This window comes from Typopeltis vanoorti, chromosome 8 (assembly GCF_054136105.1).
Source record: "Typopeltis vanoorti isolate ZY-2024b chromosome 8, IOZ_Tvanoo_1.0, whole genome shotgun sequence".
NCBI lineage: Eukaryota > Metazoa > Arthropoda > Arachnida > Uropygi > Thelyphonidae > Typopeltis > Typopeltis vanoorti.
The window spans coordinates 22827205-22886500 of NC_143556.1; the positions used below are offsets into that span (position 1 = coordinate 22827205).

A 59296-nucleotide genomic window follows, 5' to 3' on the forward strand; every position below is an offset into this window, starting at 1 on the left:
TACCATGACAAACCTACAAATAAAATACATCTCAGCTAAGAACATGGACGATGGAATCAAAATCCAGCCTGCTGCCGTGATGGACTATAGAAAACTAACCAATCAGTTGGATTTAAATAATACTCAATATCACACTTTCTCTCTCGGCTCGGAGAGGAATTTGAAGGTGGTCCTCCGAGGTGTTACAGAGGACGTAACTACAGATGGAATTAGAGGCCGACCTCCGCCACAGGAGCTGCCACCTGTTAAGATCAGTAGAATGACTAGAGCGGACAAAAGACCTATGCCCCTGGTTTCAGTGGAGATCCATAAAGCTTACAAAAATATTTATGACCTAAGATCTGTCTGTGCGCTCCGGATCACTCCAGAGCCTCTGAGGAAGAAAGCTTAATTGGACAGTGCCACAGGTGTCAAAGATTTGGCTATGCACAGTGACTCTGCAAGACAGAGTATAAATGCCTGAAATGTGCCAAGAGCCACCCCATTATCACTTGCACAAAGTCAAAAACCACCCACACTAGCTGTGCAAACTGTGGTGGTCCTCACCCAGCTAACTATAAAGTTTGTATTGGACACCCGAATAACAGTCCGAAACAAACAGACAATCCTCCGCCTCTATCAGCTCACGAACACCTACACGTCTGGCACAAGAGTCTCACAGTGTTCAACAATATGTAACAGAAGTCCGACCCGCGCAGTTTGAGGCCCCTAAGAGAACGAACTACCAACGGCAGGCAAAAACCTATGCGGACGTGGCCAGTGCCAAAATGACAACGAAGGAACAGAATCAGAATCAATCAGCGGCTCAGTCAAACCTGACAACTGTCGTTACTGCCTCGCTGGCAAATATGCCACAGGATTTCAGCAGGTCCAATCCTTCACCAGCTGCTAATAAAAGATTCCTATATGAAACACGATCAATCCTCTCAGCACTTGATGAACAGGAATAAACTAACTGCAGACTCTTTACAGATTGTGATGTAGAATGCCAATCGCTTCAAACACGAGATTATGGAACTCCAAGAGTTCACTCAGAGGCTTCAGCCAGACATTGTTTTGATAAGTGAAACACACCTGAGGTCATCTGACAGCCCCAAAATAAGGGGATATCACCTCTACAGAAATGACAGGCCAAATTACAGAGGTGGTGACACTGCTATCTTCATTAAAAATTATATCCAACACCATACAGTGAACAACCCCCCCCCCCCCAGCCACTAACCTCGAGGTTACTGGTGTGAGGGTTGTTACTAGCTCGGCTGGCAGACTGAAAATTTATGCAGCATAAAACCCACTGCAAAATTGTGCACTGGTCTGGATGCCATTCTAGATGCTAGAGAGTCCATCATTATTGCTGGGGACTTAAACTCCAAACACCCGGCATGGAATTGTAGAATCACAAACAACAACGGACGCATTCTCGCCAACTAGAAAGGATTCAATTGCGCTGTCGTCACAGGCCCCACTGAACCAACTCACCACAGCCCGAATGACACTGCTCACACTTGGATATAGCCATCCTGCAAAATATTAAATTTCAATATAATTTAAGAACATTAAACGAGCTGTCATCAGACCATGATCCAGTGCTATTACAGCTGGGAACGCAACACAACCTGACTTCCCCCTCACACTCATTCATATATTGGAAAAAAATTTTCCAAACACTGAGTGAGTAGTCACTCAGTGTTTGGAAAATTTGGTATCCATAAGGCTAAATTGGCGATGCATTTCTTCGTCCCCTGCAACTGAGCTGCCAGGTTTGTAGCAACACCTCACCATATAATTCATTCTGTTAGCCTCCACTTCACATCAGATAGCCTGAAACTCCTTGCTGCATGGGACATATTGTTTTCTTGCGTTTCTAACATTTAACTTTATAACATCAGTAGCACTCCTCCTCCTCTCATATCTCTTCTGTCATTCCTAAAAATAGTATACCCATTACACGCGATCCCCTTTACCATATCTGATTCTGACAGCCAGTTTCACCAATGCTAACAATCTTAGGCTACATCGTATTCAATAAAGCAACGAACTCAACCCCTTTATTTGTGATGCTCTTGGCATCACAAGCATGTACAGACATAACAATTTACCTCAATTAGTTTAATTCTTAATGAATTGATATAGGCTTGAGATTTTTAGAATTAATGTTTATGCAGATTACTAATATTAGGCGATCTAAATAGTATCTTTTTGCAAGCACATGAAAATACATATAAGAATACAATCAAAAACACTGTTAATTAAAATTCATTATTATTATTTTGCCTGATTGAATATGCCTGAGGCATATTGAATATGCCTCAGGCATATTCAATATGCGTATTATTATCAAAGACAATGATTAAACAAGTAAATCAATTTTAACACGATTTTTTTTGTTCTTGTAATTTGAACAATTTCTGCACACCTCTTCCTCTTTCGTAGATGGAATATTCTTAAGTTTACAGCTATGAACTGAGATTTAACAGAATGATAAACTGTTAAATTCAGACCGCGCGGTTAGCCTAGTGGCTTCGCGCTTCGCAACCATATGCCTGGGGAAGGAGTGTCCCAGGTTCGATTCCCGTTGTAGACGTGAGGAATTTGAGGATCTTCCTCAGGCATAGCCAAGTTAGCCGGTCTTGGGCGCGGTCAGTAGGGTTTTTTCCGCCAGTTTATCTGGCGTTTTTCATCCCGCAAACAGGCAAACCGACCCCATGAACATACGCCTCTACAGTCAAAAATATATTCCCCCCCACACACACACCCAGCGGCAGACCAGGCGACGGGTCGGTTGGGAGCAGTACTAACAAGAAGTCGCATCTAAAGTAACAGGCGGACCCTGCGTGGGAAGCGGGAATCACGCGTAGTAGTAGAAGAAGATAAATTGTTAAATTCACCTCGTTTGCATGAAGGTCCTGGTGTTATAATGAAAAGCACCTTAAAACGACATTTTACTTACGTAGTTTTTCGAAGTAAAGTCTGTTGGAAATGTATAATTCATATCTATAAATTATTTCTATAGCAACATATGCCGAAGTCTGACTTTCGCACTATTAGCAACTGGATAATGAACTATCAAACAAGAGATTAAGCTTTGATATGATTAATATATTAATGTCTGAGCAATAGATTTCGAGAAATGTATACTTTCTATGATATTTTTTTAAATATGTTTGGTTTTTGTACTGCACTAAACATTGAGATAGTCAAAATGAAGAAATATGAAGAAAAAATTCAATTCCTCATAATATGTATGAGATAAAATAATATTTTATGCAACATTAAATGTACAATTTAATTAATAAAATGATTAACTCTTTAAATAATAACAAAACAAAAGCATTATGAGAGGATGTGCTGTTTCCCTTGGAGAAATTTCGTATGAGGATTCAATGCGAAGAAATCCAAGTGCTGCCATAAGTATTGCTTATATTCAGAACAAGGCATGTTTACGATAACATGAAACATAATCTAAATACATAAAAATTGTAAGAAATTTTTAAAAAATTTTAAAACCTTTAAAGAATGTGTTTGTGTGTAGGGCAGTAGATGGGGGTGTACTCGTGCTAAACCCGACGATTTTAAATGCGCACAGTGATTACACATCACATTTCATTGTGAAATGTGATGAGTAATATATATATATAAGAGTTAGCAGTTATGATGATCGTTTTTACACGATTAAATTGTGAATCGCATTACAAGTGCAGCTACGACAAACGCCGAAAGGAAATTTTTTCTAATCTCAAGAAATAGCAACACTGATAAACATAAGACATGAAAAAGCTTGTAGATGAAACGAAATTCGAAGACTTATATCGGGAGTTCATTAGATTAAGAGAAGTACGTAATAATAACGGCCAGAAAAATAAAGTTCTATGAGACATTCCCCTCCCCAACAATCGTCACAGACGACAGTCTGGAAGACCGAAACAAAGAGAACGTGACAGCATCAAACAACAGACAACAGAGCTCAGACCAATCACCCAACCCTGAGGATGAGGAAAAATTCCAAACCAATGCCCACCTTATATCGGATACAGAGGACACACAGGAGGAATTCCAAATAGTTAAAAATAAAAAAAGAAAAATCTCCTTTACTAGAGACACGCCCAAACCAGTTAAAATAGAGGCTGATAATAATACAAATTCGAAAGAAAGAAAGAATACCCCAGTCATCCTCAGAGATAAAAATCACTGGACATCCGGTGTCACTTCACTTCGAACATTAGAAATAACATTTACGAAAGCCACAGAAGAAGGAATTCGCATCCAACCAAAACTTCCACCGATTACAGAAAACTAACCAAATTAGTGGATAATAGCAACCTAACCTAACACACATTTAAACTAGTAGTGAAAAGAACCTCAAAGTTGTGCTCAGAGGGGTAGCAAAATCAATTACAATAGATGAAATCACATTGGACCGTCAAAACAGAGGTTTCAGACCTGTTAAAGTCGGCCGTATGCACAGATCCCAAAAAAATACCATTCAAGATATTTGCAGGCTAAAATCCCTCAAATAAAAAACAAAACAAAAACAGAATCAGACTTGCAGAATCTACTGAACGCAGGATCATAGGATCAGGGACTATGGAGCAATGATCATAGCCGGAGAGAAATCCTAATGCCAAGCAACCAACTTGGAATAGTAGAAATTCAAATATCGACGGCAGAACACTACAGATCCCACATACTATGGAGTCACCGTCCGTCCAGGCGTACTTGATATAGCAATACTACAAAAAATAAAAATAAAAAACACGGCTATCAAATGCAGGCGACCAACGACATGAGTTCGGACCACAACCCCATCATATAGCAACTAGGCGCCATACATGATCTAACTGGAAACAACTTCCCTGAGTCTTACAGGACGTCCTAGGCCCAGCACGACATATAACATCTACTGAAGAAATGGAAAAGGCAGTGACAACCTTTGAAAGACAAATATTGGCAGCAATATCCTATGTAACAACCACAACCACACGTTTACCTCCAAACAGACTTCCAGAGGAAAATAAAACAACTTATCCAGGAAAATAACAAACTACGAAGACAATATCATAGAACAGTAGATCCGACAAATAAACAGGAAGTTAACAGAGCAACGAACCAGGTTCTGTATGCACTAAAAGACCGCTGAAACCAACTTTGGAACAACATCATATATCACTGACGTACAGAAAACAACTCAATATGGAAGGTTATGAGGTCGTTTCGCAAAATTATCAGATCGTTCGCTCACAGCACAGTACACTCCCTCCAATCCAAAGTGAATATGGAATAACCCATAAAGATTAAGAAAAACCGAAACATTTGCAGATAGCTTGGAACGAAGCGCCAATTATGCCCAAGTAGACTTAAACGTCATAAGAAAAGTTCACACCCAAGTGCGCTAAATTACACAGAACGCCAAGCCTTATTCCAACAACAAACCCATATCACCAGCAGAAATATACCAAATCACAAGAAAAAACTCAATAGCAAGAATGTCCAGCGACCGGACGAAATCACAAACAATGCGCTCAAGCTGCTCCCACGCGAAGGCATTATGCATCTAATGGCCATCACCAATATCATCCTACGGCTAAATCACTATCCAGAACCGTGGAAACTTACAAAGGTCTTCCTAAGTCCAAAACCAGGAATAAATACACAATTTCCAAAGAACTATCGATCCATCAGCCTACTATCATGATTAGGCAAGATAGCCGAACGCGCTATACTTGCACGGATTCAAGATTTAGCAGAAAACAGTACTTCATACCACACAATTCGGCTTTAGAAAACAGCACTCCACAACTCAACAAATCTACAGAGTCATTGAATACATTACCAAAGCGCAATATATATGAATGGCACCATCACTCTGGTGCAATCTTCCTGGACATAAATCAGGCATTCGACAGAATCTGGCATTACGGATTAATTTTCATGCTACAAGTAGGAATCCCATTAATACTAGTTTTACTCATCAAGTCATATCGGAACAACAGAAAATTTAGGAAAGAAATAAATTGAATTAGATCCGCTGAAAGAAAAATGACGGCGGGAGTTCCCAAAGGCTCTCTACTGTCTCCCTTACTCTTTTCCATATACATAGCAGATCTCCCCAAGTTGGCTCCATCCATCACCCCCCCTGTATGCTGATGACACGACCATCATAGCCAGGTCCCTCTGGCCACAAATGGCCATAAACAACCCAGATAGAAATCAAGAACTAGAGAATTGGTACAGCAAATGGTGCATCGTAATCAACCCAGAAAAAGGCTCCGTAGTACTATTCACCACACGAAAAGTAGTACCGAATATACAACCATACAAGTGTTCAGAATAGTCACCCCTTGGAACAAATCAGCCAAATATCTAGGAGTTCAGCTTGATAAAAGCCTAAATTTCAAAACACTCATAAATAGTGTCTTCACTAATGCCAACTAGACCATAGCACAGCTATAAATAGGAATCACTCCTAAATAGGAACAGCCTCCTAAATATAAACAACAAGGTTCTCCTCTAAAAACCAGTTATAAGACCTCAACTAACCTGTACCACACTAGCCTGGAAACGCATGTCTAAATGAAACATCCAAAGACCACAAACAATCCACAACAAATGCCTAAGAATGGCTCTAAATGAAGAAGCTAACCTGCCAGATATCAAGACCCACATGATAAGCATTGCAGAAAAATTCTTCACAGTCACAGACGATCACCCAAATTAGCTGATTCGACAGGCAGCCGTTACAAGACCTCAGACTGCTTCAAACATAGAAGACTGAAATCCTTCATCGCAAAATAAAGCTGAAACAACGCAAAATGCTCACAAAGAGCGTGTAAAATGTCCACACTAAACTCCCTCACCCACAATCAAGAACTCAGATAAAGGGAAGAGTCAAGCTCGAAGTCCATCTCCCAAAGTTCACAGCTGACAGTGATTTAATTTCTCGGTCATGACTTTCAGTCAAGGACTCAGTCCATCACCTAAAGACTTAAACCTTGTTTGCAGAGGAATATTCTCTAATAAGATTCGCATTTATTTTTCAAAAACTACAAAAAAACTCACCTGTAAGGCGTTATAAGAGTTGTATGATCCAACCATACCAAGGGTACTACAGCATTCAATTAAAAAGTAAAACGATGTTTAATATTATTTTCTACTGTACTGTGCTAAACAATTTCGCTGTTTCGTAAGTGAAAAAAAAAAAAAATACTACAGTAATTCACGTTGGCTGCTGCTGCTGTGCATTGCCCAAAACTTGATATACACAAACCCGCTGTATATTAGTTATATTTGAATAGTAGTATCATCTAGGATATAAGCACAACATGGAAACAAGCGTATAGGAAATCATTAAAAAGTGTATGTGGGGGGGGGGGACGTTAGGGTATGATAGAGCGCCATCAAACTATCGTCTCATCATTATCGTTCTCTCCGTAGCATAGAGTTGAAATGTTTGTCAATGAGATGTGTGCCTCAGTAGCGCAGTAGGAAGCGCGTCAGTCTCATAATCTGAAGGTCGTGAGTTCGATCCTCACCTGGGGCACATGATTTTTTTTCTCCATATCAGATTTCCTAGTGGAGAAGTGTAGTGACATTTTGAATTTCTTCCGATGTGTTTTGAGCTTTCGCTTTCGTCTGAGGCATTTTTCATGATTGGGCATCATTTGTTTCGGGTGTGATGAATGATTTCATGTTTAATTATTTGAAAAAAAAATTGCCTTTTTATTAAAAAGAATATTAGGTTTTTAAGAATAAAGACTTTTTATTAAAAAATAAGCCTCAGAGGCTCACTTTAGTGAGTACGGGCATGGCAAACCCGAGGTACCTGATGCTGGACCATGCCTTACTTCATGTAATATACATCTGTTATATTATCTGTAGATTGGTCCCTCCTCTTCCTCCCTTGCTTCTTTCTTTCTTCTCTTCTTGCTCCTTCCCCCGAATGCTATTAGAGTATTTGAGGGGAATCTTTCCTATTTTGCTGTATCATTTCGTCTTGTGCTAACAGGACATTACAAAAACACTGTAACATGATCAGGCCATCAAAAAATATTCATACCGCATCGTCCGTCGCGCGGGTTACCAAGGTACGCGATCGGGTTTTAGGCAGAGGGACCCGTTCGAAAAATATGTTACAGTCTCCCTTAGACACTACTCCTTAGACACTACTACCCATTTGGGGAGGTGTTTAAGGGCAGCGCAAAGAAATGGTTCTGCAAAAGGACGGAAATGGCAACGACAACAGCACCAGACTATGGCTTTAGGCAACTGGAACATCTTCTCTCTGACAGGGAAGGAGTTGGAACTGGTCGAGGAAGCCAAGCGCTACCGGCTGGACTTAGTCGGGCTTTCTTCAACCAAGAGGAGAGGCTCTGGAACTGTCGACCTGGATAAGGGATGGAAGCTCTACTACTCTGGTGTGAGCCCGACAATGTCTGCTCAGGCGGGTGTGGGGATACTCACAAGCCCCCAGCAGTCAGACTGTGTTGCTGAGTGGATCCCATTGGGGGACGGGTATGTGTGTTAAGTCTTCAGATGAAAAACCATGATTTGGCTGTGGTGCAAGCCTATGCACCTAATCTGGAGTCAGAATACTTTGCCTTCCTAGAGGAAGTGGATGCTGCTTTTGACAGGGTGGCAGACATGGAATCAGTCCTGCTAGTGGGTGACTTCAATGCACATGTTGGAGAAAATGACCAGACATGTAGGGTGTGGTTGGGAGGAACGGTGCCCCGGGCCTTAAAGCGAATGGGTTGAAATTATTGGACTTCTGCTGTACTAATAGCTTGTCCATAATGAATACCTTCTTCCAGCACCGAGAAGTCCATAAGTATACCTGGTACAGGGATACACTATAACAAAGGTCTCTGATTGACTTTTTTATAATCTCAGCAGACCTATTTTCCTCAGTGTTGGACGTTCATGTGAGAAGAGGGGAAGAACTGTCAACTGACCACCACCTTGTTGTATGCACTCTACGGCTTCAGAAACCAGATGCTACCATCAACGCTGATAGGCCTATGCAGCTATACCGCGTGAAATGGGAGGCATTGGAAAATGAGGCTGTGAGGAAGAATTTTGCAGATGACATTTCCTCCAGGTTCAAAGAGATTCCCAAGCATACTGCCGATGTTGAGGAGGAGTGGAAGCTGTTCAGAACAGCTGTCGCTGCCTCTACACTCTCATGCTGTGGCAGAAAGTGGCTCGTCCAGGCAACGGGCAGTGAGAAAAGGACAAAAAAAGAAGTCCTACCAAACATGGCTTAAGGTCAGGTCACCTGAGATGCGTTTGCGGTATGCTGTGGCACGAAAAGCTGCTGCTGAGGCAGTAAAGACAGCAAAGCAGAAGGCTTGGGAATCCTTTGGAGAAAGTTTAGACTCATCCTATGCAAATGCAAACAAAGTATTCTGGCAGACCATCCGCCGCCTTCAAGGGAGGAAATCGTGCACAGAAAGGGCAATTAAGTTAAAAGTGCACTTTTAACAACCGAGAAGGATATCTTCCATATATGGAGGGAATACTTTGAGAGAGCCTTCTTAACTCGGGTGGCCCAGCAGTTGTGGACATCCAAGAGGTGCAGATCGAGGCATTGACTAGTCTCACCGCAGATGAGGTCCATTTAGCAATAAAATCGCTAAAATCGGGCAAGGCTGCTGGCGATGATGAAATTCGGCCCGAAATGCTTAAAGCATTAAATCGAGACGGTGTTCTCTGGCTGACTCGAGTGTGTCAGGCTACTTGCATATATCTGGGCGAGCACCAAAGCAATGGCAGACAGGCATAATAATACCAGTCTTCAAGAAGGGAGACCAGAAGGATTGCAGTAACTATCGTGGCATCTCTCTGCTCAGCCTGCCTGGGAAAGCGTATGCTAGGTGCTTGGAAAGACGGTGCAGGAGCATAGTTGAGTCAAAGTTCCAAGAATAACAATGTGGCTTTCGTCCTGGTAGAAGCACAAATCTTCACTTTAAGGCAAGTCTTTGAGAAATCTTGGGAATATGCAAAGAATGTCTACACATGTTTTGTGGACTTGGAGAAGGCATATGACCGGGTTCCCCGGGATAAGCTTTGGCAACTAGTACAGGAGTATGGAGTGGATGACCAACTATTAGCTGCCATCAAGTCCCTATACGAATGCCCATAGTTTTGTGTCAGGGTAAACAGCACAAATTCTGAACCTTTCACGGTCTCCGTTGGCCTCCGCCAAGGGTGTGTTCTGTCACCACTCCTTTACATAATATTTAATGACTGGATTGATAGGCACAGCCGAGGCAGTGAGTGTATCAGAATTGGAAGATGTAGCATTGGACGTCTGCTTTTTGCAGATGACCTAGTTCTGCTTAGCTCTTCACAGATGACCTCCAGCAGACCCTGGATACGTTTGTAGCTGTTTGTGCAGACGCCGGAATGAAGATCAGTGTGTCAAAACTGAAACATTTGTGGTTTCAAGATAACCATCCTAGTACACTCTACATGTAAGTGGAGTCCCAATGAGGCAGGTGGAGAAGTTTAAATACCTTGTTGGGTCCATATTCACGAATGATGGAAAATGGGACGTAGAGCTAGATAGTCGAATTAACTTAGCAAGCTCAATATTGCGGGAGCTTTGCCGTTCGGTAGTATTGAAGCGGGAGTTAAGCCAGAAGGCAAAGCTGGCTGTCTTCAGTACAGTCTATGTCCCCATCCTCACCTATGGTCATGAGAGTTGGGTAATGACCGAAAGAATGCGGACACGAATCCAAGCGGCTGAAATGAGGTACCTTCGAGATGTTGCGGGGCTGACAAGACTCGACAGTCAGAAGCTCTGTAATTCGGGAAACCCTCAATACTCAACCGCTGCTTTTCCGTGTTGAGAGATCACAGTTACGTTGGTATGGGCACCTGGTCAGAATGTCACAAGAGAGGCTCCCTCAGTAGGCCCTCTTTGCCAAGCCAGAGGGTGGGAAGCCACGTGGAAGGCCAAGGACTCGCTGGATAGATTATATCCAAAACCTTGGGTAGACACGTTTGGGAATCCCACCAGAACACCTGAGCTTGGTGGCAGAGGATCGTGACCATTGGAAGTTCCTCTTGCAGCTGTTGCCCCCACAGCCCAATTAGGAAAGGTGGCCTTGAAGATGTATGTATGTATGTATTAAAAAGAATGAGAATTGTATTGGCAATAATTATACGTTTTATTAACTGTGAAACTTGGTTCAGCATATATTTCCATATTTAAATCTGATTTATAAACTGGAATCCAGGAGAAATAAATTAAATGGCAGATATAAGGGTATACACGCGGAGATGTAAATCCTGGCAGATCTACAACTAAATTTGTTTTAATTATTAAAATACTTATCTTTTAAATTATAGTATAGTCAAAAAAAAATAGTTTTACCTAGTTGGCTTAAAATATTTTTATATTTTAAAAAAGAAATTAAAATTAAATTAAATCAGTTTATAACCAGTCACCTTTTTAGAAAGAATTTTATTTCCTTTAAATATATATCAGTTTTGTTTTGTTTTTATGTCCTGCGATTTCTTTAAAGCTTACGCGAACCGAAACCACTGCTCAAACAGACAAAGATGGAAAATTTGTCAAAACTTTTTAAAAATAATTAACAAACTGTTTTGTCCATCACTGGAGGATGACAGACAGTAGTCCAACATCAATCGAAAAGCATGCGACTAATAAAAATAGAAATGTGAAATGGTCGATGCAGTGAATTTCTGAAGAGTTGGAACTAATTTCGTTTGATAATACGTTGTCATAGCGCAACATAATGATCACATGATAGCATCTGAATTTAACATGGTGTTAAATTCAAATACCAAAACCATTAGAATTTGATCCTAACTAAACGAGGCACTCCTAAATCTGTTGTATAAAGTACGATATTTATTTTGCTGAACTAAGGGAAAACGTTTAAAAGAGCAACATAAAATTACATCATCTGTTTCCCTTCTCAAATTGGTATTGTTTCCACATTAAGGTTGGAAATCTTTGCCAAGATACGAACCATTGCTTTCTATCACTGGGGGGTGAGGAATTTCACTCACCGATCTCGAAGAGCGGTTATTCCTCTTTATTCAACAATTATTGTTAGCGTGTTTTTAATATTGATAACGAAACAGTGTTCATTACGATATGCAAAAATTGACCAAAACTTCACACGCTGATATTTTTCTTTTCAGTAATTGGTTGCTGTTGGGGTCGTTTTGAAACATGGTTGGTGCCACGAAGTCTATGAGGCCTACTTGTTAAGTTCTTATATTGTAATGTCGATTTTTTGTTTTGTCGGGTGAAAATCGGCGTTTTTAGAGGGTGAGGTGTGTGGGGTGGGATCCCTGCTACTCCATACGAAAAGGTCTAATTCGTATCCAGATGGATAAATCTCATAAACGGTCTTCGCGTTCTAGGCAGCTTACTAATCCATGCTTTTCCAAACAAATGGCATTGTGGATTTGAAAAACGACTAATGGTTTTCTTTAGCTCAGATGGTTTTTTTCATCTTCCAGTTTACGTTCCTTTCATTAAAATGTTCCATTTATTCCAGCGCCTCTTTCAGCAGCGTCCTGAGGTAGGAGAGACACTTATCATCGTTTGGAGAGAACCAGGCTGGGAACGTCAGCGAGTAATTATTTATTACTCGCAATTGATTATGATTTCGAATCTCGTCGATAAGTATTTAAAAATAAAAAATATTTTAAAAAATATGATTGGCAAAGTACTATCGTGAATTTACAAATTCATTTAACAGATGAAAATAGATAATTGGACACTAGTATCCTCCTCGTCATCCTCCTCTTTCGTGTATTAGGCCTAGTGGCCTGTTACGTTCGTATTAGGCATGGCCTATTACGATTTGAAACCGCGACCGCCTCGATGATAAGGTGGTTGGCCCTATGTCTATAGATGCGTGTGTTCACGGGCCTGTCAGGGGGACGAAAAACCAGAGTTTCCGGGTGGAAAAGCCACCTACCTCCGTATGAGACCGGTTAACTCACCTTTAGTCGAAAGAGACCAGATAAAGGTTAATCATGTCACTGACAGGAATTGAACCCAGGTCTTTCCGACTAAACGACTTCATCTACATCGTCTGAGCTACGGAGACCCTCTGGATACGAATGTAGTTAAGCATAAACAAGGAGGATTGGTGAGAGGACAGAACCTTGAGGAACCCTGGGATTAGTTGAATGGTGAGAGGATAAGGAACCATCTACCACCACTACACATGGTGTACGTCCAGACAGAAAGCTGGCAATCCAGCTACAGAGGTCTTGAGATAGACCAAACGATGGCAGCTCGCTTAGTAATCCCCTTGTGCCAGACTTGGTCAAACGGCTTGGAGATATCAAGTCCAATTGCTTGAAATTCGCTAAACTTCTCCATGGTATTTGTTCAAGGCGGTCTTTTCGAGGTAGTGTTGGAGTTAAATCATCAATTCCCAACCAAACGATGGCAGCTTACTTAGTAAGCCCCTTGTGGCAGATCCGGTCACCCATCTCTGGACAAATGCCATGGAGAAGTTTGACGAATCTCAAGTGCTTGGACTTGATATCTCCAAGGCGTTTGACCGGATCTGCCACAAGGGGCTTACTAAGTAAGCTGCCATCGTTTGGTCTATCTCATGACCTCTGCTAGCTTTCTGTCTGGACATACACTATGTGTGGTGGTGGATTTTTTCTTATCCTCTCACCATCCAACTAATGCCAGGGTTCCATAAGGTTCTGTCCTCTCACTAGCCATCTTCCTTCTGTATATCAATGACCTACTTCAGCTAACCTCCAGCCCAATACACAGTTTTGCAGACGACAGCACATTGCACTCCTCCATTTCTTTTGATAAACCTTACTCCACACAACTTACCTCAATCTACGGGACGGCAACCACCAGTGCTCTCATTTTAGACCTCCACGGCATCCTCCAATGGAGTTTAAATAACCTAGTCAATTTCAATGCAAATAAAAACCCAGTACTGTCTCATTTCTCATAAAAAAGAACCATTTTCTCCCAGTATTATTTTTGATAACACCCAAATTTCCAGACAAACTGAGATTTCTCTTCTTGGAATTACTCTGACATCAAGCCTCTCCTGGCATAAACACATCACAACCATTGCATCCTCAGCTTCTAAAAAAACTAGGATTTATCTTTCGCTCAACACGTTACTTTACCCCTGAGCAGCTGTTAACCTTAATCAAATCACAAATCCGCCCAACTATCGATACTTCTCCCACATGGGATGGGGCCCCCCAAACGCACCCTCAAAATGCTCGACTCAATACAGAGGAGAGAAATCAGACATTAATGACCCATCTCTTACCAACTCACTCCCCCACTTTCGCACATACCATCGAAAAGACTCTGCACTATGTGTTTTCTACAAATATTTCCATGGAAAATGTTCATCCGAAATAGCATCAATAATTCCTCCACTTAGTTCTAAACTCGTTGGAATACGTGCAGTATTCCAACGAGTTTAGAATCAATATCCCTTCACAGTACACCTAGAAACAAACAGAACAAGTTTTTTTTCCTCCTCCTTCATCCCTGCAACTGCTGTACTGTGGAACAGTCTTCCCCCCCTTGATGTGTTCCCTAAGGAATGCAATATACAGTCATTCAAATCCAATGTGAACAAGTACCTTCTTTCCAAACCCATATACGGTACTAATGTACTATAGGTTGATCTACCAACCTCTCGTACATGGGCTCAACAGGAAAAAAAAAACCTAAAATTTAAAGTGTAATTTCCTTACTTTTTTTTTAATTAACCAACTATTGCATGTCAAAGTGCCTATAGCTTGCTGATCCAGTGGCACTGATTTTAACAGAGTGAGTACCTCAATATCCAGTAAAATCAGTATCTAAAAAACTCACCACCCCAGTAGAGAGGTGTCCTGAATGTAATCATGCTCTCTGAATTTATTCATATCATGAATGATTTCTCGTTCACATTTCTCGTTGTGATTGAGGAGTAGTTGGAGAAGTAAAGTAGTTGAAAAAAACACTTCACATTGCATATCATTTCGGGAGATCTGCTATTATAATGTCGACTATTCTCAGATATGCAACATCTGTCTATCCTCTCAGCTGTGGTACAGAAAAAAATAACATCCTGTACCAAGGACATGGTACAGAAAATTACACACCTTCTCTGCAGCTTGAAAATACGGTATGGTTCAAAGCAAAAATACAGTACTGAACTTCGACACTTCCCCCCCCCCCTTCAGTACACGCGCTATGAGATATGCCGTTCGACTGCATGGGCATTAATAGAAGGGCACGTGTAGAGTCAACGTCATTACATTTAGCTGTTGCAGTGGTATTGACGTTGGAAGAAAAGACGTTTATTGTTGAGCATTATTTTCGATGGTACAGCAAATGATCCAAGTCTTTTTTTTCACCATGACCGACCTTCAAACCTTGATGAACTATGACGGAAATGACCATTGTACATTGTAGCATGAAATGTTCAGCAGATGTCCCAACATTTGTTCTCCAAGTGAACCTTCGCATGCGTTCCGAAACCTGTCTTAGAAAACAAAGTGCCTATTTCGATAAGCACCATCGCTAATGCTTTATTCGAGCAAGATTCCACAAATAGTTGTGGATTTGACCCCTGTGGGTCGATATCGACCACTTTGGCGACCACTGCACTAGGCTAACCACGCGAACTATTTTCAAGAGAAAAATATCCTTGACTTAATGAGAAATGTCCTTGATTTCCCCCCCACCCCCCCCCCCCCCCACCCCCCCCCCCCCCCACCCCCCCCCCCCCCCACCCCCCCCCCCCCCCACCCCCCCCCCCCCCCACCCCCCCCCCCCCCCACCCCCCCCCCCCCCCACCCCCCCCCCCCCCCACCCCCCCCCCCCCCCACCCCCCCCCCCCCCCACCCCCCCCCCCCCCCACCCCCCCCCCCCCCCACCCCCCCCCCCCCCCACCCCCCCCCCCCCCCACCCCCCCCCCCCCCCACCCCCCCCCCCCCCCACCCCCCCCCCCCCCCACCCCCCCCCCCCCCCACCCCCCCCCCCCCCCACCCCCCCCCCCCCCCACCCCCCCCCCCCCCCACCCCCCCCCCCCCCCACCCCCCCCCCCCCCCACCCCCCCCCCCCCCCACCCCCCCCCCCCCCCACCCCCCCCCCCCCCCACCCCCCCCCCCCCCCACCCCCCCCCCCCCCCACCCCCCCCCCCCCCCACCCCCCCCCCCCCCCACCCCCCCCCCCCACAATCATAAGACGTGAACTAACTAAGTTACGCCTCACAAGCCTTGGGACACACGACTAAAAGAAACATCCAAAGAATACAAACAATCCAGAACAAATGCTTAAGAATGGCGCTAAATGTTCCCTGGTTCATGAGAAACATCCAGTTAAACCGAGAAGCTAACTCTCCAGATATCACGACCCATACGAGAGGTATTGCAGAAAACTTCTTCACAGTCACAGACAATCACCCAAACGAGACCAACGATGAACAAAAGAATTACTTGGTGCGATATAGTGTTAGAGAAAACCACCACAACGCCCACCAAAATTTCACTGGATTGAAGACATCATCAAATTAATAGGTACAGAGAAGAAATATTATTGAGCCTTGGAGACATTTTGGTGTGACCATCATTCAGCAGAGAATCAACTTTAAGGGGAATTTTATGTCATGGTGGATGCAATGACATAAAAAGGGACAGTTTTTCTTACAACAAAAAATTTAACGTTAGTTCGTAATAACTTTAAATTTATTTTAATAACTTCAACTATATATATATATATGACTACTACTATTAACTCGGGGTTGGGATGTGCTCATCTGTTTCCTAGATGTTAAACTCACCAAGATGCCTGAATCAATAAAAGTCTCTATATTTAGAAAGCCAAAACACACGGACAGATATTTGCATGCATCCTCACATCACCATCCAGCGCAAAAGTTGGGTATTATATCAACTCTTGCGAATCGTGCAAGATCTGTACTGTCAGATGAAGAAGAACTAAAAAAAGAACTACAACATCTTAAATGGACCTTTAAAAACAATGGCTACTCTTTAAAAAGTATTAACAACCAATTATCCCATCATCAACGTAGTAGCGTAGAGACACAGGACGACTCCAAAGGTCATATCGTCTTGCCATATATCAGCACACTATCCAAAAAACTGAGTAGAATCCTAAAGAAGTTTAACATACAAACGTGCTTCTCGACTCTGCCAAAAATAAGATCACGTTCCAACAACTATAAACAATCTCACAACCTTCTACAATTCCCAGGTGTATACAAGGTCACATGTGAGTGCGGAAAGCCTTACTATGGGCAAACGGAAAAATCTATCCTACTACATCTCGAGAGCACCAGAGAGACATTGCTTATAAGAGAACCAGAGCAATTGCTCTGTCGGGTCTTGTTTTCAATAAACACGAAAAACGAAAGCCGCCAACATGAGATTGGGCCACCATCCCAATCTCAAACATGAGATTGGGATATTGCAATCACACCACAATTTATATACTCCAGGGTACTTAAGGTTGTGATGAGTAGGTTTTGGGTGGCTGATTAGAGAGCGGATTTTTGGAAGTGTGGTGAAGAAGGTCCTGATATTATATTTTTTAAGGACTTTAGCTATTTTCTTAGAGACTGTGCTAATGTATGGAATGGAGATGCTACCTTTAAAATTAATAGTCTCTGTGGTGCACTGCTTTGGAGGGTTCAGAAGAAATTTAAGAAAGTTCAGAAGAAAAGAAAACAATTAAGAAATTTCTTCTGAACCCTCCAAAGCAGTGCACAACAGAGACTATTAATTTTAAAGGTAGCATCTCCATTCCATACATTAGTACAGTCTCTAAGAAAATAGCTAAAGTCCTTAAAAAATATAATATCAGGACCTTCTTCACCACACTTCCAAAAATCCGCTCTCTAATCAGCCACCCAAAACCTACTCATCACAACCTTAAGTACCCTGGAGTATATAAATTGTGGTGTGATTGCAATATCCCATACTTTGGTCAAACTAACAAATCTATTGAACAACGCATAGAAGAGCATAAGAGAGACATCTCTTACAAAAGATCTCATGCAAGTGCGTTATCCAGTCATGTTCTTTTTTCAAATAATCCTAATGATGACCAACAAAGCCACTCTGTATGCTGGAATAGATCAGAAAATATTTTTCGCTGTGAAGATGAGTTTGAAAGGAAAATCGTAGAATCAAGGGAAATCCTACTGAACCCGGTCCACTTAAATAATAATTTAAGTTATAACATCCCAGATAGCCATGCTGCAGTTATTCAATATTGGCGTTCACGTGAACTTGCACGCACAATTGCAACAAACAATGGCACGCCAGTTGGAACAACTTGAAAAATACAGCGTTTTTATGTATCGATTATGTGAGGCAATTTGTACCTGTAATTTCCAGTTTGTTTAAATAATTCAATGTTTATTAGTATTCCTTTCCTTTATAAATACCTGAAGAAGGCTGATATATGCCGAAACTAGTAGTATTTATCATTAAAATCTTTATAGGTTATCTCGGTCTTGGAGTCATTAAATCTATATTTTTCAAATCTATAACAACCGAGTAAAAGCTGATCGCCACATTATATATATATAATATCATATGTAATATATTTGCCATTTTTAAAATTAAAATAAATGCATATATATATATATATAAAGAAAATTAAAGAAACTCTTATATATATATAATATCATATGTAATATATTTGTCATTTTTAAAATTAAAATAAATGCATATATATATATATATATATACAGATTAAAGAAACTCTTATACTTGTCCACTAGAGGACGCGCATAAGAAAGAACAAAAGTCTGGAGAGTTGAAGTATAACTGAAATGTCGATATATTTTTTTAAAATATTACTCGTATGATGTAATGTCATTATATTAATACTAAATACTCTGATTGTTGTTGTAGTTATGTAATGATAAATTTACATTCCAAATCTTCATGACAATTTATATTTCACTGGAATTTAATACTGAATTTCAAGTGAATATCGGAGTGATTCTAAGCAGAAATACGAAAATGTTTACTTCAAATAATGACTGAAAATAGCGAATTTTGGGAATTGTATTGCACAGTGATTAACAGTATGTTAATTCTGTTGAGTGGAATCGATGGACTATACAGAGGTATGTCACTTCTGAACATGTACTGCTTTCTTCGAATGTATATGAAAATATAGAGACTATGGATTACATTCAATGCATTTTATGGTGTGTGTTTGTGTTCGTTTATTTTTTTCTGGATTTCATTGCGCCATTTGTATATATTATCTTAGTTCTTCTCTTAACATGTTTAGATCTCACTATAAGAGGTTTATGTGTGGCAGCATTTTTAGTTACAAAATTTATTGTGAGTATAATTCAGGAATTTGCTAAGTATTCATTAATGTATTTTGTGAAATTCATTTTTCAAATTTCATACGTGTTACTCTATGTACTATTTTATTTATGTATTTCGCTGTTGGAAATATACTTACATTATTGTATTTACCGTTTGCGTTTATATATAATATCGATGTGGAATAAATTATAGAATGCTCGTTTTCTTGTATATTTTGCTAAGCTTTATTTAGTTTTATGATATTTCACAAATATTTTCAAAGAAATATTTACAAAAAATGAAATTATGGGACAAAGACAGAAATCTACTGGTTATATCTTAAGAACTCAACTGTTGTTTCAGACAAGCAAGTAAAGGTGGATTATTAAGCAGTAGTAGTAGTGTCTTGTGTCTTCTCGTGATCTGTCCCTGAGTCCTTGGAAGTATCACGTAATAATTATAATTAGTAATGGTATTACTACTAGAAGTAGTATGTAAATACATATGACTTTTCAATTAAGTTTATTTCTGCTCACTAATTTTTATTTCATTAAACTTTTCAACACATATGGAGATAGAATATTCAATACAAAGTTTATCAACGTCAATTCACTGATAACGAATTTCACACCTGACAGACCAAAATGAAAATGCCTACGTCAAGTAAATATTACTCATTGTACAAAACATCTAAAAACACATTTATACAGTAGGTCACGTCTTGAAGTTCTGGATGTTCTATGAGTTACTGTAGTTAAACAGAAATTTCAAAGTTCAAAATCGAATCAAAATTAATCCAACTTAGGCAAGTAGCAATTTTTCGATCCCTGCTCATTCCCTGTGTACCAGATATTTCGATAAGATCATTGATTGTCTTAATTGCCTTTAAATCTTTGAAACGTAGGTTTCAAAGATTTAAAGTTATAGGTAATGGGGTATTAAAGATTGTGGACAGTTTGCATCGCAAATCTTTAGTTGGGACTTTTTCTGCCATTCTGACAAATACTTATTTTCCATCGGCATGTCACAGTCATAATCACAATCCAACATAGGTAACATCCAGGTGTGTATGTAAATACGTATACCTGTATTTATAAAATACGGGTATGTGTAATTCACAAAATCTAACACACCGATGACCACATAGATCTGTGACATGACTTATCACAAGGAAGCCCGTCACACTAATCACCACACTGATGAATACAAGCAATGTGTTTACATTGCCATATGCAAGTTATTTTGCATTTGTATTACAAGGCCGGTTGCATAGATTTGTGCATCGATAGTGCGGACAGCGAACCATGCAACGCGAGCTGCTAACACATGGTGCTCCACACAGCTTTTAACATGGTTGCCCACAAGGTATCACCTGCAAACACAACTATAAGCAACGTTTATGTATCTACAAGTAAGAACTATCAGAACAATTACCTTATGACTACAGTTTAAACTGGTAGTACATCACAAGAACTAGTCTGCAAAATTCCATATTTTCCTTCTACATAGAATCCTGATCTCATGCCTACATGGAGAAGTAATATTTATCTGTGTTGTAATAAAATTACAACACATGTGTTCACCTGAATACGGGAACCGAGAGCAATACAGTTATGCTAATTACTGCCAAACTTTAGTAGAGCAGAAATTTTAACCCCCAGATGATTTGTTTCTCATGAGTCATTTTCAAGGCATTTGTATTATCACCATCTTCATCACTTTAAAAGATGTTGTCTACACAAGCAACGCTTTCGAAACTGCTTGAATAGTTTGAGAGAAAACACCATAAAATGTATAATCTCACTATGAGAGCGTGCACTTTAAATGTTCATCAATTTTTGCATAAAATTACCTGTTTTCATCAATTCTTAAGAATAATATACATCATTTATTACAACAACGATTTAGTAATAATAATAATATTTTTATTGATCTCTGATATATTTACATATATACGAGTACAATAATCATCTTGAGTGACATTCTAGCATTATTTTAAAAAGGTCAGCTTAGTGATGTATGTACAGTTCATTTTCTACATTATATTCCAATAAAAAAAATTAATCATTTTTAATCAAGTATATTAAAATTGAGGATTATGGTGATTGATTTTTGTATGTAGAATAACTAATATATATATATTAGTTATTCTACATACAATAACTACAGACAATATAATATATATATATATTAGAGTTACCAAGTAATTTTATAAACTTGGTTATTTTACTCCTAATCCCAAGTAAGCAAACAGTTCAGTTTGCGCCTGAACGTAGTTCAAGTCTAAAGGTGGTGCAACACCAGGGAAACTCATTGTAAAGGTGGGTAAAGCTCTGATCACTATTCTTAGTATTTTCCATAATGTAAAGCACATCTCACTAAGAGATGTATACTGCAATACATTATGGGTGGGGTCACTACCCAGACCGATTTCAACCTTTTTTGAAGTCTCCTCAGTGAGTAGCTAGACCCTAAATACCAAGGTTTTAGTAATACAGAGCCTTATCAACTTTACCTATACAAGTTGCTTTGTAAAATTACTTGGTAACCCTAATATACATTATTGCCAAGGTAAAAAAAAACTTATTTACATCTATATCTCCTCCAGAGATTCTTATTCAAAATAAAAACACCTTGTTGCAACTTGTATAGGTAAAGTTGATAAGGCTCTGTATTACTAAAACCTTGGTACTTAGGATCTAGCTACTCACTGAGGAGACCTCAAAAAAAGTTGAAACCGGTGGGGGGGGCGCTATTATGAGGTCGCTCTGTTAAGGTTTTTGCCTTAAGGGAGCAATTTAAGTCTCCGTCGACGGCCCGGTGAGGGACTTTGTCGGTGAATGCTTTTCTTTCGGAATATGAGCGGTTCTGCTCGGTGGTGGTGGTGGGTGGAAGGCCATCACTGAGTGGAGCCAACGCTGAGATGGACGGTCTTTCGCCCACAATTGAGTGGCCTAGGGATCGTCCGAATTTTTAGAAACGGCTTTACTTATTCATAAGGTTGAAACCGGTCTGGGTAGTGATCCCACCCATAATATATTGCAGTATACATCTCTTAGTGAGATGTGCTTTACATTGTGGAAAATACTAAGAATAGTGATCAGAGCTTTACCCACCTTTACAATGAGTTGCCCTGGTGTTGCACCACCTTTAGACTTGAACTACGTTCAGGCGCAAACTGAACTGTTTGCTTACTTGGGATTAGGAGTAAAATAACCAAGTTTATAAAATTACTTGGTAACCCTAATATACATTATTCCCAAGGTAAAAAAACTTATTTACAGATATATATACTGGTGTCCAAAAGTTAAGAACGAACTACACTTTTACTGTATATGAAAAAAGGGTTAATGACTACATTCAAATGTGGGCATAAATTTATTTCCGGCATACAAATAAATTATTTTAGACAAAAATGGATTATAGTAATTATACACATTAATTAATTCATTAATACAAATTAATTGCAGTACATTATTGGTAAAAGGAACAAATGTTATAAGGAATTAATGTACAGTGCTTACAGAAAACTATGTGAAGAGATAGTTCAGTAATCCACCACGAACTGCGATGCCGCTCTCACAACCTTGTACATTGCTTAGCACAAATTGATTCCGGAGTTCTTCAGGCAAACTGGCCCACTCTTTCTTCAAAGCAAGGATAAAGCCTTTTTTTGTTTTTAGAGGGGAATTTCGCACAGTAATGCATCTCCGTATTGCGTCCCAAATGTCTTCTATGGAGTTGAGAGATGAGGAGCATGCTGGCCTCTCGATTCCATTAATATTCTCGGTCTCCAGAAGCATCTCCACTGCTCGTGTACGATGTGGTGTGCCATTGTCATCCATAAAAATTAATTCTTTACCTACAGCACCAGGGAACAATCGAACATGACGTCGACGAACTTCTTCGCAATATCATCCGCCAGTCATCGTCCCTTTTTTCAGCACTTGTAGCTCAGTGCGTCCATTAAGCACAATGCCTCCCTACACCTCAACCACACACCGCCATATCTATCCCTTTCAAGATCATCCTCGTGATGGTAAGCAGTACCACTTTCACGCCAGATCAAGTGTCATCTGGAAGTGGAGGAAAAGACTAAAACGACTCTCATCTGTACAGAGTACATTATCCCATGGATACAACACCACAGAAAACGTGCTCTGCGATAAGCTGTGGCCTTCCGGGTATAGGCCTACTTGTAGCAGATGTCTTGCCATGGTTGTTTGTCGAGATATCTGTGTACCAGCGCTTGAATGGAGCCGATTTGCAAGCTGACTTACTGTGGTGCGTCGATTACGTTTTGCTGTTATGACCAAAACTCCATGGTAGAGCGAGGGAGTCCTGTTAGCAAACGTCTGGAACACAATCCATTCGTTTGAAACGCTCCCCAGAGTCTGGAGGCAGGGCTATGGGAGATTCCAAACTATCGTGCAATATCAGTAATTCTGAGATCTTCGCGCTTTCCAGTAATTCTTCCTGGTGTGAAATCATCTAGATGATGTCTTCGAGACATTACAAGATATCCTAGTGTGCAACTTTATTCCTTCACGAAAAGACTTCCTTCAAACACAATTTGCTTAGCGCAGCCTTTTGCCTTTTTGAGTGCTACCGCGCGACCCCTTCTTTGATTTGATGTTTGTCCTTACGTTTTGGAAACCTATATATATATATATATATAACTTATCACAACAATTCAATACTCTATAACGCAGAAGTTATTCATTTTCGGATCGAGTTTAGTTATAGGATCATATTTATTTCTAAAGTCGTATTTTTATGATATTATTTATTGACAAGATTAAGAACGGAAATATTGTTATTAATAAAATGAAATAAAAAATAATTATGCCGTGACCAGGATTTGAACCTGGGTTATTGCGGCCACAACGCAATGTCCTAACCACTAGACGATCACGGCAGATGACAGAAATCCACTTTAACTTCTTATACACTGCGAAATTGACACTGCTCTAATATCCTGTAAACGTAGCCAGGTAAGTTTTTATTTCAACCAAATTATTCAGGCGTTAGATTACTACGAAAAAATAAGCATCTCCGCAGAGGTAGAAACGTTTCGCCATCTATCGGTAAGATTTGGTACTGCTGCATTCAACTGCATTATTACAATAACATGAAATCAGAATGGTTCTGATCTCCGTGTACTGTCGCCGTATTAATTAATTAATTAATACGGCGACATTAATTAATTAACAAATTAATTAATTAATGCAGATACTAATTGAAAAATGTAAAGAATTTGGATTAGATATAAATGCAAAAAAGACCAAATTTATGAAAATCTCAAAAGACAGCAGATCCGAGCCAGAAATATTCATAAACAATATGAAAAATGAACATACAACAGAACACAAATATTTAGGCACCTACGTTACTGCAGATGGAAAGCCAGATAAAGAAATAAAAATAAGAACAGCCACAGCTAAAGATGCCTTCTGAAAAAATCAAGATCTGCTCAGAAGTTCTGTGAGCATCGAGACAAAGAAAAGAATGATAAGAACATTAGTGTGGCCAATTTTCACATATGGAAACACCTGGATATTCAAGAAGAGAGTAAGGCAACAGATAATGGACTTTGAAATGTGGTGCTATAGGAGAGCTCTGAAAATCCCATGAAAATCCCATGCAGAAACAAAAAGGAAAGCCATTAACAGAGAGAACCGGAAGGACATGGTGCTGCGCCCTCTCACTGAGGAAGCTCAAGTTCTGACAAACTCCTGATGCAGATTGATAGGCGAAATGGTCCAGTGTTGATATTCAACTGCTATAAAACCTTCACATTTAGACTTTTAGTGGTGCCAAGGAGTGGAGAAAGGTTGTCCTGTGAAATATTCACTTCGCCCTGTACACGAAATCCACTTTCAGGTCAATGTAATTTATGCTAGTGAGGAACACAGTGGTGGGTTTAGAGAAATGTTCAATAGATGCGGGAGTAGTATTCCAAGATCAGGCACATTTAGGATTCATGCAGTGTACAGACTTACAAGGCAAGATGGGCGGATTTTAAAACACTGGTTATGAATAATCTTCAAGGTTCCAAATAAAGAAGCGGAATACAATGTACAGTACTGTCATTAACAAAGCTGTGGATAGTTGTTAAAGTTGGTGCAAAATATCGTCAATGTAAAAGAAAAAGCGAGTGGACGAAAGAACGATGTCTTGGACACATTGGTTAGGAAATGTCTTCTGAAGGGAAACTAGAACGCAGTCGCAAAAACATAAGGAAAACCATCACATGGTAGTTTGGTAAGAAGACCTCTCTGCCAGACCCAATCATAGTTTAGCCCCTTGCTAAACTATGATTTTGTTTTCAAAGAGAAATTTAAAGTTTGTTTGCAAAGAGAAAAATATGTAAACGATTAAGGTGTATAATGAGAGAAGAGTTCTCTTTAAAATGGTAACATTCTGAAGCGGTAAGATAAATTCATGTCCAAATGCGGTTTGGTAATGAAAAGAGCAGAGTTTATGTTAACTAATATTGTAATATAATAATATTCTTATTATATATGAATGAATACTTTAATTTAAGAAATTAATTTTCTTACGAGTTTGGAAGTGCACCATTTATTTATTAATACAGTTTTTTAAAATATTGGGCTAAAGAACGAGAATCATACCATAAATATTTTGTGGATTTAAATACTGTGAATTTTAATTAACATTCTATCGATTAATGGCAAAAAGAAAATAGAATGTCGTTTATCAAGCAAAATTCTATTACATTTTCTTGAATTTAATCATCCACTACTGAGACCTTTAAGTTAAAAAAAAAATACTTTAGCAGTTAAACAAGCCTCATGTAAGAGGAAACAATGACAGCCACTAAATACTTATGTTGACTGGAATTAAAATTATTTAAACGCATAACATTACTGTCTACAAGAGCGAAGCATAAAGCTTTTATAATCCCTGCTATCTGATAAGAATACTGGGAAGAGGAAAATTAATGAGCTAATTGCTCGGCCCAGAGTGGGTGAAGGTTATAGGTTGTTGATTGGTGCTAAGATGGTTTTTGATCTTTTGGGTGAGTGGACGATTTTGTAAAGAAATTTGCTGCTAAAGATTGCAGAAAAGAGAAAATATAAGGAATGTTTGTGTCCCAGTGAAGTTGAACAACTCTGACATACCATGGTGCATTCAGGATCATACGTAAGCACCTGTTTTGTACTCTTTGCAGTTTGAGAATATTGGTGTAGGAAGTGTGGCTCATTGCGAGAGAGGCATAAGTAATTATGGGACGGATCATCAACTGGTAGAAAAGCAATTTGATTTTGTTGTCAATTTTGCTGTTCCTGTTAATTAGTGGATAGAGCTGTCCGATGACAGGATGGCTTTGCACATGAGGCTTTGATGTGAGGACTGAACGACAATCTTCTGTCTAGAAGTACACCGAGATAGTTGACTTCTGATTTCCAAGGAATTTTTGTATTAAATAGGAAATGTCTTCTTTAGGAGAAATTACATTTTTGATGAAAAACATGGCAGTACTCTTTTGAGGATTTACTTCCAACCGCAAATTAGAGAATCAGTGCTCTAATTTTAGAAGATTCTCTTTAAGTTTTTTAGTGACAAGGTGAGATCGAAGAGATCTGGCTAGAACTGTTTATCATCTATGTAGAGTGCCATGATGGACATTGGATTGTGCGGGATATCCTCCATATAAACCGAGAACAGTATTGGTGCCAGCAGAGACCCCTGAGGCACTCCCACCAAAATCGGTCACTGTGTTCAGATTGTGCATTCAACTTGACTTGCATTTGCCTGCCACAAAGAAATGACTCATAAGGCGGACTAGATCCAATGGAATGCCGGCTAAAATTAGTTTGTGTAACAAGCCAAAGTGCCATAATGTGTTAAATGCCTTTTCTAAGTCAAGAAAGACTGCTCTAGTGAACTGATGCCAATTATATCTGGTGGTAATAAATTCAATCGCCCTGTGGATCTGTTTACTGGTGCTGTGATCCTGCCAGAAGGCAAATTGTTCTTTTGGGAGAACATTTAATTTATTTACAGAGCTTTAAGTCTGGTGAGGGTAACGTTTTCTGCAATTTTCCGTAAATGAGAAATCAGACTGATGGTGCGGTAGCTTTGAAGTAGCTATGGATCTTTGCCAGGTTTATGAATGGGGACCACGTCTGCTAATTTCCATGAGGATGGGAAGTATTTCAATCTGAACATAGCATTTATTATTGTGGTAAGATGAACGATAGCCTTTCAGGGCAGCGATTTAATAACTTTATTAGGAATCTGGGCAAAGAGCTTTTTTGTTCTTTAAATTCTGTATGATCACATAGATTTCACCTGGGGAGGTAGGTGTGAGCGGCTGGTACAGGTATCAGACAGTTTTAGTGCGTACCTGACGTGGCGGTGAATTTTGTAAATATGATTGAAGTTCAAGTTTTCGTATGATGGACTGTACTGTTTTTCTAAATTTTTTGCTATGACTTCAGCTTTTTCTGCAATTGAGTGAACAATGGCTAGATCTGATCTGATTTAACAGTTTCCAAACAGTTTGATCACCAGGTGATATGGAAGCCAATCCCTCCTGATTTTCCAGTTGGAAAAGAATATGGTTGTGGTCAGAAGTCAATTCGTTTAATTATTTTAAGCTATATTTTAATTTAACATTCTGGAGGATTACTATGTCTAAGACGTCGGAGGAGCAACTGCGCATTTGGAACTAGAGCAGTTAGAGAGAATACGGCCGTTCTTATTGGTAGCTTTACTGAACCAGGCAGGATGTTTTGCATTCAAAACATTGGCTCCTTAACTCCGAGAATGGCGTCCAGATCAGAAATCAGCAATGTTTTTGATGGTGGGTTGTAGGCGGCGTAGAATTTTAGGTTTCGGACAGAGTTTGCGATGACTTCGATACCTGTTATCTCCAGGTTACAGGTTGGAGAGTTATATAAAGAAAGGTGTTTGATATAGTTTTTAATAAAGATGGAAGTGCCACCGCCTCTATGATTTTGCCTGTGGGTTCGGTACAGATGATATCTCCTAATTTTAGGGTCTTAGATGTGTTTCACTTATTAGAACGATATCTTGCTGATATCTCTGAGTAAAAGATTGGAGTTCCAAAATTTTGTTTCTAAACCCATTTGTATTCCATGCAACAATCTATGTGGAAAGTTTAAAGATGTTTTGGTTCTATTCATCAATAAATGCTGTGAGGGTAGCTTGTGTTTCATGTAACAATCTTTTCGTGGAGGTTAATGAAGGATCAGTCATGCCGAAATCTTGTTGCATGTTCGCGTGTCAGACAATAATAACAGCGGTCAAGTTTGTATGTGCTGCGGATGACTTTGTTCATGTGTTTTCTTGTTGGAACGGATCAGCCGATGGTGATCGCTTTTCTGAAAATCTCTGATTGCCCAAGATGAGCCTCTGGGTGTTCGTGTATTAGAAGAGGAAGACTGTTTGGCTGTCTCTGACCGCCTGTTCTTCGGGTGTTGCATACATCCTTTATAGTTGGCAGGGTGAGGGCCGCCGCAGTTGGCACATTTAGCCGGGATGGTTTTCGGCTTGATGCAGGTGTAGTGGAGTGGCACTCCCCGCACTTAAAGCATCTGAACTCGGCCTTACAGATTGAGCATGGCCGAATATTTTACATCGGTGGACTGTCCTATTAAAGCCCTTTTCCTCAGAGTTTCAGAACTGATCTTAAGTACACAGATCGATGTCAAGTCATAGATGTTTTTTTAGGCCTGATGGATTTCGATCAAGCTGACCTTGATGGATGTAGGACTTGATATCGGAGATCAGCAGCGATTTCATCTGTAGATATGTCCTTAGAAACACTTCGAAGAACACCACATTCTGGTCTTCTCCGAGTTGAGGGAGGTGTGATATTTTGCACCGTTTGAGTATAACTCTTTGGGCAATCTTCTGTAATCCATTACAACAGCGGGCCGAATCTTTATGCCGTCGTCCACATTTTTGGCTGTTTTATATGATATTTGCAGATCGGACATGGTGGTCCTTAAGAACGTCCATCTGCGCTTTACACGGAGAATGATCGGGGGTACCTTCTCATTGGAAGAGGCAGAGGAATCATTGATGGTGCTATCTTCATCCATTTCCGTTGTCCTTGGGTGGCTCCATGGTTGTTGTCTTGTGCTTCTTGCGCTCACGGACTTCTTCAAAGTCTGGAGGAGTGGATACCACCAAATCCAGCTTCTCCTCCATATGCGCAGTGTCTTCGCCCTCCTCAACTTCTTCTGGCATGGAGTAGAAATTAAGGATGCCCAGTCACTAGTGTTCAAATTTCCTTAGAATCTTTTGGAGAATGCTGGGCGTCCGCCCTTTGTTGAGCAAATTTATGTAAGTGTCGTCTTCCTCCTCGCTCATGAAGATGCCGGCGCAACTTCTTACAAATTAAAATCCCGCATGATATTGCTGGTGGATATCCTGTAGACTAAGGGAGTATACTAACAGAAGGAAATGTTTAAGTGTTGTGTGGGAGGATGCCGTGACCATACTTGTCTCAGCACAAATATCCTACCTCCCTAAAATCCAAATATCCACCACTGGTCCTCTTCGCGGGTGGGGCCTACGCGGCCATTGACCTCGTACATTTCGTGTAGAGGAGGGAAAACAGTAGGAATTTAAGCTAGGTTAGCCAGTTCAATGCAAGAATCACGAAACACCTCCGATAGTAGAATAGAATAACCTAAAGAAGCGCAGCTATCTAGTGAACACGTCCATCGTCGTCCGCGTCCAAATTCATCTACAAAAATCGTAAAATTATTTATGCCAGAATGGATATATGTATATATATTTTTAAATACTGTATACTGCAAATTGCCTAAAACATTTTAATTATATAAATATTTAAAAAATATATGTATAATTTCATTATTTATTATTTTTTCAAACATATTATAATTGAGATATTAAAAAAATGAAACTATGAATTATCAAACTAGAAATTTATGATATTGCTAACTGATTTTATTTATTTTTTTTTATTTTATTATTATTATTATTTTTTTTTTTTTGTAATTTTCTTGGTATGAATGCATTTAATTGGAAAATGCATCAAGATAAAGAAAGCGAGAGAAGGAGGTGGGAGGGTGTATATTTTTATTTTATTTTATTTATCTTTAACACTGAAGAATTAACAGGATTTTTTAACCTGCTGTAATTTAGAAAAATCAAAAACAAAAGTTGAGACAATAATAGAAGTTATGGGTTACGGTCACTAGATGGGGTTAGTTGTCTTCTGCACATTCGCGGAGCATTTCTAATCATTATTAGCCGTGAATTTAATGATCGATGATGACTAAAGACAGAACCAAGACTGCCTACCAAATTCCGACATTTAGTTATGAAAAAATAAAAATAAAATATAAAATAGTAAATATATGCTTATTCAGATAAGTTTCATTTCAAAGGTAATGAAACCCAAAAAATATTACAAACCCAAAATCTTGAATATAAATACAATAAATATTATAATAATATATTTCTGTATTACGATTTTTTTTTTCGATGGGGGCTGTGAAATATTTTAATTTTTTCAAAGGGGACCTTGGCATCCGTATGTTTTGGAAGCACTGTCCTAGAGAACATGTATGATAAACAAGCCTATTTGGCTTTCTATTTTTGTAATACATGAAGGTTTATTTATTTTCAGTTACCATCTAGAAATTATTGAACAAAGAATTAAAAAAAAAAAAAAAATCTAAATCATACTATACTGACATCAGAGATCGCGGTATCTTTCAGATACAATTTACTGTCAAAAAGCTAAAAGCAATCCAAAAGAATTTTATCGTTATGTCTCAAGCAAAAGAAAGAATGAATGTGGAAGAATAACTTTATTGAATGCAGTTGGCGGAAGCTAAGGAGATTGTTCAGTTAATGAGTGCTCACTTTGCTAAGATATATCAACCAGGTGTATGTAGCATGGTGCATGGTGCTACTGCTACGTTAGATGAAGAGTTGCGGGTTCATGAAAATGAGGTTGAAGAGCTCTTGCATAACCTGGATAAGAATTTATCAATAGGGACAGACGGAATGTTTGCCCGTTTGTTAAAGGAATGTTCAGCTGAATTGGCTAGGCCTTTCACACATTTGTATAACTTGACTCTCAGCTCAGGAATGATACCACAGGAATGGAAGGAATGTATGATAGTTCTATTGCACAAGAGTGATGCAAAAACTGATGTGTCTAACTACCGACCTATTAGTATCTGTGGTGTGATAGTGAAGATTTTAGAGAAGTTGGAAAGAACTCGCATACAGAAATGGGTAGACAAGCATTCTATACTATGCAGGGAACGGCATGGGTTTACTAAAGGAAGGTCATGTTTTAGCAATTTGCTCATATTTTATAACAATATTACGGCCGAGTTGGATAAAGGGAATGGATACACTATGATAATGTTGGATTTTTCTAAGGCATTTGATAGGATACCACACAATAGGCTGTTGTGTAAACTGGAAAATATGGGACTAAAACATAATCTATTGACTTGGATCAGAGGATGGTTGACAGACAGATATTAAAAAGTGGTATACAGTGAGCTTAAATCTGCCAGATTTAAGGTAACTGGTGGTGTACCTCAGAGTTCAGTCCTTGGGCCATTATTGTTCAATCTATACATTAATGACATCAAGCAGGGTCTATCATTAGATTTGCAATTGTTTGCTGATGATGCGAAGATAGGCAGGGCAATCAGGGATGCTGCTGACATTCAGCAATTACAAAATGATTTGAATATACCGGAAATCTGGGCTAACGAAAATGGCTGTCAGTTTAATGTTAGTAAGTGTAAAGTTATGCACTTTGGTGTGATTAGAGTTCCAGCGGCATATTATATTAGCGGGATTAATCTACAAGAAACTGAAGAGGCAAGGGATCTTGGCGTATTGATGGATAAGAATTTAAAGTTCAAAGGTCACATAGCAAACGTTGCAAATACAACTAAGATGATAATTGGTATGTTGAAGCGAACTTTGACATGTATGGATAAAGAAGTAATTTTGCCTCTTTATAAGGCTTTGATAACACTACACTTGGATGACTGTGCACAGATTTGGTCTCCCGGGTTCCAAGGAGATAAAGAAGCTGTGGAAAGGGTGCAAAAAAGAGTTACAAAGATTATATCCGGATTATGGGATTTAGATTATGAAGACAGATTACGATTATGTGGATTACAGACTCTGGTTAACAGGAGAAAGAGGGGTGTGTGATAGAGGCCTATAAACTTTTGAATGGGTGTTATAGCATTTCAAGTGATGAAATTTTTCGTTATATGGAAGGCGGGGAGAGAACACGGGGGTATCCATGGAAGTTAAGGTTGTTCTCAGTCAAGAAAGGGTTAAGAGCTAGGTTTACTCATATTCCATTCACTCACAGCTGTCCCAGACAGCTGTGAGTGAGTGGAATAATTTGCCCTTATGTGTAGTGAGTGCATCTAGTGTGAATAAATTCAAGGGTAGGTGTGATAGCTGGTTTGGGTAATTTACAGCCTCCCTCGATGAGTCCATGACTCCCTGGAGGTCTCAGATAATAATAATAATAATAATAATATAACAAGCCCTTTATATAACATGTGTTAGACCAAACTGACAGCAAAAAAACAGTGCGGAATATCCCTCGTAACATATGAATACACAGCTACTCATGACCTCCAAGCTATACACTGAATTGTGTAAGAATATTTATATTAAACATTTTGCATGTGTTTGTCAGATCAGCTGCGAGCTCTGCTGGGTTAAAGGCGCGTTAATCAAAACTCTTTCCGCGTATATCAAGGGATTGCCGCAATTAATTTCGCCGCGTTAAGCAAGGGATACCTATATTTTTAATATTTTCCTAGTTCTCATAGAATCGAAAGAAGAGGAACAGGAAATTGAATGTGCCTAAATACTGATTGCTACTTACCACTCATATCTGCACTCACTTCACTCAATCTAGGACGAGTTCAATACACATTATTTCCTACAAGCAAAATTTAAACCTCTCAAGAATTTTTCCGGTTTTTTTTTCCTTCAGATAAAACTGAAATTGGAGATTATCCTGTAATGTATTGCGTGATATTCAAAATGATTAAACACAGTACGTTGCTACCGTCGAAGTCAGGGAATATTCTTCAATCTAACATCAATAATTATAACATCTTACAATTGACAATTGACATTTATGTCTTTAGGGGTGAAGCAAAATGCTTTTCATATTCCCCGCTATCTGTAGTGGTTACAGTGAGGGTAAAATTTACGAGCAGTTTGCTCGCCCTGAATGGGCATGGAGATTATGCATCGTTATAGGGGGCTAATATATCTTTTGGTCTTCTGTATTTGAATATGTCCGTTGCCTCGATTGCTGCAGCTTGCTGAACCAAATCATTGGGATGTGTGGACGTTTTTAGGAAAAATTTCGATGCTAAGGATTGTAGAAAAGAGAAAATATAGGGAATATTTGTGTCTCTATGGAGTTGGTTGTTTCTAACATACCACGGGGCGTTCAGTATCATTCTCAAGCACTTGTTCTGCACTCGCTGTATCTTGATAATGTTAGTATTAGAGGTGTGGCTCCAGGCTGGAGAGGCAGAGGTGATTATAGGAGGAATCGTCATCTGGTATAGTTGCAATTTGATTCTGTTGCTGAGCTTGCTATTTCTATTAATTAGCGGATAGATCTGAGCTATGGCTTTAGATGCTTTTGCACACGCAGACTTGATGTGTTGAAAGATAGCTTTTTGTCGAGAATTACACTCAAGTAATTTGTTTCTGTCTGTCAGGGAATTTTAGTATTGAATAGTAACACATCTCCTGCAGGAGATATTGGCCTTTTTGAGAAAAGAACGGCTGAGCTTTTCAGGGGGTTGACTTCCAATCTCCACTTGGAGAACCAACCTTCCAGCTTTAGAAGGTTTTCTTGAAGCTTTCTGGTAATGAAATGGAGTCTGAGAGATCTGGTTAGTATTACCGTATCAACCGCATACAGGGCCAAAATGGAAGTCATCGGATTGTGTGGGATGTCTGACATGTATACAGAAAACAGCAATGGAGCCAGTAGAGATCCCTGCGGCACTCCAGCAAAGATATGGCGCTGGGACGATGCAGAACCGTTGATTTTAACTTGCATTGATGTATTCGGAAGATATGAATGGATTAGATGAGCCATTTTTAGTGAGGTACCGGCTGAGATATGTTTGTGCAGGAGTCCAAAATGCCAGATTTTGTCAAATGCTTTGGATAGGTCTAGAAAAACAGCTCCTGTGCACTGGGGCCAGTTGTAACTGGTGGTGATGTATTCGACAATTCAGTGGATTTGCTGGGTAGTACTATGGTGTTGCCGAAAACCAAACTGTTCTTTAGGGAGGATATTTAGGTCATTTACTGAGGTTTTGAGTCGTGAGAGGATGACCTTCTCCGCAACCTTACCCAGATTGGAGATGAGACTGATTGGACGATAATTTTGTGGTAAGTGTGGGTCTTTGCCTGGCTTATGTACAGGAATTACATCAGCCAGTTTCCAGGTGGAAGGAAAATAGTGAAGTCTTAAGATTGCATTTATTATAGTGGTCAGGTGCACTACAGCTTTTCGAGGCAGCAGCTTGATCACCCTGTTTGAGATGCCGTCTGGTCCAGGAGCTTTGTTGTTCTTAAGTTTTTTAATAATATCATATAAATCAACAGGTGATGCAGGTGCAATATGGGCAGCACTGGTATCTGGGAGATTTAAGGCATGCCTGACCTGTCTGTGGATTTTGTACAAGTGATTGAAATCTAATTTGTTATAAGAAGGTTTGCACTGCTCCTCAAGATTCTTTAGTATGGCCTCTGCCTTATCTGCATCTGTGTGGACCAGGCCCTGGTTTGAGATTATGGGGGGGGGGGGGGATCTGTTTTTATTTTTGATGTTTCTCAGTTACCCCCAGATAGAGTGATCAGTGGGTGATATAGCGGCCAACTTTTTGTCTCATACTTGGTTTCTATAAGTTTTAAGTTCATCGCTTACTGCTCCATTCAATCTATTAAGCACTGTCTTGTCCTGAGGAGCGCGAGTGTTACGAAATCTCTTCCTAGCTCTGTTCTTCTCTCTGATCAGATCCATAATATCCTCAGGCAAACGACCAGGCTTGGAAACAGGTTTGTGGATGGTTGCAACCGTTATCGCGGACTTAATCTGTTAGATGAGACTAGTCACTGCAGATTCCACATCTTCTGGTGTGCATATGTGAGGGACGGGTCCAATTTGATCCTTAAGTGCTTTAGACAATCTCTCCCACGATATGCCTGAATGAGAGGGAGGGGACAGGCATTCTTGTTCTCCCAATTGCAGTAGTATTGGCTTGTGATCCGACGACAGCTCGTTTAGTAATTTAAGGCTGTACTGTAGTTTAATGTTTTGCAGGATAGCTATATCCAGGATTCAGCATAGTTTGATCCTGTGTAGCTAGAAAGAATGCGACCATTTTTATTGGTAGATTTACTGTGCCAAGCAGGATGTTTTGCATTGAAGTCTCCAGACGACATATATGACGACCGGTCCTTTTACTTCAAGAATGGCATCCAGATCTGAGGTCAATAATGTCTTTAATGGAGGGTTGTATGCAGAAAATATTTTAAGGTTTCCAATTGAGTTTGTGAGGACATTAATTCCTGCGATTTCGAGGTTGGTGGTAGTAGGGTTGGTTATTGAATGATGATTGATATAGTTTTTGATAAGGGTGGCTGTACCTCCACCTCTATACCCAAGTCTGTCGTTTCTGTAAATCTAATACCCTCTGATTTTTAGGGTGTCAGCAGGCCTCAGGTGAGTTTCCTTGATTAGAAATATATCTGGGTTGTATCTATTATTGAATTCCTGGATTTCTAACAGTTTATTTTTGATACCGTTGGCATTCCAAGCAATAATCCTAAGATAATTTGGGGCGATTTTTTCCCTATTCATCAGAGAGTGCAGATAATATGGATTAGGTTTGCTGTAAGAATATTTTTGTAACTTAGTGAGGATATGAGTTGCTGAAATCCTGCAGCATGTTTGCAAGAGAAGAGGTGATAATAGCTGATAGATTTGAATGTGGATTATTCAGGTTCTGGGTTTGTACTATCTGTTTGGAGCGGACCACATCAGCATATGTTCTCGCTTGATGTTGAAGATTCATTTTCTTAAGGGGCTCAGTTAATGATGGGCGAGCACCTGTTGTCATGATCTCACTCTTGGAGGACTGAGGAGCCTGAGCTTCAGGAAATCTCGCACTAGATGATGAGGTAGATTGATGATTTTGATCGTCCCATCTGTTTTTGGCGTGATGTATACACCCTCTATAATTAGCAGGGGAGGACCCCCACAATTAGCGCACTTAGCCGGGGTGGATTTTGGCTTGGCGCAGGTGTTGGTGGGGTGATTCTCGCCGCATTTTATGCATCTGAACTGAGCTTTGCATAGCTTCTAGGTATGGCCAAATTTTTGGCATGTGTGGCACTGCCCAGAAGATGCTTTCTTTCTCAATGGTTCTGGGGTTATTTTGAGTCCACATATTGATTTTAGATTATAAATGTCTTTGTAAATGTCGTGAATTTCTACTAAGACTAAAGGCATAGGTTTCTTCTTTGATCTAAACATTCTAGTGACCTTTATGGGAGGTACATCCTGTAAGTTAAGGTCAGTAACTATTTCATCCGTGTCAATATCCTCGGAGACTCCTCGTATGACCACTTTCAGATTTTTTTTCGGAGCCAAGTGAAAATGTGTGATACTGTGTTCCTCTTGCGTCCAGTTCCTTTGTAAGATTTCTATAATCAGCCACCGTGGTGGGCTGAATTTTTATGCCTTCGTCTACATTTTTAGCAGATCTATAACTTATTTGTAAGTTAGCCATGATGGTTCTTAGTGTTGTCCATCTCTGCGGGCCCTTAGGATAATCGGTGGCACTTTTTCATTGGAGGAGGCAGAGGGATCTGAAATGGGAACATCCTCGTCCATACCAACATCATTTGTTGGCTCAGCAGCGAGAGTTTTTCTTTTCTTACGAGCATGGATTTCTCCTTGATCAAAAGGATTAGAGGTAGAGACAACTAGATTGAGTTTTTCCTCCATTTGAGGAGAGTCTTCATTTTCCTCAACGTCGACTTCAGGTGAAGAATATAAGTTTAAGTAGCCGGACCAATCCCGTTCAAACTTTTTGAGAAGCTTTTTAATAAAAGTGAGTGCTAGCCTTTTATTGAGTGACTCGACAGTGATGTTTTTTTTCACCTATCTAATATCTTACTGCAGCGAGTTAATTTAATTCATGATTTCGAATTTAAATTTTTCTTTGATATTTCAGTCATCTTTAAATGAAACTGTTTTTCCCTACATCCATATGTATTTACTTCAAAATGCAGTACATGTTTTAATTTTTTCAACTTTATTATATAGAAAAATTAAAAATACATCCTCTAATTCTTTTCATTCACGTGAGAGTTGACAGACGTCCCCCTTTAGTTCCACGTAACATTTTGGAACATCTGTTCATAGTTGGTCTCTACACGTTATCCATCTCTTGATAATTGAATTCTAAGCTCTCAAAGACTTAAGACTTTCAGAGAAGAGATTACGCAGAACAAGTGTCGCCATCCTAAATCCTAAAATATTATGTTGCATATGGTGTGAATTTTACGGTTAATTTTTTTTTAACTTTGAGGTTAAACGGCAGAATTTCCTCACGGAAATTCGGCCGTTTAACCTCAAAGTTTTATTTTTCTGTGATAACGATTGACTAAATCGCGAACCAGTCAAAGAAAGGCCTAGCTGGGTACTGGAATCGAACCTAGAACCATTTCTATAGAAATAGACGCTATATAAATAAATATAAGGATACGAATGCTTCTCAACTGTTTTAACATTATGTTCATGATTTGATTCAAATAGTGAGAATTTTATGTATCAAAGAATCCCTCAAAGTTAACGTATATCCATCGAGGATAACCTATGAAATTTAGACAACATCCTCAGAGATACGTAAATGTTTTTAAGGTCTTTACTAAATGTATCAGGAACAAATAATTTTTTAATCATTATCATATACTCTAATTAATAGACTATGATATTTTATCAAATATTTGATGTACGAAACTTGAATTTCAATGATACTACACACGTTACGGAATACAGTTTAATACCGGTAATACAACGTTCAACTAACGATTAACATTTCTGGAGTAAAGGGTGAAGCAAAATGCTTTTCATACTCCCGCTATCTGATAGGGAAACAGTGAATGGAAAAATTTATGAGCCAATTGTTCGCTCAGGGCGAACAATTGGCTCAATCAGAGTTGGAGTTTAAGATGGCTTTTGGTCTTTTTTGTTTGAAGTAATCCGTTGCTTCGTAATTTGCTGCTAGTTAAACCAATTTGTTGGGATGTGCAAATGCTTTTGAAAAGAACTTTGTTGGCTGTAGTTTGCAGGAAACTCTAAATATAGCGGACATTTGCGTCCCGATGGAGTTGCACATTTCTTACGAATCATGGAGCGTTTAGGATCAGACAGGGTCGTCGCCAGATTAGATCGTGCCCTGAGGCAAACAATTCAATATCACCCCTGATGGATTATAAAACAAAAATATAAGAAAATCTCCAATTGCTATTTTGTTTTTATTACAAGAGAAACAATAATGCAAAACGATTACATAATAATATGAATTAAATGTTTGCTCTACGTGGATATCGTACAATAAAACTGTTTAGAAGCTCTTCTAAATTTAAATTCTTCTAAATTTAAATTATAAGCTGTGTCCACCTCTATCGATATAGTTGCTAAACCAACCAATCCTTCTTGGGTCATTGCTGTTTGCAAATAATTTTTAATCAGTTTAAGCTTGGAAAAACTTCTTTCCACACTTGCTACGCTAACAATTCCTCTACTCTAACAGGAATTGTTAGCGTAGTGACGACGACTACCGCAATATGGCTGAACGAGCTCCCTTATTAAGCCGCACTCTGAGGCAGGCTGCCTCTATGCTACACCCTGTAGACGGTACTGTAGGTAGATATTTGTTTTGCACTCGTTGTAACTTGAGAATATTAGTATCAGCGGTATGGCTCCAAGCCGGAAAAGCGTAAGAGAGTACAGGACGAAAACCAACTGTTTGTAGATAAGTAGTTTGATTCTGATGTTTAGTTTGCTGTTCCTGTTGATTAGAGTATAGAGTTGAGCAATGGCTTTTGATGCCTTTGCACAGAGAGCCTTGGTATGGCAGCTGAAAGTTAGCCTTCTGTCCAGTAGTACACCAAGGTGTTTGACTTCTGTTTGCCACGGGATTTTTGTGTGAAACAGGAAGATGTCCCCTTTAGGAACCATCGATCTTCTGGTGAATAGCATGGCTATGCTCTTCTGGGGATTTACTTGCAGTCTCCATTTGGAGAACCATTTTTCTATCTGTAGTAGGTTTTCTTGCAGTTTTTGATGGCAAGAAAACTTTTCTGTCTCATCCGCGTAGAGGACCATGATAGTTGACAATGGATTGTGTGGAATATCAGACATGTATAATGAAAAACAGAATCGGAACTAATAAGATCCTTGTGGGACTCCAGTCACGATACGTTTCTGTGCTGATACTGTACCGCTGATCTTGATTTGCATACGCCTGTCGAAAAGGTATGATGTAATTAGGTGAACCATTTCCAATTGTATTTCAGTTGAGATCAGTTTATGCTGCAATCCGAAATGGCAAATTTTATCAAATGCACTTGTAATCTCAAGGAAAACAGCACCAGTGCATTGATGCCAATTGTATCCAATGGAGATGTATTCGACTAGTCTATGTATCTGTTGGATGGTAGTGCGGAATTGACGAAATCCGATCTGTTCTTTAGGAGAAATGTTTAACTTGTGTACGGAGGCTTGGAATCTGATAAGAATAACTTTTTCTGCGATTTTATCCAAATTTGAGATGAGGCTGATTGGTCGATAAATTTGAGACAGGTGCGGGTCTTTTCCAGTCTTATGGGTTGAAATTATATCCGCCACCTTCCAACAGGAAGAGAAATGTTTGAAACGGAGGATGGAATTATGTTGGTCAGATGTACAATAGCTATACGAGACAGCAGCTTAATCACCTTGTTGGTGATACCATCCAGTCCACGAGCCTTTTTGTTTTTTTAATTTCTTGATTATATCATGGAGCAGGTTACAGAAGATTTTAATGAACATCTGACATGTCCATGTATCTTGTAAATGTGAAGTCTACATGTTCATGAGGGTTTACTCTGCTTGTCTAAGTTTTCTGCTGTTGCTTCGGGTTTATCTTCATCGGTGTGGATGATGTCCAGATCTGTTTGAAGAGGGGAAAGAAAATTGTTTTTGATCTTTCTTGTTAGATTTCACAGGGAATTCCAGGAGAGATAGAAGTCAATCTTTCTTCCCAACGTTGACTGCTTTGTGCTTTAAGGGCATCTCTCACTGTAGAATTGAGACTATTCATGATTCGTTTGTCTTGTGGTGCGCGGGTATTGTGAAACCTTTTTCTAGCTTTATTTTTCTCCTTGATCAGGTTCATATCTTCTGGCAAGTGGTTGGGCCTGAGTGTAGTTGTGGAAGTATTGACTGCTGTAAGAGCTATGTTAATATGTTAACAGCTGTTTCAATTTCTTCTTTGTATTTTATAAGAGGAACAGGACCTATATATTTCGTGAATACTTTGGACAACTTTCCCCATGATATGAATGAGTGGGGGGGGGGAAGAGTTTTTCTTAGTTTCCCAACCGCAGCAGTATTGGATTATGGTCAGATAAAAGATCATTTAATGTCATTAAACTGTGCTGGAGTCTCATATTCTGCAGTATGACTATATCTAAGACATGCAGTGTCCTACATATTATGATGGGTAGGTTCAGTGGGACCTGCCACAATCGCATTGTTGGATCCTGTAGACTTAGCAAGTATATGGTCATTCCTATTGGTAGTTCGACTGTTTTAGGCGGGAAGCTTGGCATTTAAGTCACTGGCAATGATGATAGGCTTCTGATGCCCAGGATGGCATCCAAATCCGAGGAGAGTAATGATTTTAATGGAGGATTGTATGCTGCATAGATTTTTAGTCCGCCAGCCGAGCTCGTGAGAACCTCTACACATATAACAAGATTAATGGATATTTTTGATGAAAATGGCAGTGCCGGGGTTAACATGTAAGTTCCGTACAGATGATATCCCTCTGATTTTCCACCGGGTTGTCCGATGGTCTAATATGCGTTTCACTTATCAAACCTACACCTGGATGATGTCTTTGGGTGAACTTTTCGAGATCCAAGACCTTATTTCTGAGGCCATTCGCATTCCATGCTATAATCTGCACAGAGTCTGGATTTAGTTTATTTCTGTTCATGAATGTTCGCTGTGAGGATGGTTTGTGTATCCTTTAGGAATCTTTTAGTAGAAGATGGTGTAGGGTTGGATCTGTTGAAGTCTAGTAGCATATTTGCCAGAGAAGAGTTGATAATAGCTATCAGGGTACTGGCTGATACTGTTCATGAGTTATCCGTTTAGAACGGACTACATCCGCATATGTCCTTGTCTGTCGTTGTTGAGTTGTTTTTTTAAAGGACTCTGACTGCGGAAGATGGGCTTCTGACAATTTTGGCTGGTCATTGAGAGGCTGTGGAGCTGATGCCTCTGGCGTGGATCTACTGGGGGAGGAAGAGTGTCTGTCTGTCTCCGAATCTTCTATTTTTTGGGTTTTGAATACATCCTCTGTAGTTGGCTGTGTGTGTGTGTGTGCGGGCCACTGCAGTTGACAGATTTAGCCGGGGTGGTTTTCGATTTTGTATAGATATTCCTGCATTTTAGACATTTAAACTCAGCCTTAGTCATTTTCTGAGTGTGGCCAAATTTTGACACCTGTGGCACTGACCTGTTGAAGTCCTTTTCCTTAAGGGTTCTGAGCTGATTTTAAGTCCACAGATTGACGTCAGGTCATAAATTTGTTTATAAGATTGATGGATCTCAACTAATACTAGTGGCATCGGAGTCTTGTCTTTTTTTGGGCATTCTTCTGGCCTTGATGTGTGGCAGATCCTGATGGCGTAGATCAGCAGCCACTTCTTCAGACACTCCTCTGAGCACCACCTTCAGACTTTTCTCTGAGCCGAGCGCAAAAGTGTGATACTAAATGCCTCTGGCATTCATTTCGCCTGTCAGTTTTCTGTAGTCCATCACTGTGGTGGGCTAAATCTTAATGCCGTCGGTGACATTTTTGGCGATGATATAAGAGATCTGTAGATTGTACATGGTGGCCCTAAGAGACATCCATTTTTGTTTTTCGCGGAGTATGATCGGAGATACCTTCTCTCTAGGGGAGGCAGAGGGATCCGAAACTGGGCCATCTTCTTCTCCATCCACTTTTGGTGGTTCAGAGGCCGTGTTTTTTTTCGCTTTTCGCGCGCTCGGACCTCTGTGAAATCAGAGGGGGCGGAGATCACCAAAACCAGCCTTTCTTCTGTTGGAGCATTGTTGTCACCCTCTTTGTCGTCCCCCGACATAGAGTAAAATTTAATTTCAATTTTTTTAAGAATCTTTTTAAGTATGTTTATGGCCAGCCCTCTGTCAAGTGACTCAGCCAGGGCGTCAGCATCCACTTCACTCATTATGAGAAAATGAGATGAAATAACACTGTTTAAGAGCGCGGGTCCTTAAGTCCGCATAAAAGTCCCGTGGACCCAATCAATGGTCTACTCGCAAAGAGATAATCCAGCAGCCGCAAAGGACTGCCAGCAACCGAGCGTTGGAAAAAAAGCGCGAAATAGCAGCAATGATTTAAATTAAATCAACCCATGATTTAATGGGGGCTGTGTGATTCAGGACCTGCCTTGTTCCTTCTTTCCACCACGTGTAGACCGGCAGTCGAAATCTCCTTGTAGAGGCAGAAGACTACTGACAGTCACACGACATGTAACAGAAGAGGCCCTGGGAAAGTTGCATTAAAAACCAAAACTTTACTTTGCGCTGAACGAATTCTGATCCAAAACTCTGATCAGTGGCTCACCATAATTCAGAATCAGCAGAATAATCCAAATTCAATCACTACGTTCAACTAGTGTAATGATAACGATATATATAAAATTTACAGTTATTTTAAAACGGTTTTTGAGTCATCTAAAATAGTAAAATTTATTAGAAAAGTAAATTTTTATTTGTACGTATTATATTTACACACAGCGGGACCTCCCGCGATGTGTCTTTCGACTCCATGGAGGTTAATAATTAATTATTATTATTATTATTAAATTTAAATATTATATCTTTTAACTGTTTAAATATCATCCCGTGCGGAAAAATCTGTAGCAGTTGCAACTGCAACAAGCACACACAAACACATGCGCGCACAAGTTTGATGGGACATTTTCCAAGACAATACCAAGAAAATTGAAAATGTTCAATTTCTGCCCCTCAAAAAATTCATTTTTTTTTTTTTAAATACCATATAAAATCAAGAAACCAAGATTGAACATATCTTCATTCATAACGTTGGAAATAATTTGAAAAACAGAGGATGGAAAGTGAGAATTGATTCCCGTTTGTTTTGCAGCATGCATGAAGACCTATTTCGATTATTCGCTTGGTACTTCCATACATCCGTAGGTAAGCAGGTTAAATCAGGCTGGAAGGATTTTATTGAAATATTTTCATCGTTCAACGTGCTTGCGTGCGTGCATTTGAGTGTGAGTGTGTATGTATTTACCTTTTTTACTTGCTGTTCCTTTGGATTTCATACCTTAACATAACCAATAACCAATAATAACCAAAACAGATTACGATTTCGTCATGTTATTGTCAAAGAAAATTATACGCTTTTCAGAAGGTGAAATGAAATTAAATTCTACAATCACATAATTGTGGTTGACTCAACTAACTAATTTTTGTTCAATGTACGAAATTATGAATAATAAACTTTACAAATAAAAAATTATATTTTTCATTGTCAAAGCATCTTACCATAATAGACATCTGGTCATGTTTTCAATAGTTAGTGGTGCAGTAGGCAATTAAAGAGACTGTTTTAACAGACAATTTTAATTTCAAACAATAAATGAGTATGTTTTGCACCATTAATACTTCATCATGAAGAACTACTCAGTATATGAAACTTTGACAGATGACCTATTCCACTTTACAATTTTCTTCGTTTTTTATACTTCGAATTTTGCTTCGTTTAGTTTTTTATTCCTTTTCTTTAATTTGAATATTAATTTTAATTACATGACATCTCTTTTAGGTTACTGTATGGTAATTTCAGAAAATCGAAAAAGGACTTCAGAGAGAAAGGGAAAAAATAAAATGCCGTGACCAGGATTTGAACCTGGGTTATTGCGGCCACAACGCAATGTCCTAACCACTAGACGATCACGGCTGTTGATGCTTGGTTTCTATAATTTCTTCAGTTCATTCTCTTGTCGCAATTCCTTGCAGGATATCCTGTTCACAGTAGTGAGACCAGTTTTTATTTTGGACATTTTTTCCGAAGTACTGAGGCGTGCGACTATTCACAAAAATAGAAACAGTAGTTGGCACAATATTGTCTCGCCATCTATCGACAGCTTTCAATATTTCTGCTCATACATACAATACCACTCAAGTGAGTTCCAACTCATAGATATTCCTACACGGCGAATTCGTAACAGTTCATTCCACTCGTCGTCCTTCCGATGACATGTTTCAGACGTCATCAATAGAAAGTTACATTAACAGAAATTAAAATCCTATAGGGAAATGAACAAAGTGTTTTGAACATAAACAAATTATAAAAAATTCATTAAAGGTTAGCATTTGTTTACTCTTTATTGTCCTACCAGGTGGCAAAAATGCCATACGTCGGATGCAGAGAGAAGGTCTGACAGTTTGGGAAGAGGTTTTTTTTTTTTTTTTTCTCTCAATATTTTTTTCTCTTGCTTCTAAATATTTCAAGCGACATTCGACCAGAATTAGAGATGGAAGACCCCCATGGAAATTCTGTCTTATTGACTACAGAGTTTTCCATTCCACCTAAAATATCCAGATTTCCTAACAAATTTAAACAAGAGCTACAACGACTGATGGGAATTTAGAAGATAGAAATTCAAAAAAGGAACATTGGTGAATTACTTCAATTCAGATTATGAAGAGGGCGGGTGTTTCTTAGATAAAATAATAGGAATGGCTGCTCAGAGGAATCATGGGATTGAAAATTACCATCTGATTCCAGTTACCGGCATTATTACATAGAAATTCCATTCTCTATGTAAAGGTTTTTATTATTTTTTTATTTTATTATTTTATTTTTATTCATTTATTTTATTTTATTTTGTTTATTTTATTATTATTATTTTTTGAGCCTACCAAGTTGACTTTTGGTGGGTTCCCTTTCAATGAGAAAGTAAGCATTCCGATTTTGGAAGAGAATATCCACGTTATTTGTATGCAGTGGAGTCTAAAAACAGGTTCTTTCAGATAGCTGCCAGCCGGCCACTTCCCACTCTTCATGTTATTTCCACTATCAAAACAGTTGGTAACTGATTCGGATCAAATCTCCAAGATTTTTTCAAATTAAATCGATTAACTGATGCAACAAATTTGATATGAAAATCACCAATGAAAAGATCGAGACTATGAAAATAGTCAGGAACAGGAAAAACTTCAATTGCATTCTCAGTGAAAATTTTCCATCTCCATTGAGAATGTAGTTGAAATGTTACCTGTTCTTGTCTATAACAGGCAAACTATTTTATCTATTTCGGAATCATATTTAGTGAAAATGACAAATTAAATATGGAAAGAGTCAACACAGTTAGCAAAGATGGTATGCGAGGGAGTCAATCGAATACCTTTATATGGAATGAGAGAGAAATTAGCCCAAACTGTATATGTCAAGCTGTATATAAGATGGTGTTCATACCGATGTTAACTTAGGAATCTGAGAACTAGGTTAGAAATGACAAAATAATTTGGAGTAAAATCGTCGAAAGAGAATTACTAATAATTTAAACTTTAAATGTGTAGACTTTTCACACTATCTTGTATACTCCTTGGGAATACAGATGAGAAACTGAAGAAAACCATTTCTTTACAACATTATTGACTCACCATCCTAGTCAATAACTCCATATGAATCATGTATCGGATTCATTTGTGACATAGAAAACTACCAGCTCGTAATTTAGAAACTATTACTTTTCAAATAATGCTCACTATAATTTTCAAATACAAGTCCAGTAATTGATTCAGAAGATTTTATTTTACCATCTCAAGGAGGAACTTTATGCTAATCTCCTACTGGTGTGCGACAAAAACTTTTGGAGGGTCAATATTGCTAATTAATATGGATTATAATCATGTGATTTTTATAAAAAAATAATCGTTAGAATTGTAATAAAGTATAACTCCGCTTTTTCTAGGCATGCAGAGACACATTCGTAATATTTTTTCAGATGTAAAATTATTACTTGTAATGAAATTGGTCGGAAGCAATCTACGCATGCATAGATGAAATATAAAAATAAAACTATCGAAAGCCATCTCATGTCCACGACTTTCAACTCTAAGTGTTATTTTACGATAATCAGAAATTATATCAATGATGAGGAAAAAACATTACCAATAAGAAAGAAGTTGCTTATTCTGGGGTGATTCTTTCAACTGTGCCATGTTTCGGTATACTTTGTTCCTGAATTGAACAAATAAAAAAATAATTCTGAATTTCCTTATTAAGGTTCAGCCGGTGTGTTTGCTGACTGATGAAAGCTGTTTAGCATCGAGGGGATTTTTGATAATTCAAAGTGAAAAATTACGATGACTACATGAACCCATGATTTTTTTTTTTTTTTTTGCTTAATGCTGACGCTTTTATTTTCAAAACTTGTCTTTAAAGTTTCGAAAATGGCTTTAAAGGTGACCCTTAAAGCCACCTTAAAATCTCCTGCAAAATTAAAGAACTAATTCAGCTCATCCAAGAATCTACTGGCCCGCTACCTCCGCTGGCCCACCCTGGAGTATACCGTATTCACTTCACCTGTAATTTGCAGGTGCAGTGAATATAGGAGAAACAGGACGCCCAATTCCTATCAGACAAAAGGAACATAAACGGCACATTAAATATAATAACTACGGTCAAGCTGGTCTTTCTGATCATGCCCTGAACACCTTACATAGAATTGACTGGAAAAGCACCTGTTGCTTACATCACACTCAAACGTGGTATGAACGTAAATTTAAGGAGGCCTGTGAAATTCTTATCAACCACCCTAATCTTAACAATAACGATGGTCTAAAAATCCCAGGAATATGGAAGGCACATATTCTACCCACATAACTTTTCTCCCTAAGAGTTAGTTATAAATAGGACTAAAGGTAATCCAGGATCTTAAATCTTATATAACAATTCTCATGTTAAATCAGGACATCATTTTCGCTGTAATAAAACTATCCATAAGAAAACATTTTCCCTGATGCTGCCTTAAATAGAATTTAGCTTTGATGTAGTAGTATTTTATTTTATTTTATTTATTTTAATTTAATCAAATTTTTCACTAGAGGACAGGCCAGTAGAATAACCTTCGATCAAATCATTTGATCAAATCATTTCTTAACACTTTCACCGTTAAGAACTGATAAAGGAAATGTTATAGATGTTCCTGACAAGTACAGTGTTTCTCAAGTAAATTAGTTAAAGCGCAAATAAACTTGAATCACTAGTGGGTCAATTATAGGTCAGGGAGAGAAGTGACACAAACTTAACAGACCCTTTCAGATTTAATGTATAATAATAATAATAATAATAATAATAATAATAATAATAATAATAATAATAATAATAATAATAATAATCAGCTAATGCCTTCTATTGAGCTAATGTACCAGCCCTTACAGAAAGTAGGCGAGGTCTTTTAACCCTATCTAGCGACTGATTGTGCAGTTCAATCTCTACCGGTAGCCAATCAGAGATAGCTGGTCTATAACGATTACTAATTATAAGCGATAACCAATGAAAAGACTGGCAAACAAGTGCTGCCATCTCTTGGTACCTAACCCTAACAGGATGTGTTAATCTGTGAAATAATGTGTGTTCTAAGCTCTATTTTCTTGGGTTTACTGGACGAAAAACTCGAATTTTTCAGTAAAAGATAAAAGAAATTGGTGTCAGTGGTTTTATTTCAGTTGTCCTACCTCTACTGGAAATATCATTAATTTCTACAACTAGCTCTTCTCAGCGTGGAGGCAAATTCAAAATAACCTCTATGAAAATGAATTCATATTAAACTTGTACTAATTTTTCCGCGATTTCTGTACACCTCAGTTACCGACTGTCAGGTTAGTTGAAATAACATGGAGGGTGGGAAATGTTGGCAGACAGCCGTTCGAGAAAGCCGGTTTTTGAATTTACTGCATACAAACATAAAGTGGATATTCTCTTCTGAAATCCAAAATTCTGAATGGTTGGCCGAGTGGTTAGCGTATTCGCTCTCCAGCCAAAATGCTGCGGGTTCAAATCCCACTGTGAGCATGTATGATTGTGTCTGAAAATACTAGTGGTGGTGGTGGTGGTAGAAGGCGGTGATGTAGTTGTGGTCAGTTAGTAGAGACAGAGTTGTAGAACAGATCTCCCTCGATGAGTCTTTGGATTCCCTGGAGGAGTGTAATAATAATAAAATTATACACACAAGATGAATTTTATGTTTAAGAATTTCAACAACTGCAGTTAGATGATTGGTCTTCTTCAACCATCTGACTCCTCTGAGCAGCCGTTCCTACTATTTTATCTAAAAACACCAGCCGACTTCATAATCTGAATCAAAGAATTAATTCACGAATGTGAATTTCTATGTTTTCCATTCCCATCAGACGTTGTAACTCTTTTTTTTTTTTTTTTTTTTTTTTGTTATGAATGCTGGATTTTTAGGTGGAATGGGAAACTGCATAATCAATTAGAAGGAATTTCGATGAGATCTTCTGTCTCCAATTCTGGCAGTCTTTTACTAGGAATATTTAGAAGAAGAAAAATTCTAAATTTTTTTTATACTTTGAGGCGGGGGGTTTCAATCTCACCTTAGAAAAAGAAGCAAGCAAAAGTGTATCCTTTCTTCACATCCATATGAAACAAGAAGAAAATTGTTCCCCACTTTTGTGAACCTCAAAATAATTTTCCCTGGCACTATATCTATCAGATATCATTATACATATATATTCGTTTTTAATATTAACTGACTTAAAACCCGAGAATTATAACAAAATGAGATTTAGTTGAAAACGCAACATGTTTCGTCGAGATTGACTTCATCAGGCGTTAAGAACATAGAAAGATATTAAAAGACACTGAAAATAACATTGAGACACTCTAAAGCTATAAAATTATAAAGCTATAAATTCGACTGTAATTTACAGTTATTATGAACTTGAGCTATAGTCCGTGTTAAAATTCTATTGTTGTACACTTGTGCGTGTGTGGAACCACGCGATCTCCAGTATCTGATAGTAGAGTTGAAAGAGTCAGGCAAGTTATAGCTGAGATTATTGTTCATATGAAGCGGGTCTAAGGTGATTTCTTTTGACTCCACAATGCGGCGTTCCACCTCATCATGGCAAATGTGTAGGTTTGAAGTTGATGTCCAATTTATCTAATGTTGGCGGCTTTCGTTGTTCGTGTTTATTGAAAACAGGACATGGCCCGACAGAGCAGTTGCTCTGGTTCTCTTATAAGCAATGTCTCTCTGGTGCTCCTCGAGACGCAGTAGGATAGATTTCTCCGTTTGCCCATAGTAAGGCTTTCCGCACTCATTTGACCTTGTATACACCTAGGAATTGTAGAAGGTTTGGAGATTGTTTATAGTTGTTGAAATGTACAACAATATCCTAACCCCGAGTTAATAGTAGTAGTCATATATATATATATATGACTTATTAGCACATATATATATATATTTATATATCTATGCTCATCACACTCCCTTTTTGAGTAACGTCGTCTTTAATTCAACAGGCAATCGAGTCTACTTCTCTGAATGTCTATGCCAACGAATTGTAGTCAAAATCATTAACCATTTATCTCACAGTACAAGAAAAGTTGAATCTCATCAGATGTCTATTCCTTATTTTCAAGGAGCATCTGAATGGGTTTGCTTGTATTTTAAATAAATTCCCTCTTTCAGACTCATCAACTCAATCAGGTTCCTTTTACCTTTTCCAAAAGATGCAGATCAACTGGTTCAACTGCTGTTGTCACTTGCATTCTGTCGAATACCCTGTACGTTAAACTTAACCTATTTTGCACAAACAGGCTGCTCCGTCACACGTATTTTTGAAAACAAATCCTATATTGAATTAAATAAACGTGGTACATTCGGCATCATAGTTCATGGAATTGATAATACTTCCCACTGGATCCTTTTTTATCCTGCAATGAAAATAAAAATTATAGTTCCTTGCTTCCTAGGTAGCGTGATTCCTGAACTGACTGGTATTGCAATAAATTCTTCCAGAACATGAAGAAAGAATATCCACATGGAATTCTAATCAGTAATATGGGGATGGATACAGGGTTGGTGAGATGGATAGGAAGGTGGTTGATGGAGAGATATCAGATAGTAGTTTATTCAGGGGTAGAGTCTAAAAGACGACCTGTTACTGGTGGTGTGCTGCAGGGTTCTATTCTTGGACCACTACTTTTCAATTTGTTCATTAACGATATACGAAAGAATCTGAGAGGAAAACTGTTCATTTGTTCGCTGATGATGCAAAGTTGGGTAGAGCAATAGTGAAAGGCTCAGGATGTCGAAATTTTGCAGGATGATTTGGATAGATTGGAGGACTGGGCTAAGGAGAATGGATGTCAATTTAATGTGGCAAAGTGTAAGGTTATGTATAATTCTTAGTTAGCTACTTATTTAATACAAATTCCTTGTTTAGTTATAATACATCTTAATACATTCTTTTCTTTTGTTATCTTAACTAAACAATAGACCTTTACATTTTACTCAATTTATACTGGATGCAAGAATATTTTATTTATGTTATTTATTTTTCATGTTTCATGTACTTGAAGTTGAATAATCTATTAATGTGTGGTGAGCTAAATTTTCCATGTTAAGTGAATTCATGTTTAGTATGAAATTTTGTGGCGGCATGATTGTAGTAACTTTTGTCGAATCATATGCATTTTGGGGTGAAATTATTAGCAGCAGTATACCACACTGGTGGAACTGTACTCCAGGAGATTGCCGAAGCCAGAAATTTGGGTGTGTTGGTGGATAGGGAGTTGAAGTTTAGGGGGCACATAGCAAAAGTGGCTAAATCAGCTCATCAAATCACTTGGTTATTGAATAATACTTTGACAAGCAGAGACAAGCAAGTTATTGTTCCTCTGTATCGAGCCTTGATAATACTGTTACACCTAATATCTTGAGAATATAGTATTCTCAGTTATCATGGTGTAACATGAAAAATAAATAACATAAATAAAATATTCTTGCATCCAGTATAAATTGAGTAAAATGTAAAGGTCTATTGTTTAGTTAAGATAACAAAAGAAAAGAATGTATTAAGATGTATTATAACTAAACAAGGAATTTGTATTAAATAAGTAGCTAACTAAGAATTAATATAGTAATGCGATTAAGCATGAAAGAGTTAAGTGCATAAGTATAAAAGAATGAGTCATGAAATACGCTATGTAAGAGGCTACAGATTAAGCATTAAGTAGAATTCTGAGAAAAGGTTTAAAAAGGGATTAAGATAGAGGCTAACAAGAGAAATAATGGAATATCGCTTAGGGCCTATACCCGGATAGAAACTTCGTTACGAGTTGCCGATCAAAATGAAGTATGGCGGCAAAATGCTACCCAATTGGTAGACAGACGGAGAACAAGTAGGAGGCGGGAAAAAGAAGTAAGAAAGGGCGCCGCTAGGGAGGCAGCTATTAAAGGGTTGGTAACCCCCCCTTCGAGGCTTTTTCGAACAGTAGGCTCTTTGGGTTTTGGGGAAGACGTTTAGATAGCCAAGGAGGCTTGAGGCCCTTTTGCCTTTTGCCAGAGGAGAAGAAACGTTTGGATAGTCGCGGTGGTTTTAGTTTGGTTTTCTAGTGGATTTCACGGTGTTCCTGAGTGGAGAGATATGGCTTATATCCTCATGCCACAACAAGGAATCGAAGGTGAGTGGGAAAGCTATTCCCGTATTCCTATGTAGAAAGCGAAATATGCCATAGGATCATAGGAAACTGTGAAGATATCGATGTCCTCGTTTCGGATAGTACAGCTGACGGCGCAGATGTTTATATAACCCTGATTTGCAAGAAGTTATGCAAGCAAGTTCGTTCAGTAGAAGGTAAAGGCCTGTAAGTGAAGCTAAAGAAAGGTATTGTGAATTTTGTCTTATGTTAACTAGAAGTTGTTTGTGATAGGTACCATTGTCATAATACGGAACTGTTAAAGTGATTAGGGAGAAATTATAATAGGACTTTAGAATTTGATAGAGAGTGTTAAAAGTAAGCTAGCTAGTGTTGATAATTTGTGAATAATTAATTATCCTAAGAATCTTGAGTGCCTACTACATTGTAAAAGGAAAGTTAATGACATAGTTGTGTGTTAATGAAGTAAATGATTTTATTAATATTGAGTTTGATTAGTGTAAATTGAGTAACCAAGTAGCCTGAGGAATTTCAATGCCTAGTGTGATGTGTAGAGAATCGGAATTGTCATAAGTATGTGCTAGAGTAGTTAATGATTTTGTTAGTGTACTTGAAGTTGAATAATCTATTAATGTGTGGTGATCTAAATTTTCCATGTTAAGTGAATGTTTTGTATGAAATTTTGTGGCGGCATGATCGTAGTAACTTTTGTCGAATCATAGCCCAACTACTTGTATTAAGCTAATTTTAGTGTGTAAGTAATTTAGTTGAGTAATTTGATATGTACCATGTTTAGAGAAATAATAAACCTTTTGTTTAATGAAAAAAAAAGAGTTGTCTGATATTGCTAATCCAATGCACCGCTTAGAAACATTCGAGCCTAACCACGCGGGGAATTAATGTTAAGAAACGGGAAGTTTAAGGAATCAATGTTGAGTAATAAGAAATAGTGTCACGACTGCAATAGTTACACTTTCAGATATTTGAGTTCCTTCTCTCTGTTTATGTATAAAATATCTTAAACTAAATATCCCAAAGGGCGCAGTTAAAATAAAAATACTAGGGATACTACGGGGAACAATAGCTCAGATACTGGTAGAAATTTTGGTGATGTCTTGAAAGTAGAAGTTAGAAGAATATAGACGAAGGCTGTTTGTACGACAAGCAAAATCGTAAGATAGGGACGTAACAATACCCCATCTTGACTACTATGATCAGATCTGGGCCCCTGGGTTTCTTCTTGATAGGGAGAAGGTAGAGAGAATACAGAGGCGGGTGACCAAGATAATTGCTGGTCTATGGAATGAACCTTACAAGAACAGGTTGAAGATCTGTGGGGGCGATATGATTGAGACATTCAAATTACTGAAAGGTTTCTATAAGATTAATTCAGAAGATATTTTTGAAAATAGGACTGGTGGTGGGAGGACTAGGGGCCATACCTGGAAGCTGGGCAAGAGTGTGGTTAGCAAGGGCGTTAGAGCTAGGTTTTTTACTTGGAGAGTGGTGAATGAGTGGAATAAACTGCCATAGTTGTGGGTGCCATGACTGTAAATGAATTCTAAACAAAGTATGATAGATACTGTGGGAATGCCAAATACTTGTTCTTGATGTGATGTTTAGGGCCTCCCTCGATGAGTCTAAGGACTCCTTGGAGTTGCTCGTAATAATAATAATAATAATAATAATAATAATAATAATAATAATAATAATAAGTAGAAGACAGGAAGATAGCTTTGTTAAGATAATAAGAATTAGGCCAACATTACTAAACAAATGCAATCTTTAATGAACTTTTTTATCATTTGTTTATGTTCAAAAAAACTCTTTGTTCATTTTCCTATATGATTTTAATTGCTGTTAATGTAATTTTCTATTGACGACTTCTAAACCATGTTATCGGAAGGATGTCGAGTGGAATTAACTGTTGCGAATTTGCCGTGTAGGGACATCTATGAGGTTGAATTCACTTTAGTGGCATTGTATATATGAGCAGAAGTATTGAAAGCTGTCGATAGATGGCAAGGCAGAACCGTGCCAGCTACTGTTTCTATTTTTGTGAGTAGCCGCACGCCTGAGTAAGTACTTCTGAAAGAATATCCAAAATAAAAACTGGTCTCACTGCTGTAAACAGGATATCCTGCAAGGAACTGCGACAGAGAATGAATTGAAAAATTATAGGAAACAAACATTAACTGCCGTGATCGTCTAGTGGTTAGGACATTGCGTTGTGGCCGCAATAACCCAGGTTCAAATCCTGGTCACGGCATTTTTTTTCCTCGATATCTAATAATCTCAATTACCATAAAATAACTTTAAAAAAAAGATCTCCTCAAATGATTAAAAATTATCTCCAGATTAAAAAAAAGAAATTCAATGAAGCAAAATCTGAATAATAAGAAAATAAACAAATTACGCAAAAATTTAAACTTATATACACTCTTATATTATAATACCATCCTGAGATTTTTAATATTTTGAGTTGTTTAGGTTGTGTGCAACTGACTGCAGTAATTTTCATAGTACGATGTTCAATATGATTTTGCAATATTCTGGTCAGCGCAGCATCCTGAGACACATTTAGCATAATCCGAAAACCTTCTTATACAGACAAAACGTGGATATTTTCAGGCCAGTTCAATCCATTAGCAATTAGAGTGGTAATCTGAGATTCATCGATGAATATGTCCTACCTAGGATACTCACAGGTATCCACGCTACAGTGATAGGTACACCATTACACCTCGCTACATAATCAGTAGTTTTGTTTGTTGTCGATTGTAACTATGAAATGTGTGGTCAGATTTCCATAGCGACAGCAGGTTCCGCTTGTGTATCTTCCTTTTGCTCTTGCCTGTAAGATATTATGAGCATTTCTTTCTTTCATTCTTTTATGTTTTTAAGTTACCTTCTAATCTTCAAAACAATTTATGCGGTTTATCCAACGAACTTTTCATTCTCTTCCTTTATTCTGTCTTTCCGATATTCTTTGGAACAGCCTTCCACTTACCATTTTATCCAATAAACACAATCCCAAAATCTTCACGAAACACATTAACAGTTTCCTTTCTTTTCTTTAACCGTTTGTCCATACATGGTACTGTCTTAGACGTCTTTGGGATCACTCATATGTGGGGATATAAAGACAAATAAATTAAGTATTAGAAAATATAATAAAGAATTTATGTTCTAAGTAAAGTAAGTAATCATTTACGTTGCATGTTAAGGGATGGATGGACAGCATTTAAAGCTGTGTCCTTTCGTTGCGCAGTATTCTCATAGAGCACAATGGTTTCTAGTTAAAGAAATGAAATTATGAAGGCGATGAATTTCTCTTTACAAGAGCAAAGACAGTGTGGGTGGGTTATAATAAAAAAAGGGGAAAAGTAAGCAAGAAAAATTAATCGAAATGAAGTGTATAAGCAAAGGTGTTTGTGTGTGTGTGAGAGAGAGAGAGAGAGAGAGAGAGAGAAAGAGAGACAGAGATTTATTTTATAATTTCTGTTGAAGGATATTTACCCTAGAGAAATTCACATTCACGTGAATTTTTGCCATTCAAAGTCAAATTTCACAGCAACAATTACTAATTTCAGAAATCCTATTCGCGCTTCTAAAAACTAGTAAGAGGCCATGAAAAGTCTCGTAACGAAATTCCCTGAATCCGTTAGATGGATTTATTACAGAGTTTAATAAATTATTCCGGGATCGCATTGGCAAACACTTGATAAGTTTGTATAATTGTACCATAGAAACTGGAATATTTTCCTCCTCTTTAAAGAGAGGATGAATCCATTCTCTTTTTAACAGAGATGGGGACACCTTGTTATCGAAGCCTGGTTAGGTTACAGTTTACACTAAAGTGTAAACTGTGTTAACTCTCCTAAGTGCTCTTAATGAAGGCAAAGAGATATTCGAGAAAAAACAGCAGGAAAAGAAATAAATAACACATAATACAATAAAAAAAATTCGTTCACAAAATGACCTATAACGGAAATAGGGCACCTTGAGTGGGACAGAATTACATTAATGTGAACTTGATGGAATGTGACTGTGAACAAAAAGCAAACCACTTAGAGCTGACGTGCTGAGAGAAGCTGTGAAGGAGGTCGTGATGATCACTGGAGGTGACGTTGAATACGTTGGCCTTTGCGCAGGACCACTAGCTGATACCGACATACAGCATTGTGGAAGGCCACTGATGTTTCGTAAGGTTTCCTGAATGATGTGCGAATTCGTCTTTCAAATCTGACAGGTGAAGAAATTTGCACCATGCTTTGGTGGTGCAAATTTCTTCACCACAAAAGCATGAGGCCAAAAGTCACCGGGATTAAGGTCTGTGAAGGAGGTGGCCATTATCTATGCAACGAAACTGCATTCAGCAGTGAAATAATCACTCAAAATTGTTGAACTTCACGTGCTATGTGTAGGGGTGATGCTCAATCTTACGAGTACATCAACATTGTTATTGGTGCAAGATGGCATCCTCATTGCTGAAGTTACGGGATGATGAAACTGCTTTACATGTCCCGATAACTATACAATTCATATTAATGTAATAATTTTTATCGCTCATAGAGCCTTCTCCTATCTGTCATTTTTGAACTTTTTTTTGTCAAAATCTCTTCCTCGTGATATGGTTAGGATACCTACTAGGTTCTAATTTATTTTGTCTTCCTGGTTCTCTCTACAGTTTGCTGAATAGAGTCCTTTAATTTGAAACACCTTCAACGCACCATTATCACAATCTTTTAATATCTCAGATATGAAACAATATATGGTTTTAAAAAATGGATTTTGAGTTTTTCTAGTCGTTGTGATCGGATGTATTCCTTTAGACTCTGCCTAGTTAAATTTTATAAGGTTTTTCGAGAAGCTCGCATTGCACTGGAACTAACACAGTTCGAGACCTACTATCTCTCCCTCTCTATGAAATATGCAGAGGTCTAATGGCCGGCAGGCCCCACCCGCAATGAGGACCAGTGGTGGATGAATGGTATTTTAGGGAGGTAGGTCTCTGCACTGTGTCCAAGTAAGTTCCCGAAACTCCTTTTTCCTTGTTTTTAGGATAGTCTCCTATAATGAACTAACTTTTTGCTGGTAGACGCTTACTCTAAGCTGTCTACGGGATTAGCTAGTAGACTCTCAAAGTCTACAGCAGGGGTTCCCAACCTTTTTGTTTCCTAGAGCACATTCTAAAATACCGATAGGGCGACGGGCACCATCTATTTTTTCAAGCAAATTTTTTGAATTCTCTTGTTAAATGAATGCAACTTCGAATGCGCGTCTACTTTACATTGTATGCATTTAATAATCGTCATGTGTCATTAACGCATGCGTCATATAGCATGGCATGAAATGTTGCGTGATGTGCACGTGATCATTTCAAACTATACAGCACACGGTTGAACAGCGGCGAGCACACACAAATTGATCGACGGGCGCCATGGTGCCCGCGGGCATAGGGTTGGGAACGCCTGGACTACAGGATCACTTACGAAACCCGAGAAACCGCTATTTTCTCTTAGGCCAAATTATGGACTCTCCATATGATGAGCTCGACTTCAAGTAGCTATTGGCAATCTTCAAACATGTAGGAGGCCTGCTGCAAAGCAAATGGCCAGGAAAGGTAGCAATCCACCAACTAGAAGAGGTTGAATCAGAGGACTGCCAGTCCCGTGACCCTCTTCAAGATTCCAGCAAAGAAAATACCACATCAGCTGATATTCACACACTAGAGGATAATGACAGCTTTGAAGTAGTCAGTAAGAAGAAGCAAAAGAAGGAGTCTCTAGCTGCAGAACCTGAAATGCTGCCTCAGACTTCAAAGAGAGCAATACCAATGGACACTACAGCACAAACTGAAACGGTAATAGAGACGGATACAGTAACACAGCCTAAAGAGAGAATTCCACCAGTGATCTTACGATCCAAAGAAAATTGGTCATCAATCACTGAGTTGATGAAAAACAACAAATTCAATTCAGCAAAGAATACCGATGAAGGAGTCCGGATTCAGCCTGAAGGTGCATCCGACTACCATCTTCTCACCAGACATTTAGATGAATTGAAAGTCCTATATCACACTTTTCAGCTTAAAAGCGAAAAAAACCTAAAGGTGGTCATCAGAGGTTTGATAGAAACCATACCATCTGAAGAAATAGCCACTGATCTCAAATCGCAAGGATTAACACCAATAAAAATATCACGCATGTACAGAGCGGATAAGCAGCCCATGCCTCTGGTCTTGGTGGAGATCAGTAAAGACCAACGAGAGATTTATGACTTTAAGACTGCCTGTAACTTCGTTATCAAGACTGAACCCCTCAGAAGGAAGACATCTGCCAGACAATGCCATCGCTGTCAAAAGTATAGTCATGCGCAGAAGCTTTGTAGGGCGGAATACAAGTGCGTAAAGTGCGGAAATAATCATCCCTTCCATACATGTGCCAAGCCAAGAACCACTCCTGCTAAGTGTGCCAACTGTGGCAGCCCACATCCAGATAACTACAAGGGCTGATCACTCTACCCATCTAACCTGACAAGGACTAAGGTGGCAATGGCCCCATCCACTCAGAAGCGAGTCACACAACTTGAATCGGAAATTAAAGTGCAGGCTATTACACCTGATAAATAGTTTCCTCACGCAACAAATCGGTAGAAACCATACCGAGCAGCCAAAACTCTGCTGCAATGCTTGCTGCCACTTTGGGAGAAATGCGATCAGCTTTTAGCAAATCAAATCCAAACCAGGCTGATACAAACAGATTTCTTAAAAAAAAATTCAATTCATATTCTCGTTGATTAATGGATAATCCTGCTATCACAATAAATTGTATACAGGTCGCATACTGGAATGCAAATGGACTCAA

At 38.7% G+C, this 59296-nt stretch overlaps 4 non-coding genes across 4 annotated transcripts; 2 read left to right on the top strand and 2 right to left on the bottom strand.

The window, feature by feature from the left end:
• The first annotated feature begins 7464 nt into the window (after positions 1–7464).
• TRNAM-CAU (transfer RNA methionine (anticodon CAU)) lies at positions 7465–7537 on the top strand. The gene has a single exon. It is a non-coding gene; the product is annotated as a tRNA-Met (tRNA).
• A 16635-nt stretch (positions 7538–24172) lies between these two features.
• On the bottom strand, positions 24173–24244 carry TRNAH-GUG (transfer RNA histidin (anticodon GUG)). Its single transcript has one exon. It is a non-coding gene; the product is annotated as a tRNA-His (tRNA).
• A 20371-nt stretch (positions 24245–44615) lies between these two features.
• Positions 44616–44687, bottom strand: TRNAH-GUG (transfer RNA histidin (anticodon GUG)). Its single transcript has one exon. It is a non-coding gene; the product is annotated as a tRNA-His (tRNA).
• A 9937-nt stretch (positions 44688–54624) lies between these two features.
• TRNAH-GUG (transfer RNA histidin (anticodon GUG)) lies at positions 54625–54696 on the top strand. Its single transcript has one exon. It is a non-coding gene; the product is annotated as a tRNA-His (tRNA).
• Positions 54697–59296: the final 4600 nt, after the last annotated feature.